General features: G+C 40.5%; 1 protein-coding gene across 5 annotated transcripts; it reads right to left on the bottom strand.

Moving 5' to 3' along the window:
- Positions 1 to 19,663: 19,663 nt before the first annotated feature.
- On the bottom strand, positions 19,664 to 70,090 carry POLD3 (DNA polymerase delta 3, accessory subunit). 5 transcript variants are annotated; one of them, XM_004051807.4, is made up of 12 exons: positions 69,910 to 70,090; positions 68,512 to 68,567; positions 57,562 to 57,664; positions 50,852 to 50,891; positions 49,383 to 49,515; positions 43,579 to 43,846; positions 42,310 to 42,382; positions 36,818 to 36,983; positions 33,073 to 33,179; positions 27,709 to 27,821; positions 26,132 to 26,210; positions 19,664 to 21,836 (listed from the first exon to the last, which is right to left on the bottom strand). In XM_004051807.4, the coding sequence occupies exons 1-12, from the start codon at positions 69,967 to 69,969 to the stop codon at positions 21,634 to 21,636; spliced, it is 1,401 nt and encodes a 466-aa protein (XP_004051855.3). In that variant the 5' UTR covers positions 69,970 to 70,090; the 3' UTR covers positions 19,664 to 21,633. The 5 variants fall into 5 exon arrangements, with proteins under 5 accessions (XP_004051855.3, XP_004051856.3, XP_018893123.3 ...); XM_004051808.5 differs by lacking the exon at positions 69,910 to 70,090 and adding an exon at positions 69,591 to 69,881; XM_019037578.4 differs by lacking the exon at positions 69,910 to 70,090 and adding an exon at positions 69,697 to 69,881.
- Positions 70,091 to 72,089: the final 1,999 nt, after the last annotated feature.

Below are 72,089 nucleotides of genomic sequence, written 5' to 3'. Positions count from 1 at the left end.
GATTTGCATTTTGGATACCAGCTCAGGCACGACAGGATAGGGCAGTGGGAAGAGTTTTGAGGCCCCCGTTCCAGGCCCTAGCTCCCAGATATTTCTAGACACACCCTGGTCCAGAAGAAAACCTATTCCCTTGAAGAGAAGGGGCCAGGTCAGGCAGGATTCATCACCTGCTGATTAAAGAGCCCTTGGGCTCTGAATAATGAGCAGCAATAACCAGGTAGTACACCATGGGCCTTGGTGAGACTCTGAGACATGCTGGCTTCAGGTGAGACCCAGCACATTCCCAGCTGTGACGGCCATGGTGAGAGACTCCCGCTTGAGAAAAGAAGAGGGAAAAGTAAAGGGGACTTTGTCTTACACTTAAGTAACCAGCTTGCCCACAGTGGGGTACAGTACCAAACGGGCTCTTGGGATCCACAATTCCAGGCCTTGGCTCTTGGAAGGTATTTCTGGACCTGCCCTGGGCCAGAGAGGAGCCCACTGCTCTGAAGGGCGAGTCCCAGGCCTGGCAGCATTCACCATAAGCTGACAGAAGAGCCCTTGGGCTGTAAGTGAACATCAGTGAGACTGGCAGTACTCCCCATGGGCCTGTGGTGGTGGTGGCCATTGGGAGAGGCTCCTCGGCCTGTGGAAAGGGAAGGGAAGAGTAGAAAGGACTTTGTCTCGTAGCATGAGTTCAGCTTAGCCACAGTAGAATAGAGCACAAGGTAGATTTATAAGGTTTTTTACTCTAGTCCCTGGCTCCCAGACAGCATCTCTGGACCCACCTGGGGCCTAAGAGAACTTGCTGCCCTGAAGAAAAGGACACAAACCTGGCTGGCTTCACTACCTGCTGATTGTGGAACTCTAGGGCCTTGAGTGAACATAGGTGAAAGCTAGGTAGAGGCTAACGGGGTCTTGGGTAAGACCCAGCACTGTGCTGGCTTCAGGCCTAACCCAGCCCAGTCCTAGTGGGTGGCCACAGGGGTGTTTGTGTCACCCCACTCCAGCTCCAGGCGGCTCAGCACAGAGAGTGAAAGACTGGGAGAAAGTAAGGGAAGAGAACAAGAGTCTCCACCTGGTAATCCAGAGAGTTCTTCCAGGTCTTATCTAAGACCACCGAAGACTCTACGAGTCTAAATCATAGTGTTACTGGGCTTGGGGTTCCCCCTAATGCAGTACAGCTCAGATTACGACATTCAAGATTCAACACTGAAGTCCCTTCGAATACCTGAAAAGCCTTCCCAAAGACAGGTACAAACAAGGCCAGACTGTGATGACTACAATGAATACTTAACTCTTCAATGCCTAGACACTGACAAACATCCACAAGCATCAAGACATCCAGGAAAACATGACATTATCAAATGAACTAAATAAAGTGCCAGGGACCAATCCTGGAGAAACAGAGACATATAACCTTTCAGACAGAAAATTCAAAGCTGTTTTGAGGAAAGTCAAAGAAATTCAAGATAACACAGAGAAGGAATACATAATTCTATCAGATAAATTTAACAAAGGGATTGAAATATTGAAAAGAATCAAGCAGAAATTCTGGAGTTGAAAAATGCAATTGGCATACTGAAGAATGCATCAGAATCCCTTAATAGTAGAATTGACCAAGCAGAAGAAAGAATTAGTGAGCTTGAAGACAGGCTACTTGAAAAAAACACAGTCAGAGGAGATGTATTAGTCTGTTTTTACATTGCTATAAAGAACTACCTGAGACTATGTAATTTATAAAGAAAAAGGTTTCATTGACTCAGTTCAACAGCCTGTACAGAAAGCATGGCTGGGGAGGCCTCAGGATACTTACAATCATGGCGGAAGGTGAAGAGGAAGCCGGCACACCTTACCTGGCCAGAGAAGGAGGAAGAGTGCACAGGGGGAGGTGCTACCCACTTTTAAACAACCAGATCTCATGAGAACTCACTTACTATCATGACAACAGCAAGGTGGAAATCCACCACCATGATACAATCATCTCCTACCAGGCCCCTCCTCCAACACTGGGGAGTACAATTCAACATGAGATTTGGGCATGGACACAAATCCAAACCATATCAGGAGACAAAAGAAAAAATAATAATAAAGAATGAGGCATGCCTACAAGATTTAGACAACAGGCTCAAAAGGGCAAATCTAAGAGTTATTGACCTTAAAGAGGAGGTAGAGAAAGAGATAGTATAATAGTAGAAAGTTTATTCAAACAGATAATAACAGAGAACTTCCAAAACCTAGAGAAAGATATCAATACTGATATGGTTTGGCTATATCCCCACCCAAATCTCAACTTGAATTGTATCTCCCAGAATTCCCACCTGTTGAGGGAGGGACCCAGGAGGAGATAATTTAATCCTGGGGGCCAGTCTTTCCTGTGCTATTCTCATGATAGTGAGTAAGTCTCACGAGATCTGATGGGCTTATCAGGGGTTTCTGGTTTTGCTTCCTCCTCATTTTTCTCTTGCTGCTGCCATGTAAGAAGTGCCTTTTGCCTCCTACCATGATTCTGAGGCCTCCCCAACCATGTGGAACTGTAAGTCCAATTAAACCCCTTTTTCTTCCCAGTCTCGGGTATGTCTTTGTCAGCAGTGTGAAAATGGACTAATATAGTAAATTGGTACCAGTAGAGTGGGGCATTGCTGAAAAGATACCCAAAACTGTGGAAGTGACTTTGGAACTCGGTAACGGCAGAGGTTAGAACAGTTTGGAGGGCTCAGAAGAAGACAGAAAAATGTGGAAAAGTTTGGAACTTCCCAAGACTTGTTGAATGGCTTTGATGAAAATGCTGATAGTGATATGAACAATAAGGTTCAGGCTGAGGTAGTCTCAGATGGAGATAAGGAACTTGTTGGGAACTGGAGCAAAGGTGACTCTTGTTATGTTTTGGCAAAGAGATTGGTGGCATTTTGCCTGTGCCCTAGAGATCTGTGGAGCTTTGAACTTGAGAGAGATTATTTAGGGTATCTGGCGGAAGAAATTTCTAAGCAGCAAAGCATTCAAGAGGGGACTTGGGTGCTGTTAAAAGCATTCAGTTTTAAAAGCAAAACAGCATAAAACTTTGGAAAATTTGCAGCCTGACAATCTGATAGAAAAGGAAAACTCATCTACTGGGGAGAAATTCAAGCTGGCTGCAGAAATTTGCAAAAGTAGTAAGGAGTCTAGCATTAATCCCCAAGACCATGGGGAAAATGTCTCTAGGTCATGTCAGAGACCTTTACGGCAGCCCCTCCCATCACAGGCCCAGAGGCCCAGGAGGAAAAAGTGGTTTCGTAGGTCAGGCCCAGGGTCCCCGTGCTGTGTGCAGCCTATTGACTTGGTGCCCTGTGTCCCAGCTGCTCTAGCTGTGGCTGAAAGGGGCCAATGTACAGCTCAGGCTGTGGCTTCAGAGGGTGGAAGCCCCAAGCCTTGGCAGCTTCCATGTGATGTTGAGCCTGCAGGTGCACAGGAGTCAAGAACTGGGGTTTGGGAACCTCCGCCTAGATTTCAGAAGATGTATGGAAATGCCTGGATGCCCAGACAAAAGTTTGCTGCAGGAGTGGGGCCCTCATGGAAAACCTCTGCTAGGGCAGTACGGAAGGGAAGTGTGAGGTTGGAGCCCCCACATAGGGTCCCTACTGGGGCACTGCCTAGTGGAGCTGTGAGAAGAGGACTACCATCCTCTAGACCCCAGAATGGTAGATCCACTGGCAGCTTGCACCGTGCACCTGGAAAAGCCACAGACACTCAATGCCAGCCCGTGAAAGCAGCCAGGAGAGAGGCTGTACCCTGCAAAGCCACAGGGGTGGAGCTGCCCAAGACCATGGGAACCCACCTTTTGCATCAGGGTGAGCTGGATGTGAGACCTGGAGTCAAAGGAGATCATTTTGTAGCTTTAAAATTTGACTGCCCTGCTGGATTTCAGACTTGCAAGAACCCTGTAACCCCTTTGTTTTTGCGAATTTCTCCCATTTGGAATGGCTGTATTTACCCAATACCTGTATCCCCACTGTATCTAGGAAGTAACTAGCTTGCTTTTGATTTTACAGGCTCATAGGTGGAAGGGACTTGGCTTGTCTCAGATGAGACTTTGGACTGTGAACTTTTAGGTGAATGCTGAGATGAGTTAAGACTTTGGGGGACTGTTGGGAAGGCGTGATTGGTTCTGAAATGTGAGAACATGAGATTTGGAGGGGCCAGGAGCAGAATGATACTGTTTGGCTGTGTCCCCACCCAAATCTCAACTTGAATTTTATCTCCCAGAATTCCCACATGTTGTGGGAGGGACCCAGGGGGAGGTAATTGAATCATGGGGGCCAGTCTTTCCTGTGCTATTTTTGTGATAATAAGTCTCACAAGATCTGATGTGTTTATCAGGGGTTTCTGCTTTTGCTTCCTCATTTTTCTCTTGCTGCTGCCATGTAAGAAGTGCCTTTCACCTCCTGCCATGATTCTGAGGCCTTCTCAGCCACGTGGAACTCTAAGTCCAATTAAACCTCTTTTTGTTCCCAGTTTCAGGTATGTCTTTATCAGCAGCATGAAAATGAACTAATACAAATACCCAAGTACAAGATGATAGAACACCAAACAGATTTAACTTGACTACCTTGAGGCATCTAATAAACCTTACAAGCCAGGAGAGGGTGGCATGACATATTTAAAGTCCCAAGGGAAAAAAACTTTTACCCTAGAATAGTATATCTGGTGAAAACATCGTTCAAACATGAAGGAGAAATAAAGACTTTCAAAGCTGAAGGATTTCATCAACACCAGACCTGTCTTACAAGAAATGCTAAAGGAAGTTCTTCAATCTGAAAGAAAAGGATGTTAATGAGCAGTAAAAAATCATCTGAAGATACGAAACTCACTGGTAATAGTAAGTACACAGAAAAACAGACTATTATAACACTGTAACTGTGGTGTATAATCTACTCTTAAGCAAAAAGACTAAAAGATGAACCAATCAAAAATAATAACTACAACGACTTTTCAAGACATACAGTACAATAAGGTATAAATAAAAACAAAAAGTTAACAAGTGGGGAGACAAAAAGTGTAGTTATTAGTTTTCTTTTTGTTTGTTTATGCAATCAGTGTTAAGTTGTCACCAGTTTAAAATAATGAGTCATAAGATAGTATTTGCAAGCCTCATAACAACCTCAAATCAAAAAACATACAACAGATATACAAAAAATAAAAAGCAAGAAATTAAGTCATAACACCAGAGAAAATTACCTTCACTAAAAGGAAGACAGGAAGGAAAGGAAAAGAAAAGAAAACCAGAAAACAACAAAATGGCAGAAGTAAATCCTTACTTATCAATAATAACATTGAATGTAAACAGACTAAGTTCTCCAATCAAAAGACACAGAGTGGCTGAATGGATTAAAAAAAAAAGACACAATAATCTATTGCCTATAAGAAACATATTTCATCTATAAAGATGCACAAAGACTGAAAATAAAGGGATGGAAAAAATATTCCATGCAAATGGAAATTTAAAAAAGAGGAGTAGCTATACTTATACCAGACAAAATAGACTGCAAGACAAAAATTGTAAGAAGAGACAAGGAAAGTCATTATATAATGGTAAAGGCATCAATCCATCAAAAGGATATAACAATTGTAAATATATATGCCCCCAATGCTGGAGCACCCAGATATATAAAGAAAATATTATTAGAGCTAAAGAGAGAGAGATAGACACCAATGCAATAATAGCTGGAGCCTTCAACACTCTACTTTCAGCACTGGGCAGATTTCCTACACAGAAAATCAACAAAGAAACATCAGACTTAACCTGAACTACATTAGAAATTGACCTAGTAGTTATTTAGAGAACATTTCATCCAATGGCTCCAGAATACATATTCTTCTCCTCAGCACATGGATCATTTTCGAGGATAGACCATATGTTGGGTCACAAAACAAGTCTTATAACCTTAAAAAAAAAAAACCCTGAAATATTATCAAACGTCTTCTTTGACCACAATGGAATAAAACAAGAAATCATTAACAAGAGGAATTTTGGAAACTATACAAACACATGGAAATTAAACTACATGCTCCTGAATGACCAGTGGGTCAATGAAGAAATGACGAATTTTTTTTTTTGAGATGGAGTTTCATTCTGTCGTCCAGGCTGGAGTGCAATGGTGCAATCTTGGCTCACTGCAACCTCCGCCTCCCGGGTTCAAGCGATTCTCCTGACTCAGCCTCCTGAGTAGCTGGGATTATAGGCGCGTGCCACCATGCCTGGCTAATTTTTGCATTTTTAGTAGAGACGGGCTTTCACCATTTTGGTCAGGCTGGTCTCAAACTTCTGATCTCGTGATCCGCCTGCCTCAGCCTCCCAACGTGCTGGGATTACAGGCATGAGCCACTGAGCCCGGCCAAAAAATTTCTTGAAACAAATGATAATGGAAACACAACATATAAAACCTATGGGATACAGCAAAAGCAGTACTAAGAGGGAATTTTATAGCTATAAGCACCTACATTAAAAAAGAAGAAAAACTTCAAATAACCTAGTTTTTGTCATCACTGTTTTAGTTTTTAGTGTAGAGATGTTGAACATATTTCATTAAATTTATCCCTAAATATTTTATGGTCTTGACACTATTATAAATGGCATTTTAAATGTTATTTTAATTTTACAATTACTAATTGCTGATATACAAAAGATTGAATCTTGTATATTGGCCTCGTATCCTGTCACGTTACTAAATTCACATATTAGCCCTAGATTTTTGTTTTGTAGATTACTTGTTTGTTCTTTGAAAATACAGTTTTATGCCTTCCTTTCAATCTGTATGACTTTTACTTTTCTCATCTTATTGCATTTGCTGAAACCTCCAGTCACATAATAATATTGCATGAACTGATACCAGACATCCCTGCCTTGTTCCCAAACTTAGAACGTTTCAATATTTCATCACAAAGTATGATATATGGTATTTAGTGTTTTGTAGATTCCATTTAGCAGGTTGAGGATGTTTTCTTCTATTCCTACTTTTTGAAAAGTGTTTTTTTTTTTTTTTGGTCAAATATAGGTGTTGAATTTTGTAAAAATCCCCATGGTTTGTCTTCTATGCATGCTTGAAAAGAACAGGCATTCTGCAGTTACTGAGTGTTGTGTTCCGTAAATATCAATTAGGTCAAGTTGATTGATAAAGTTTTTCAAGTCTTGCATATCGTTTTATTTCCCCCCATTATGTGTTACATGTTCCCGTTTCTCTGAATATTTCATAGTATTGGTTGAAAACTGGATATTTTAGATAATATATTCTAGCAATTATGAAATCTGACATTTCCCCTCTAGGGGTTGTTTTTGCTTTTGTTAGTTACTTGCCTAGACTAAATCTACAGAGTCTGTGGTGCGGGACCATTGATCTCTCTCGTTTGTTTCATTTTCGTTCTTAAATTCTTGTCTTTATTTTTAAGCCTTGCTGCGAGGGCTTACGCCCATGTCAGTGTTGCTTAGTGGTCAGCTAATGATTGATCAGAGGTTGTGCTCAAATACCTTGAGCCAGTAAGACTTCTACTTTCCACAATGTCACACATCTACATGTGGGTTGGGAAATGCATAAAAATTCAGGCAGTTCACAAGTCTGCCTCGGCATTTCCTTTCTGTTGGGCACTCTCACATTTCCTCTACCTGTGTGCATGGCCTCAAGTTCTACCAGGTGTATGTGGATAGCCAAGGCACTCTTTGGTCTCTCCTGCACATGTGCTTTGCTAGGGATATGTGGCAGCTTATCGAAGCTCACTATGGCTCTCATTCCCATTATCTCCCTGGTCCCTTGCTTGCTCCAACCAGGACCTCAACTTCAGGCTAGTTGAATTGTTGGTCTTGCTTTTTGTTAGTTCGTCACTGAGGCTGCTATTTTTTCTTTCAATACCCCGGGCATGCAGTTTTTCAAATTCTGCTTCAAATCAAGTGAGCTCCTTCCCACAGCAAAGCTGCAGGTTTTCGTGATTTGTCTTTCCTTGTAGCACAATTACTATGGTGACCAAGCTGGTGGGGAGCAGAGGAGAGCAGGTGGGTTGGAAGCAGCCCCAGGTTAAAACACCACAGACTCCCACTATTTTTACCTGAGGGTCAGTAGTTTTTCACGAATAAATGCTTCTCAATTTGTTGTAGCCTTTAATCAATTTTGTTTTTGACAATTTCTTTTTAAAGAGGATTTTCTGAGCTTCTTACTCTGTCATTCCAGAAGTCCTGCTCATCATTCTATATTCCCCTAAATTACAGATTTATCTACTTGTTTTTAGTTGTTTTATTTCATGTTATTAAGTGTGTGCACGTTTACGAGTATTATATCTTCTTGATTAACTCTCTTATTATGTCTCTTTACATCTGGTAATACTCCTTGTTCTGAAGTCTACTTCATGTGATATTAATATAGCCACTCCAGGTTTCTTATGATTTGTGTACACATGGTCTTTTTCTGTCCTACTACTTTTAACCTATCTGCATCTTTATGTTTAACATGCTTTCTTGTAAACAGCATGATATAGTTTGGATGTTGTCCCCTCAAAGCCTCATGTTGAAATGTGATCCCTCATCTTGGAGGTCAGGGCTGGGGGGAGGTGTTTGAGTCATCTGGGGGGATCACTCATGGTTTGGTGCTGTCCTCCCAATAGTAAGTCCTCATGAGATCTGGTTGAGCAAAAGTGTGTGGCATCTCCCCTCCCCTTCTTTCTCTTGCTCCTGCTCTGGCCATGTGACATGCTTGTTCCTGCTTTACCTTCTGCCATGAGTAAAAGCTCCCTGAGGCCTCCCCAGAAGCTAAGCTGATGCTGGCACCATGCTTGTACAGCCTGCAGAACCATGAGACAATTAAACCTCTTTCCTTGTAAATTACCCAGTCTTAGGTATTTCTTTACAGCAACGCAAGAACAGACTAGCACACAGCATATTTGTATCCATTTGTAAAAAAAAAATCTAGCCTGGTAATTTCTGCCTTTTAATTGAAGTGTTCATTCCATTTACATTTAATGTTGATATGGTTAAGTCTAATGTCTTTTTATTGCTTTCTATTTGTCCCATCTATTCTTTGTCCTTTTTTTTCCTTCTTTTCTAACATTCATTGGTAATTTTAGTATTCCATTTCATCTCCATTATTGGCTTATTAACTATACTTTTGAGTTACATTGTGGTTTTCAGTGGTTGCTCTCAGGTTTACAATACGCATATTTAACTTAAAACAGTTAAATTGTTTAAAGAGTTATTAATTTAAAAATAATATACCACCTCAAGTATAACATAAGAAGAAGAGTATACTATACTTCCATACTCCCTCCTCTCATCCTTTGTGCTACTTTTGTCAAGTATTTTATTTCTACTTATGTTATGGACCACACTACGTGTGTGTGTGTGTGTGTGTGTGTATCTCTCTTAGGTATTTGAAATACAACTTTATTCTGTTTCTAAATGAAAAGGAATGGGAATGGCAGTAAAATAAGATCCTCACCACTGAATATTATGATAAGTATTAGGTTGGTGCAAAAGTTACTGTGGTTTTTGCAATACTTTGGCAAAAACTTCAATTACTTTTGTACTAACCTAATATATATGAAACTCCAGAAGGAAACAACCAAAACAGCTAAATATGCAGGTCCAAAAATTGAAGGTATTTTTGAAGTTCATTCATCTCCTTCAGCATCCCAAAGATAAAGCACATGTTCTGCTTAGCTACACAATAAAATGGCAAACACGCTACACCACTGACAGCACAGCACAGATGCTTATAAAACTATACTTCTGATGCTGGGCTCCAGATTAATTTTCTTACAGATCATCATTCTCATCCGGGAGAACATTTGAACAACCTGTAAATCATGATATATTGTGCTGCCAAAGCTCGGTCCATGACAACCTCTTGTGGGGCAAAGGCAAGCATGGCAACAAACTCCAAGTTAGGATCTCCAATTAGTTTTCTAGCAAGCCAGAGGAAGGGCTTTTCCAAGTTGGAGTTACTTTTAGCAGAATGTCACAATGCTGAGGATTCTTCCTTTAGTAGAATACAATAGAGTTTGCCTTCACTTTCCTGTCTTTAATGTCTATGTTGTGTGCCTCTTCACAGTGAACAATGCCTTGGGGAGTTTTCTGCCTCCTTTGGGCACTATCTCTATAGCTTCATCTTCTTCCTCAATTCAAATTGCCAAAGGCTGGTTGAGTTTCCCATCTCTAAGTGAACAAAATATGTATGATTAGAAAGTAAGCTCTATTCAGTTTTGCTTAAATTAGAGTTGGTCTCTATTACTTGAAGCACTGAGAAAGTCACTGTCATATACTGACGATGATACGCAACCTTTGGGAAGACAAGTTGGCAATATGTATGAAAAGTTTCTTAAAATGTATATCCTTTGACATAGTAATTCTATTCCTAACAATCTATCCTAACAATAATCTAAAATGGGCATCAAAGATATGGTTGTAGTTACCCAAAATGCAAGCATAATGCTCTGGAGGGATTTGTTGCTAACAGACTTGCTTAAAAGTTGCTTTCGAGACATTCAATTTGCAGATGAGAGCTGTTATTACAAGGCATTTAGGTCTAAAATTTGGCCATCTAGAGTATGTGAAGGGAAAGAAAACCCTCTCAACTTTGTAATGTGATATAGTATTCAGAAAAGTAGACTAAAATTTTAGAGATCAAGTTCTACCACTGACTTGCCTAGTGGTCTTGGTAAGTTACCTATCATCCCTGGGGCCTATTTCCTCAGCTACAAAATGGAGGTACTATCTGCTCTATCTACCTCTGACAGCCATGTAAGGCTGAGTCCAACATTCCCCTCTGTATGTACTAGTAAAGCCTTTGTAATGACAGGAATTGTTTTCAATGACTTCCCTTTGTCTTTAGATATGACAGAATCCTTACCATAGCCCACAGGGTTCTGAACCATCTGGCCCAGCCTCCCTCTCTAGCCTGATCTTGGCATGACCTCCCTGTTGGTCACCAGGCTACAGCCACACGCCCACCCTGGACTTTCACAAATGCTCTTCCCTCTCCCTGAAATACTGTACCATCTTTGCCTGGTCAACTACTTATCTGTAAAGTCTGACTTAAATGTCACTTTCACCAAGAAATCTCTGACAATCCCCAACATGGCCCTCCTGTGTGGTTTTTCTCCTAGTGCCCTGTACAGATCCTTTTATAAGGCTTATCACAATGGTCATTACATAATTGTTCATGCAATTATTTATTTGGTTATCTCTCTCTTTCAAAACTCCTTGAGAGCACGTTCTGTTTCTGCCTTGTTCATGACTGTGTAGTTTTAGGGCTTGGCAGTACCCTCTATGGAGACACAAGGTAATTTGTTAAATGAATGAATTCTTAAACTCTTACAGCATCAGGGATAGAGAACTAATGCTTTCAACCGAGTTGATAAAACTGAAGCCCAGAGAAGAGAATGACTTTCCCAGGATCACATGGCCAGTGAGTAGAAGAGGCAGTTTTATAATTCATTGATTCATTCAATAAATATTTTCTAAGAGCCTACTATGTTCTAGGCACTGTCCTAGGTACTGGAGATAGAATGATAGACAGTTCCTGACTTCCTAGAACTTATATTGTGGTGGAGGAGATAGCCAATAAGCAGATAAACAGATACACAATTAGCAGAGATAGTGATAAGTGCTATGAAGAGGTGCTCTGTAGACAGAAAGCACATAACCACCAAGCACTCAAACCCGTGCTTTCTGCGTCCAAGTGCAGGGCTCTTTCCACTACACCACGCTGTCTGCCCGAAGTAAACAAACAAAACCATAATTTATGAGGCTCCCTCAGCTGCCTGTGTGTGCACTTGGTGGGGTGAAACCCTCATGCTGTCCATGAAGAAGAGCCAACATCATCAGAAGCGGCAGCTGACTGGCTTGCCTACTAAAGCAGGTGTCATGGCACTAGCCAGCCCGGCCTCTGCTGCCTTGAAACTTCACATCTGGCACCCAAAGAGAGAGAGAGTGTGTGTTTAAATAAGACAGCTATTGAATGAGTGGACTGAGGAGGGTTGGAGTTGGCTGGTCTTAAGGAATGATGCAAACCACAAGGGGACAGTGCTCAGGAGGTGAACAGAGAAAACAGATGGGCTCAAACTGCAGGCGTGACTATAGCCCAAGCACCCCATACATCATTGGGAGAGGCTTCTTTGCTGCTAAAGATCTGTTTATTTTTTCATTAATAAACAGCATTCTCTGATGTCTGTACTTGAGGAAATAGAATGCATACTCAGACCTTTGGCTTTCCTCTAAACGACTTCAAGTAGAAATATGGTTGAAACAAGGGTGTGTTGTGTAGCACACAGAATGACACGCAGCCCACCTGAAAGGTAGGGGTGCTGGTGGGACAAAGGGGAGTCAGGAATTTGACAGGTGAGCAGAACTGCAAGGAAACACTGGGACCATTAGCCCTCCTTCCTCACTTTGTTAGAACCTCAGTTTTGACAGTCTGATGTGCTGTCTACAGCACAAAGTAGGTACTCCAATAAAGGTTAGTTGGCAAAAAAATTAGCAAAGTACGACAACTCATTTTTCTCACACAGGTAAGATTAAAGTCCAAAGCATTACTCTGAAACAATAAAAACCCAACCACTATAAACTGGGCACTTTACATTTGTTATCTCTAATCCTCACAATAACCTTGAGGTAGATACAAGCTTCATCTTACAGATGAGAAGACTGAGGCTCAGAGAAATTCGGTGACTTTCTGGGAGTCACACTGATAGTAAAAGGGCATGAACTCCAGTTTGCCTGACTCTAAAGTCCAAGGACTTTCTACAACATCAAAAAGTGAGCCAGTCTGCTCTCCAACTGCAGCCAGAGTACTTTCCAAAATGTAAGTATCTCTCTCTCTCTCTCTCAAATAAATAAAGATGGGGTTTCACCATGTTGGCCAGGCTGGTCTCGAACTCCTGGCCTCAAGTGATCTACCTGCCTCGGTCTCCCAAAGTGCTGGGATTACAGGCATGAACCACCGCACGTGGCCAAAAAGCAACTGTCTCTTGCTGCTTTGCTGCTTCTAAAGTGTACAGGCTGGGAAGACACATAACATGTATTATGAACTATGCACAATTCTAAGATAGAGTGGGGGGGTTTCATGCAGGAGCTTCAGGATAGCTGTTCCTGTATTTTAGGGGTGAGCTTTGGAGTTCACAGCAAAACTTACTGCTAGAAAAGAATTAAATCATTGGTACATTTCTAAGTATAATGGTCATTCAATGTCTAATATGAATGTCACTTATGATATGCAAGAATGTTTACAACACTCCACGCCACTGGAAAAAACTTACACTAAGAATGGATGACAATAGGATACTCTGTCTGCCTCTCAAATCCCAGCTCTACCATGTACTAGCTGGACAGCCTTTCTACCACTGAATTTCCTAATTCATCAAATTGGGCTGATACCTACACCTCACAAAGTTGTTACGGATCAAATGATATAAAGTATATGAAAGCATCTGGCATAGAATAGGTGTTAGTAAGATTTGGGATGAATTTAGTTGATCAGTCTAGGACTATGGGTCATTTTTGACCCAAAGAATTCCAGGGAGATGCAGTCAGTTCCAGGTCTGAATCAGTGTGTGTATGTGCGTCAGAGAATGGCCTACATGAATCCTTGGTGAAACCGTGGAACCAATCCCATCTCCATGGTTTAACTAGGACCATGGCTCAGGCAAGAGCCAGAGAATTTCCAAGCATGAGACGACCTAGCAAAAGGCTAATCATTCCACATTTGAAGTCACTCCTAATACTCTCCTCTCCTGAGTTTCCAAGGGGATCAAAGGAGTCATCTGCCTAAAACAAAACTAGATCTAACTTCAAATTATTTTCCTCTGCTTGTTCTAACTCAAGATACAGGTTCAATCTGGCTGTTACTTGTGATCTACTTTATACCTTTAGGCTACTAAAGCTGATCTTTCTAATGTACAAATCTGACATGTTAAAATTCAGTGGCTTCCTATTGCCTATAGTGCAAGGTCTAAACTACTTAGCAAAGACCTCTGTGAGCTGGCCTCTGCCTACTTATATGGCCTCATAGCCAACCATTCTGCCTCTCACTAAACCACTTACAACTCTCTAAACAGTCTGTGCTTTCTCGTGTGTCCATGCCTTTGTATGTCCTGTTCCTTCTGCCTGGTATGCCCTTCTCGCTTTCCATCTGGCAAACTCCTATTTTTCTCAAGACCTGTTTAAGCACTTCCTCCTCTGTGAATCTTCCCTTAATCCCTCAGGCAGTCACAGGCAACCCTTTCTTGGGACCACACTGACCTATGGACACACACCTCCTTTACACAGGAGGAGGAAGGACATGGTACGGTAGTCAGAATATAGACTTCAAGTCAGAAAGACTAGAGTTCAAATGTGGCCCTCTCCCCAGGCCAGCTAGAACACCAACCAGAGGGGAGAAAGCCTTCATCTCTAGCCTAACATGTAGTCCACTGGTGTGGTTTCCTTATGTGGAGATACAAGCTGCAGATCGTAGCCAAAAAGACTCAGACTTACTGGCAAGATCACACCTACCTGAGAATGACAATTGTAAAGGTATAATTCATTTTGCTCCTTTTGATCCACCCAAAGGGAAGTTGACTTTCATGCAGGTTTGCTAATCACAAGCGTTCAAATATACTAGTTTCTCTAACTTTTCATTATAAGTTATTAAACAGAGACATGTCTCACCTTTGCCACTTATTGGGCAAATCACTTAAACTCTCCGAGCCTTCCTGTCTTCATGTGTAAATAAAGTGTTGTGAGGATTAGAGAAAGTGTATTAAATATCTAGCAAAAATTTGAGCCCGTGGTAAGCACTCTTATACATATTATTATAATATAATTATAGCATATTTGTCTCTCTCTCCTCACTAGATAGTAAATGTATCAAGGGCAAGAAATTCATCTTTGTATCCCCAGTATTTAATGCACCAGTGCTGGGTACATAGTAAACTTTTAGTCAAAAATCTGTGAAATGTACAAATATGTACATGTTTTTTTGCCTTCCCAACAGATGGTCAGTCCCAGGAAGGCAGAGAACTTGTCATGTACTTTTCTTGAATCCACAGTAGCCACCATAGTTGTTGGGCAAATAAGCAAGCATTTAATGACTCAAGCCACATTTGTAAGTGGACCAATATATTCTTCTTAGGGGTTGCTATACTGTGGGAAAGTCACATGATGCAGCATCTGAAGACACAAAGTCTCAAGACCTAGGTTCTAGCCCTGGTTCACTTTCTCTGCGGACTGGTTCTGGTCTGTGGCCTGCTAGAAACCTAGCTGCACAGCAGGAGGTGAGCAGCAGGCGGGCAAAGAGCATTACTGCCTGAGCTCCGCCTCCTGTCAGATCAACTGCAGCATTAGATGCTCACAGGAGCACAAAAGCTATTGTCAACTGCACATGCAAGGATCTAGGTTGTGTACTCCTTATGCGGATCTAACTAATGCCTGATGATCTGAGGTGGAACAGTTTCACCCCGAAACCATCTCCCCTATCTGGCCATGGAAAAATTGTCTTCCATGAAACCGGTCCCTGGTGCCAAAAAGGTTGGGGACCACTGCACTGTACCATCGTTATGCTATGTTTATGTAATCTTCACATATCTTATAAGCTTGAAACCAAGTATCCTAGGAAAACAAGGTTTTGACATTCAAAGTGGAGACCACCACCCTGGCCTAACCCACCTGCAAGCACCCCAGGACCACTTTTCAACCTATGAACCTGTAGCATAGCTTAAACAGGGCACAAATGCCAAATGTCCTCTTGATTTTCTTATAAATGTTAAGTCAGAGGCAAGGTCAAGAATCAGACAAGCTTTTTCAAGGAAAACAATGTTCTCGACTTAAACTGAAAGCAATTAAATGGACTGCTTACAGCAGTATGCTCTATTTGGAAGTTTCCTGGTGATCTAAAATTAATCAGAAAACTTAATTTTAGTCCAGCCTCTCTTTAAATTCTTAACATTTATTAGCCTACTTATCTACCTTTGTAATTTAGTTAAGTATGGTATACTGAACATAATTGAATCTTTGTTTATAGATTCCAGACCACTTGGCAGGGATGCTGTAGAGAAGATGCAGACATCAGATAAGAGGTTGATTTGAATAAGCATTAAGATTGCCTTCAAATCTGACAATCTGGGATCTCAACAACCAGCTGCACTTTCACTTATAAAAATGAAAATCAGGCCGGGCGCGGTGGCTCACACCCGTAATCCCAGCTCTTTGGGAGGCCGAGGCAGGCAGATCACCTGAGGTCAGGAGTTTGAGACCAGCCTGGCCAACGTGGTGAAACCCCGTCTCTACTAAAAATACAAAAATTAGCCAGGTGTGGTGGCATGAGCCTGTAGTCCCAGCTACTCGGGAGGCTGAGGCAGGAGAATCGCTTGAACCTGGGAAGCGGAGGTTGCAGAGAATCGCTTGAACCTGGGAAGCACAGGTTGCAGTGAGCCGAGATTGTGCCTCTGCACTCCAGCCTGGGTGACAGAGCGAGACTGTCTTAAAAAAAAAAAAACATCAATCATCACTGGGCGGTATGGAAGTATGAACTAATATATAGCCAAGAGGCAATATAGCACAGTGGTTAAGACTGAGGGCAATGAAGCCGAATTGTCATGATTTATATCGTGGCTCTGACCTTGGGCAGGTTATTTAACCTCTTTGCCGCAGTTTTCTCCTGTGCAAAATGGGAATAAAAGTACCTATCTCACAGGGCTGCTATGAGGATTAAAAGAGGTAAATGTGAGTTACTCTGCTTTGTATTAGTTTAATAGGTGTCAAAATACTGGGGACTGCCCATGCATTATTTCATTAACGCCCTAAAGCAACCCTTTAAGGTAGGTGGGTAGCTCATTTTTAAAGATGAGGAAACAAGTTCAGAGAGGATGCATACCTTGCTTAAGGTCAGTGCCTCAGACAGGGTTTGCATCCAGTGCCCTCTGTCTCTAAAGCCTGTGTTGTTTCCATCCTGGCATCCTGCCTCCCTAGTAGGTCAAAATTGTTGAGTGTGTACAAAACTGAGTGGAGCCTATACAGACTTTATATTGTATAAACTGCCTTTTGAAGTAATTCCTGATAACTGCTTGCTTTCTCGTCAATACTCTCATGCTTAAAGCACAACAGAAATAACTCCATTAATTAAAGATTCACTAAATCATGGTTTACTTACACCGTGAATGTACAAGTGGCAAGTGAAGTTCAAATAGCTGAATAACACCCAATAAAATGGTTAGCCTACCTCAGCCTGTTTCTTTCTTTAAATCTTTTATTGTTCTTTGCATAGGAATATAACATTTTGCCCATAATGATTATCCTAATTCATTCATAAATTATTAAGTCCCATGTCTATCACTCATCTAAGCATTGTCTCAAATGCTAAATGCTATTTAGTATGTTTGTCTTGTCACTCCAAAATGGTAACTTACGGGCTCTTACAATCCCCGAAGTATTTTATCCAGGACTAAACATAACTAGCTTCCAATAACTGCTTTATGCTTTGGATCTGACTGATCCCAAACAGACACTAAACAAAGTAGTTTTTCCATTCAAGAGCAGTCCGGTAAAAGACATGCCATGAAGAGCCTTGAGAAAGCCTAAAACACCAAAAGAATGAAGCTGAAGAACCAGCCATGAAGAACTCTGAATATTAAAAAAGTAGGTACAGGGGGCCAAGGTGAAACCTCAAGAAACATGGAGTCTGGAAAGAGAAAATGAGAACAGTTAAGGGGAATGGGTGTTCAGAAAACATTAAGGGTTTGAAGTAGAAGGGGAATTGTAGAGTTAAGGTAGATTCTGATCCAATGGAAAAATATTGGATCAGAAGCCTTACCAAGTTTCTCTGGCTAAAGAGCCTGGGTGGCAATCTGTGGGTGGTCCACACGTAAGAACACAAAAAACTGGACACAGATACAAGTGGAGAGAAGTGTCATGCAGCAGGGAGTGGTAAGAGTCAATCCTAAATGCAGTCATTTGGGTACAATGTGCCCTTCAGAGAGGGCATGGTGACAGCATGGGCTAATTTACAGAGCTGCCAGGGCAATAACTCAGAAAGCAATACTGCCTTCTCACAACAAAACGAGGCAGCCCCAAAATGTTTCATGGTGGTAAAAGCTGCATTACAGCATACTGAGATCCTGGAACCAATGAAAGGAGACAAGTTTACCAAAACGAGTCTTGACACAGAGTACGTTTCTGGCAAATACATTATTAGGCACTCATTCTACTCATGTCCTGGAGAAACTATTTAGTTTCCTTATATGGCCCTTCTCTTCAGCCCTCTCCTGTATAATAACTAATGTCTTCTTAAAGAAACAAAGATAGAAAGGGAATAGAGAACTGTTTCACTCGTTTACCAGCCCCCTCTGCCCCTAAATTCCCAGTTTTTTCCAGGGAGGTGAGTGGAGGCTCATCACTGAGAGTGTCAAAGAAGAAATACCAGCTTTTGAAATCACTTTAAAAAATTGATTCTGCTACAGAAATCTATGTTGACGGGGGAAGACAAGGGAAACACTGCAATTGTCTATGCTGACTGCCAGAATTAAGCAGTCTTGTTTTAACCAAGATGGTTTTCTTTAATCCCGCTAGAATTTTAAGATACAATGTGCATATGCAAGGGTAGAAATACTATCATGGATACAAAATCAAAGTAAATACTGGCTGTCACTCTTAACTGAGAACCAACTTCTGTTACTCTTCTTAAATTTCTTCAGTTGGCCCCCATTATCTACAAATCAAATCCAAACTGCTTAGCAAGGCCCCAACTTCATTTCTGAATACATTTTCCTCCCTATTCTCAAGTTCTACAGCCCACCTCTCCCAAAAGCCATGCTCCTCTGCCTGGAAAGTCATTTCTATTCCTCTTTGCTGGGTGAAATCCTGCTCATCATTCAAAGAACTGCTTGCTCCAGGAAGACTGCCTTGATACCCATCCTCCTGGGAACTCTTGGAGGACCCTGTACATTGCACTCACATATGGCACTGTCATTTCATTTTACTGGCTTTCCCTTCCACTAAATTGTGAGGATCAAGTGCCAAATTCTATGGTTTCTATTATATCCTCTAGTCCCCAGGTCATGGGCTTGACACATAGTAGATACACAATAAATGAACAGTAAATATAGGCATCTATAATTCCTTCAGTAGGAAAATATCTACTCTCTTTAAACTTTTCATGAAATAGGACAACTATCTTCCCCTTTTTACTACATGTACAGCCAGAATGACTGAAGAATATACCACCTGGGTCGTATAACTGATAACATTTCAGGAAGTTGCTAGCTGATTACATCACTTATGACATCAGAAAGAAAGCCACCATTTTGTAGAGCACGTATGTGACTGCCATCATGGACCGAATTCATGCTACATACACTTGACTTTAGTCTTGACACCCTTGGTAACTCATTTTAGTTTTATTTTGATAAAGAACTTGAGGCTGTGAAACTTGCCCAAGGTCATACAGCTAGCAAGTGATGAAGCCAAACTAATACAATGTGCTAGATTTTCTTCTAGATGAAAAAATGAGGTTGGCTGAAACTAACATTTCCCCAGTGCTGAAAAAAACTATGAAGGCAGCAAATAACTTGTTCATCTCAGATTATGGGTATGCAGTTTTAACAATATCAACTGAAAACCAGCCTTCTTCCCATTCAGAGCTTAAATAATTGCAACACTGTTACCATCCGTCAAATAAGAGACTCATCAGATACTCAGTTTGAAGCACTGTTTTAAAACAACTTCTCAAATTTATTTAACTCATATGGTTAACATAGTATTGTATAAAAAGAAAAAAAAAACCACCACTCAATACTTACTAAGCCTTGCAGACAGCTCAGAGTTGAGGCAGCATATTGGGCATAGAGATCATAGGATTTGTATTATCCCTTGCAAGATGGAACTCCAACCAGCACCAGAATTTTCCAATTCAAATTCAGTTTTAGTCGAGACCCCAGCATAATTTTTAGAAAAAAGATTGGATTGTTGCTTTTCTTTTAATTTTCCATTCCTATTTAGACAAATGACCAGAGGCAATGACAAAAGTAACTGTTTAAAAGGGATTTCTCTCCAGAAGTTTTTTCTAAAGGTTTAAGTCCAGGCTTTCCATCCTTCTCTCCATCCTTTTTCATTTTAAAAAGAAGGGTTTTGGAATATGTCAACCTTTACTCAGCTTGCTATACAAAGCCACTGCTTTAGTCCTAGACATAATGCCAGGACTCATCTCCCAAACTTCTGGTCTTAATCAAGTTCATGCTTGGTTGCTAAAGCAGCTCATGTTAATCCCGAAGTCAGCACAATCCCAACCTTAAAAAGCAGACAGCTGATTGCATCACTTACGACATACACCATTTGAGGCAGAAGAAGCCAGTCAGACACCCCTTGTCTGCTACGTGTGAGACACATCAGCAGTTGAGCCTGACCCCTTCTGCAGAGCTCACTGTGCAAAATCACCAGCACACCACTGCAATCCACTGAGCTCACCGCCTGTCCAGCCATAATGGAAGTCACTTGAAGGTTATCATTGTAATAGATGATTTTCCATAAGTAACTAATAAAAATGTTTTCTTTGATGTTTAGACCTACTAACAAGTCAGTCTCTCCCTCTCCATCCTCTCTTAGGGAGCCTGTACTTTTAAGCAAATAGGGAAGCTAAAAATACAAAGGAGCAACATCCATTTATAAATAAATGTGTGCCTTATCTTCCTCACTAACTTCCTGGAAAAGTGCTGTTTTTGAATATTCTGTTTTCTTAAGGAGAAATTTTTTGTAAATGTAGCACACTGTATATAGGAAGGGATTTCTCTTTTTAGTCTTTATCTCATTGTACGGGTTTCACTCTCTAGGTATTGAGAGTGGGGGAGGAGGGGATCAACAAACCGCAAAGAGCAGCATAAAGCACACCCCGTGTCAGCAGCACGGCAGCTCCTCCAATATCGTCAATGCTGACTCGAGGTAATTTCTGGTGGAGTTGAACACATCATTAAATTTCTATTTGTGTTCTGCCTGAGGCTTTTCCCTAACCACTAATTGCGAGTGAAGGTCCCAGAGAGCTTTTGTGAAAGGAACAGAACACAAGCCATGTCCTGGTCTGTAGCCAGGTGTCCGTGTACTGCATAATGGAGGAAGAGGATTACAGGGAGATTTTCACTTCAGCCTTTAGTCCAACCAAAACTTAAAAGACTTACAGAGAACAGTCTCAGGAGGTTAGGGGACAGAAGTGTGGTACTGGAGGAAGACAAGAGGGGTAAACGTATCCAGCAGAATGTAAGGATAAGAAACACCCACATGAATTCTTAGAATACAGAGGAACAAGAAGGAATAGTTCCTGTGCCATATGCGGACCAGGGCATAGGGTGAGTGGGGCACAGTGGATTAGCCACTAAATGGCTTCAGTGAGAATTCTGAAAACTGTTCCAGTATAATTTTGGAGTAAATCCTTCTCCTGGACAGGTCAAAGATTGTGCTTTTTAAATGTCATTAGAAGGTAACAGCTTTTTGCCTCCTGCTTCCAGATGATTTCCTTTTGGTTAAAAACCAGAAATAGTATAAACCTCACAGGATGAAAGAACAGTCTTTTGATACAGGTGAGGTGGAGATGTAGATGAACTTACATAGTAAGTGAGGAGTACATTTCTTGGTCTTCTCCCTTGACCACTCCAAGTCTCTGATCTACCAGAGATGGCAGTTTATTTCCTCTGGAAGAAGCCAGTAATGGACACCTGTCTGTTGGCTTTGCCCAGAGCAGCAGTCCCTTTCTTGGGGCCCTTTCGTTCCTCTCTGGGTTCTTTTTTCACAGTCATGGCAGGGGGTCTGTGTACTGAGGATGTCTTCATCTTAAGCTCCTCTTCACTATCTGTGCAGGATTCACTCTCGTAGACTTTTTCAGTCACTGGTAGGATGAGAAAAAAATGGAACATGGGTGGGTTGAATCATTTACTCTATCAAGAAAATGGGATGTCTTGCTAACCCCAATCATTTCAGACTCTGATCAAGGCAAATATGCTTACTTAGGACTGAATCTTTCTCCCACTGGGAGATCAGATCTAGCCTAAGGTAGGAAGTATGTGGGATCCTGAGCTCACACAGTCTCTATTTGATGCTTAGAATTAACATTCACTTTTCTCCCTCACAGCTATATCCCATGCCTTTAAATGGCCCTTTATCAGTGAATTGCCTAAATCCTTTATTTGGGTCCTGGCCTATGCTAGCTAACTTCCTGAACTCTATATCTGAATTGTCTATATCTCAAACACTTACTTCTAACTCCATGCTTTGACTGGCTTCTTAAGTATCACCTCTCTGACCTACAATGCCTGCTTATTCCCGTTACTGGTCTTAAACTGCTGGCCTATCTGCCTGCCTCCATTCTGTTTAGCCAAGGTCACCATGGACCCTCCTGTCTAGCTCTATCCTGATGCCACCCACTCTCTGCACATCCTAGGTACAGAGAATTGAAGATTAGTTACTCAACTGTTTGGTTCTTAGTTCTTAATGGCTGCAAATTAACCCAAAATTTAGTAGTAGTCTGTATCATGAAGGTTAACTATCTCAAGCAAACGCTATCGGATGACACATGTGTTAAAGGAATGACAGTGATAAAATGAGAAACAAAGTTACCAGTTTTCTTACTCCCTATCAGCCGAAGGCATAAATTGCTTTTCCCCTGCTATTAAAACTCACTGAACCCTTCCCAAGGGAAACTTGGAAAAGAACTATAACAGTAAGCAGTCATTATGAGCAAGCCCCAAAGGACACAGGCACAGATAGTGGCTTCCAGCCATGACGTCACATAACCGAGGAGGATCTACACTACTGCAACACATATACCAACCACAAGAAACAGCATGCCACCTTTCTGTAATTTTAGAGAGCTGTGGCAGCTGTATAACCAATGCTATCTCAATTCTTTCTCAGCCTTCCTGGTTGCAGCAAGCGACAGAGAAACATTGAAGGAAAAGAGCTCGTTCTTAGCTGAAAAGCGTAACCTAATATGCATAATAAATGCTCAGATGATTAAAGTAAAAGGTTTTTTTTTTTCCATTAAAGAACAATGACAGTCTTGAGCTTTTATTGATAATTCTTTCTAATAAAATATATCAAATTGTTCTAGAGGCATAAGCTTTGGAATCAAATGTATGTGTGTCCCAATACCTACTCTGCTACTTAAGATATCATCTCAAACTTTACTGTGCATCAGAACCACCTGGAGGGCTTGTTAAAACATAGATTGCCAGATTCTGTTTCCCAAGTTTCAGACTCAGCAGATCTGGGGTGGGACCTGAGAATTTGCTTCTCTAACATGCTCCCAGATAATGCTGATGCTGCCGGTCTGGGGACCACACTCTGGGAATTAATGTTCTCTCCTTCCCTGTTTTAAATGTTGAAGTGCAATTGCCACTGGAGCATTCCGTCCCTCTTATCCAGCTAATCCCATTAAGGCTGCATAATCAACAATCCCTTCCCAGAGAGTTCCCAGAGTTTGTCTTTAATTTTGTAAGAGCCCAGAATTCACTTTGATGTTCACTTAGAGGCTAAAAAATACTGATAAACTTTAGATATATATTAAGTATTCTGAAAGGCCTTACTACTCAAATTGTGCTCCACACACCAGAGGCAACGGAATCTCCCATGAGCTTATTAGGAATGCACTCTCAGTTCCCACTCCTGGCCTACTGATGCAGAATTTCAATTTTAGCAAGTTCTTCAAGTAATGCACATAGCCGGCAAAGTTTGAGAAATGTTGCTCTAAGATAATTAGAGAATTCCCATGGCATACCTATTCGTCCAGCAATTAGACCCCAGAACACCACCTCCATCTCACATGCATCTTCAAAAGCATTATGTAACTGAATTAATGGGACAAAATTATGAGCTGTTATTTATTCAACATCTTAAATTAGAAAAGTCTGAAGAGCCATCTACAGATACAGAAAGGAAATTACTTTCTACTAGTTGGTGGTATAAGACTTTGCTCCTTCATAAGCTATATTCTGTACTCAAATGGCAGCATGTCTACATTATACTTCAGCATCAATTAGCTCATTATTTCATTACTTATTAATGAAATCAATGGCTGTCTCATTGCCAATTTTGTGTGAGACATTGCTTGGGGGAGTTAAAAAAACAGTCAGGGCAGCACCAACAAAGTTTCTTTAGCAGCATATTCAGTATACTGTAAGAACTAAAAGGAATATTTCTATATTCAAAGCTGTAGCTACCGCAAACCCCAGAAAAAAGGAGGTGTCCATTAAAAATATAGGGCCTTTATTTTAGCTGAACAACATGCCACTTTTCTGGGTTGCCATTAAAAAAAGGCAAACAAACCTGGTTTTCGTGGGTAACATCAGATTTCTTTTCCACTTAACTGCTTTGCTCTTAGAAACCCATTCCTTTGTCCAGAAGTCTACTCCAAACTTATCTCAGGGGCCCAACTACGCAGTTTCTGCTGCAAACTCACAAAGAGAGAAAGATGAGCTTTCTAAACCCATAGAACAAATCTGATCCAGCACAGGACAGGGCAAGCCCCCTATGCTGGTACATTTGGAACAGTCTGAGCAGAGAGAGGAAAGCAGAACTCCTTTGTTGGTAACCAAAGCCAAGATTCATTAGGTTGAGCTTGGACCAAAAACCTTTAAAAAAAAAAAAAAAAAGTGCAATGTGAGCACAGTTTTCACTGTTGCATCCAAGGCTCTTAACAGTCCTGTCTGGAGACAGGAGTGCAAAAAAGTCCACACCACACACCTGGCCAAAACTCGAGTACTATATTTTAAACAAAGCAATAAATAATTACCCACAAATTCCCAATGAACTCTCACTCTCACAAAGACATTTGACTTTTTTCTTTTTGGGCAGAAAGAGGAGGAAAAAACTGGCACCAATGCTTTTGTCCTCTTAAATTTAAAAAATACACTGTTGAATTAAGAAATTCAACAGTAAACACGTATATTATCACCCATGGCCAAACCAAGAGGCTTGAAAATGGCAACTATTAAAAGACTGAAAGCCAAAAAAAAAAAAAAAGGAAGAAAAAGAAAAAAAAAACCCATTCAAAGTCCAGAATTCACAGGTTCACAAGAAATTTGGCACTGAAAAGACAGAATTTCCACACGTAAAGAATTTTACTCCCCAATCACATGTTACAATTAAAATGGCAGAGGCCTTTTCAGAGGACTGGGAGGTGGGGAATAGTGGGACAGGGAGCACAGATGACAAAATGTCTTCACTAGTTTTAAGAACCTGGAAAGGTTGATTCTTCAGAGCCAATCTTTTCAAAACAAGTCTGAACTAGAAAAAAAAAATCAGTAACAGGGAAAATAATCTTCTCTGAAGATCCAAGCTGTGGCAGGTGCCACAAAAGGCAAAATGACAACCATGGGCTATCCAACTAACAACGGTAAGAGCCTAAACCCACAACTCTTTTCAAACACAAAAATACAGTACCAGGATCTGAGCATCCTATCAAACCTCAAGTGCTAAATCTTAAAAGCTCCACAGAAGTCTAGTTTGATTATGGAAAGGGTAGAAGAAGCTAAAACATGGCTGAAGAACTAGCCAATGACTCAAAGCCTGAACTCTAATTCCTCCCTAGGCCTTCATAACAAGCACATGCTTTTACCTAACATGGCTTACAAATAGGAAACATAAAGGAAGCAATCTCGATGAGTCATACCCTTCTGAAGAACAAATGGAACCAAATACCAAAGATGACTCTTGATTACAGTCTAATCATCTGTAGCTTCTTTTCCACTGTTCAAATTTATAAAAACAAATATTCTAGAAAAAAAAAAAAAAGCTTCTCAATGTCTATGATAACATCTTAAGCCCGTACTGTGGTTTCCATCTTGTTTTTGGATATATTCATGCCACCTGAATCTTCATAACAACTGCACATTTAGGCAAAATGGATATTCCATAGATAAGAAACTCTTCACCAGGGACGACATAACTTTTAGCCAAGATCTCAGTGCTTATTTTTATAGTCTATGACCTAAACAAGAACCTAGGTGTTCTGACTTACACTCTGCTACACAAAGTGTATGCCATAGACAAACAGCATCAGTACCACTTGGGGATGATTCACATGTAAATTAAAGTTTGAGATGTACCTGTTCTAAAAGGGATTATGGTGCCTCTGTGGTAATAAGAGATTCTATCTCTGTATTTGGAGCCAAATATTTGTCTTACCTATGCAGCCTTCCCCATCCACATAAGTTTTAGATTTTAGTACGCGTTTTCGTTTTCTTTTGTTTTCTCCACTTGAGCTCTGAAAGATCAGAGGATACAATGTTAAGCTGGATCAATTATGTTACACAGAAAAATAACAAAAGCTTTTAAATCTATACTAATCACTCTCCAATACTCCATTATGATAAAAAGTTGAAAGAGAAACTCTACATTAGTTTTAGAGAACCAACCCCATCACACAGACAAGTTACGCCCACTATATACACAGGCTTGATACTTCATTGTTCATAAGAAGGAAAGTAGCATGCTGAAGAAAGAACTGTGTTCTGTTCATTCAGTCAATAAACTATTGCTGGGTAGTGCAGGCAACATGGTTAAAAAGACATACAGGATAAGGACCTTAGTGGAGGAGAGAGATAAGGAAAGCAGACCACTGCAATACAGTGTAGTGAGGGCTGAGGCAGATATTATGGGAGTACACAGGGATGGCCCCTAAACCACACCAGGGATTTCTGTGGCATATGCCCTTGCTGTAGACACTTGCTATGTCAGCCTTCACATTTGTCTTCTTTTTTTGTTTGTTTGTTTTTTAGAGACAAGTTCTCGCTCTGTTGCCCAGGCTGGAGTGCAGAAGTGCAATCATAACTCACTGCAATAGTCCAACTCCTGGGCTCAAATGATCATCCTGCCTCAGCCTCCCAAGTAGCTGAAACTAAAAGGCATGTGCCACCATGCCCAGATATTTTTAAAGTAGAGACAAGGTCTCCCTGTGTTGCCCAGGTCTCAAACTCCTGGACTCAGGCATTCTGCCCACCTCAGCCTTCCAAAGTGCTGGGATTACAGGTGTGAGCCAACACGCCTGGCCAGCCTTGACACTTCAACATTATAGCTATCTAATTTAGTCTCAAAATAGGTATTACTAGTATCAACTTCCTTTTATCTCCACTGGTCTCTTTCATCCCATCTTCTCTTCAGCTAATGAGGAAATCAGCATAAGATTTAAATGATGGTCTTAACACAATGAATTAAGAAAAACTAACAGCCACAAAGGAAAAAAAAATTGTCAGCGACTATTTTTTCAACTCTTCATTATCTACACTAATAGATGTAGATAAGATGCAGCTGAAGAGTGTTCAAAGCTGTATTTCCCCTTTGGTTGACAGTTTTCCCATCCAGCCCTTTTCCAGAATTGCTTCTGAAGAGCAACAAACGTGTGTTAAGTTGTTTGTTCCCCTCTGTCTTTCACGTGTTGCTCTGATGCAGGGCGGATCTCTTTTTACACCATTCTAACAGGAGCTGTACAGCACAGCAGAGATGCTGAAGGTCATGAAAACAGAACAGCTCCCAGGTTCCACCTCTGCAACGTTCCTGAGACTATACCTACTAGCAAAATCTCCCTTCAGGTAAGAATGGAGGGAACACCCATTCTGTACAACCTGTAGGAGAGCAGAATGAGACAAGAGCCATCTACTGGCATTTGTGAAGTATACAGCAAGGGAACTAATTTAGCATAGTGGTTGTAGGTCCTTAAGACACAAAGGATACATGGACATGCAAGAATCCCAGTATAATTTTACCTTGACAGAAGGAGGTTCAGGCTCAGTCTCTGGCACTGGTTCAAGAGGTGGAGACAGAGGAGGAGGTGGGGATGGTGACTCAGCTTCATAAGCCCCAGGAGAGTCTGGGAAGACTGAAATAATGAAACAGACTTAGATCAGAGAACTACAAGCACTATCTGGTATAAAGCCTTCTCCATTGGTTCTCTAAATTGACATGTCCAGCAAAGGGGATTTAGCAAGCAGTAATTCATGATAACCAAGAACTCTGTAGTTATATAGTTATCTTTAAAATACATATTTTATTAATTTTATACAAATAAAATCAGAGAATCAAGAATTATTACAGCTGGAAGTATCTTAGCTAAATGTTTTCTTTTATAGCTAGTCAGGTTATGAAGTTGGTTTACAAATATCCACTCATCGCCTTTCATATGCCATGTATTTCACTTTATTCTTACAACAACTCTAAGAGACAGATTTTCTTATTTGCACATTACAGTAAATAGAGGTTCAGAGGGGTTCCTAAACTTGCCAAGGTCACACAGCTTATAACTGAGACAGGAGGTTTTAAGCCTAAGTCAATCCAATTCTACAGCCTTGCTATTCCAACTATCCCATGCCGCCTTACCATTGAGGACAAGACATTATCTCTCAAGATCTATGTGGAGATAATCCTCAGGTTATAACAAATGTTCCATGCCAGAGTCTTTCACTGTGACCTAAGGGTTACTTTTAATCACCTGAGATGTTTGTTAGACTGAAAATTTCCAGCTGATGTTAACAGTATAAACTTGGAGGTGGGTGAAGTCATCTTTTAAACAATTATCATTATTTAAGCTCTAACTAGGACCTATTTAATATTTTGCATATTTCTAGTGACTGCTTCACTGATAAGGTTTGTTCTGCTACAGTGAGGTTAACAGGAAAGAACACTTTTAGGAAAAAAATACTGCTGTGGAAGTGGCATCACCCAAGAAATGAGCACCACCAGAGGGATCCCATCATTTCTCAACAATTGCAGAATTGGTGGTCTTAGTAAACAGCCCATGAGAGGGGAAGTAAAAATCCTCAACTGACCTATTACTCAATCACCACAAAGAAAGTGCTGGTCAGGGGACCGGGTAGCGACTTAGCCTCACCTGCTCCCTGAATCTCCTGGCTGTATTCAAATTCTTAACACAAGTCTTGGATCTGAAATTCTCCCAACTGATTAGGTCAGTGTTAAAAATTATGACAGTGAAGAGTTCAAGGCCAAATGGCCTAAAGAGGTGAAGCAGAACAAGAGCCAGAAAGAACAATAAATTACACACTTTAAGTATAAAATGGGCCCCAAAAACTTTATAAGCTCTGGGAAACAAGAGAGAGAAACATAAAAGGAAAGCGGTCCGGCTATTAGCCAGCTCTGGGAGGCTAGAACATGATGGGAGCTCAGGCAAGAGAAAAGTCAAACCCCAGAAGCAAGCCTCCATTGTTCTGAAGGAACAGCTATGAAGAAAGCTGGGCCACAATGGTAGATGTGTTATAATGGTAGGAGGAAAATTTAGGCAGTGAGGAAGCCAAAGGAATTTTGAGACTCACAGTAATAAACTTAGGCGTTCTTATTCTATTTCCAGTTCTGAAACCAGTTGACTTAACCAAAGAAAACAATCCTAGTGACACTCTCTAAGACCTCTCTCACAGCACTGTAGGCAAATGTTTATCTAGATCCCCACTCTAGACTCTAAGCTCCAAAAAGGCAGAGACACCATGATTTCCCTGGCATAAACATAGAGTGTGTGTGTGTGTGTGTGTGTGTGTGTGTGTGTGTGTGTGTGTGTGTGTGTGTGTGTGTATTTACTTAAATAAAGGAAAACCACCACTTTCTGAACTAAATTTGGGATGAGGAACATCCAGGTCAAGGAAGACAACATATATCTCTCTCTTCCTTCCACACACTCCCTGAGAGAAACACAGTTGATAATAAATGAGTAAAACATTATAACTCCCCCAAACAGGGAAGAGAATAGTAGAGTCAAGAGTCCTTAATGATTAAGAAATTTCAACAAATTCATGGAAGGTGGAAGGCAGATGGGAGAAAGTTGACAAAAGAAGCATCAGTCAAATTAGAGGAGCCAGAGAGTAGAGATTATTATCTATTATAAAATTTCTATTTTTATCTGACTTTTAAAATTGTAAATATCTACTGCTTCGTTTAAACTTGCCCCTTTCATGTACTAGAATATATGTCTGTCTGCCTTAGTCTTTACCAAGCCAAACATCCCCACTCAATACATTTTTACTGACACAGACATAAAGAGTGTCCAATGCACTGGTGTATTTTAAACAGATTTGTAGCCAATCTGCAGCTCTTCAAGCAAAAGGTAAGTAATGAAATATCACTTATTCCAGGAAAGCAACCTTTGTTGGGACACAATAAAAACTGCAATGAAACTAATTTCAGAGATCCAGTGTGTCAAAGAGTTCTCTGGCAGAGACAGGTAATTAGAATTCCTGGAAACCATTCACAGCTTCCTAGGACTATTTTTTAAAAATACCTACCTTTACCTAAAAATGGGGATCATTTGCTTAACATTCTCCATAAGCAACTTGCAAGGACTGAAAATATTAGCAAAGACTTAACTATATCAGTTAAAACTACATTTCTTCCTAGCAATGTAGATGTTATTCTTAATGTTATTTCTTTCTGGGTCTGGCCTTTTTTTTTTGCTTTAAAAAGAGAGTATATAGAACTACTACAGGTGCTTATGACCCTGCAGGGGTAAAAGAGAAAGGAACAGTCCCTTGGGTAGAAAGTTACAAACAGAAGTGGAGGGGAATTTTCTGAAAAAACTAAAGGTACTTGCAAGTATGGTCACCTCAGCAGGAAGAGTAGAGTGAGTAATAAGAAAACTATCTGAACTTGTTTCCAGACACAGGTAAAAGAAAAAAACAGGATGGGCGCAGCGGCTCACGCCTGTAATTCCAGCACTTTGACAGGCCGAGGCGGGTGGATCACGGGGTCAGGAGTTCAAGACCAGCATGGCCAACATGGTGAAACCCCATCTCTACTAAAAATACAAAAATTAGCTGGGCGTGGTAGTAGGCACCTGTAACCCCGGCTACTCAGGAGGCTGAGGCAGAGAATTGCTTGAACCCGGGAGACGGAGGTTGCAGTGAGCCGAGATCGCATCGCACCACTGCACTCCAGCCTGGGCGACAGAACAAGACTCCGTCTCAAAAAAAAAAAAAAAAAAAAAGACAAGACAAAACAAAAGAAAACCATGTACCAAGCACTGTCTTGGCACTTCTGACACATCATCTTATTTCATGTTCATAAAAAGCCTATACCATCTGTGATAAAAATCCCCATTTTAGAGATGCAAAAACAAGGAATTAAACAAGTTAACTAATCTGCTTAAAGTCACACAATAAGTGGTCAAGGTAAAATTTAAACCCAAGTCTGCCTGACTCCAAAGTTCTTGTATTTTCTCTACTCCTGCTGTTCCTTTTCTAACTTCTGGCTGAAGACAGCATATTGAACTAATATGACATATTCAGTGTAACAGAAATAAAGCAATAATAAGTTAAAGACTGTGTAAAGGTTGAAAATAAAATCCCACTGGCTTTGATACAAAGATGAAATTTAAGAATAAAATGGCAGAGGTTTATAAATTTAGTCAGATGCCAAAAATTATCTTTGCCAGAGGAAAAAAAATCTAAGAGCTTCTGCTCTATATCATCTGTTATTATAGGCTGTGCACCTCTATCACATTTCTTCACATTCCTTTCAAAACTAAATAACCCCACTCACATTTCTAATCACCCAACAGTATTATTTTTGTAGGCTACAGATCAGAACTATAGGGAATATTTCAGAAGGATATAATGAGTGCTCAACCAACCATAGTCATTCCTTAACTTAGAACTGACTCCTTTACTAATACTAGAGTATCTAGTTGATAGCTTCAAAGACCTTTCCAAAATCTTCCCAAGGTCTTTTACTGATTGGAAATAGGGAAGACTGTTCCAATTAGCACCTATTCCTACATTTACTTCCTAATTATTTTCCCATGTGTCTACATGGAGTTGTTCCTTTCAGCAGCCTTGGCCAAAGCATTTTGATAAATAACAATGGAATGAAAATACAGCATTTGCCTCTCTGGGATGCTCACGTGTCTTACTCCTACCCATTTTAAAGAGCCACTAAAACCCATGGAAGGACATTGTACCTCTCACAGGATATCACAGGCTGTAATTCTAAACACATAGCATGAATGGTAGAATCTAAATCCACAGAAGTGTCAAAGATGCTACACCTCTATCACAGATTCAGCTTCCTGCTACTATTTCTTGGGTCTGTTCATTTCTTTTGCATTACTGTCATCTGTATATATAATTTGTTTTTTTTCACTCACTTGTATAGTTGAGCTAATATCCTTTTTTCGGAAGCCTCTCTTACCATTTTCAATTCCTCTTAGAGTAGTTTCTGGAAAAAGCAGAATCTTACAAGTTTCAGAATCTTACAAGTTTGTCCTTTGATAGCTCAGTAGGTTCCTTTTTTGCATTCATTATTCTTTACTCTCCCTTTTAGTATCTGTTTGTGTTTGTCTCTGTATCTTTATGTGATGCTGAAATCCTTTGGACTAGATTTCCCCTCATTACTTAAAATGTTTTATACCCATTATGCCATGAATTCATGGACAATTGATTAGAGCAGTTCAAACTTTTCACCACTGTGTCTCAAAGTGGGCTTTTCAAGGTAGAGTCGTCCAGCATATCAGTTCAACCCATTTAACTTTCTTTTTAGCCTCCTTCTTTTTCTATGTACTTTATACAATTTGGGGCAAGATCTTGGCTCTTCAAAATATTTGATATTTTTTAAAAAGCATATTAATGTTCCCAGTAAGACTCTTGCCCTTATGAGGTTTGCTTATCTTACAACATTGCCCACAGCCTAAAACTAGAAGGGTCCACAGTGTCATTCCCTTCTAACAATGACACTGTAGGTTGTTCCAGTTAACCCTAGTTTTACCTGTGTGGACCACCACCAGTAATACGCTGGCTGCCTAGAACGTCACAATTCTTAAAAGATTCACATGAAGGTAGCTAAAGGAATATCCTCCCCTTAAAAGTAAAAAAAGAAAAGAAAAGAAAAAGTCTTAGATGGTATGTATAATAATAATTCTTATCCTCTCTCCTTCTGTGTTATTTTGACAAATTTCCAAAAGATCATGGTTCTAGTCAAAAGACTAACGCAGATTTCAAACAGAAAGAGGTGCTATGGTGTCTCTTAATGCTAGAATTACTACTCTCATTGTGATCCTTAATCCATTACTTTTTTAGCTCCTTGAACATTGAAAGTAAAATTGATCCCCCTAACCCAAAATGAATGGTAATGCCCACCTTCATCTTCACTGCTATCAGATTCAGGAAGTTTGATTCTTCTCCTCTTTTTCCTCATGTTTTCAGTTTCCTTTGTCTCATCATCAGATAATGCTACTCGCTTCCCCCTGTTGCCATCCAGAAATAAATTAAGCGTGTTACACAGAACAAAAATGTAAGTATTCACATGCTCTTATGGGTTTTGCTTTATAACTCGTGGTCTTAATTCCAGAGTGTAGAAAAGGACGGCCAAATAGTCCAAGAAGGACTCTTGTTAAGGATACTCTGCTAACTGACCACAACTAGGTCACTTCATGAGGTGACTTGAATAAAAAAGTCCTAGAGTTCTCTAGAGACTGCTGGAAGCTACAACCAGGTTATCAAGAATCTTTCCAAATTCCTTCTTACTTCCCTGATTGGCCTTTCAATTATCCAACAAGCATTAAAAAAGCAGCTACTACATACATACAAGGCTCTTTGCTAGCCATTGAGAATGCAACAATACAGAAGAAAATACTGTTTTCAAGAAGCTCTGGCAAACACTACTGGCTATAAGGCAATGTGGTAGATTTAACTGGACAAATAAAATGTTATGGAATATAATTCATATTTGGAAAACTTAAAAGCTAAGTAGAAGTTCATCATGTAGAAAGGGGAAACATATTTTAAAGAGAAAGAACAATATGAGCAAAGTCAGAGATATCCTTTTAAGGTGATTCTAATGACATAATAATAAAAAAAAATCCTAGACTCCATCATGACATTATTTAGCTCCTCTGGATGAATGGATACTCCATCACACTCCTCATGCAACCAACAAGTAATTTATCAAAGGCCTACTGAATGTTAGAGAAACAAATATATACAACACATAATCTTTGCCATCAAGTACCTTATGTCCTATATAGCTTTAAATACCAACTTTCCTTTCTACCTTGAACTAGAAAAAGAACAATTAAACCCAAAGTAAAAGGAAACAATAAAGATAAGAGCAGAAATCAATGAGATAAAAAATAAGAGAAAATTAACAAAGCCAAAGTTGTTATTTTTGGGAGATTAATTTTATTAATAAGCCTTTTATAAAACCCATTTTGAAAACAGAAAAATATAAATTATCAATCAGGAATGAAACAGTAAAGAAATCTGTATCGAGTACAGGTTCTACAAACTCAAAGAATAAAGTTATATAATGAACAAGTTTTTGCCAATAAACTCAACAATTTAGATCAAATTTTGACTGAGTTTTAAAAACATAACTCAGTCAAAACTGATCCAAGAAGAACTAGAGAATTTGAACAGCTCTAGTTAAATCAGATTCACAATAAAAACCTTTCCCACAAATAAAATCCAGCCCTGGATTCACCGGTAAATTTTATTAAACATTTGAAAAATATACACGTATATATAAACTCCTTCAGAAAACAGAGGAAACTTCTCCCAACTGCGGTCATGGATCACTTAATGACAGGGACATATTTTGAGAAATGCATTGTTAGGTGATTTCACTGTGTGAACATCACAGAGTATACTCACACAAACCTAGATGGTATAGTCTATGCTCCTAGGCTACAAACCTGTACATCATTGTTACTGTACTCAATACTGTAGGCAACTGTAACACAACGGTATTTGTGTATTTAAACATCTAAAAAGAGAAAAGATACAGTAAAAATACTGTATAAAAAAGATTAAAAATGGTACACATGTATAGGGCACTTACCATGAATGAGGCTTTCAGTACTGAAAGTTGCTCTGGCTGAGTCAGTGAGTGAGTGGTGAGTGAATGTGAAGGCCCTAGGATGTTACTGTACACTAATGTAGACTTTATCAACACTGGATACTCAGGCAACACTAAATTTATTTTAAAATGTTTTTCTTTCTTCAATAATAAACAGCTTACTTTAACTTTATTTTCAATTTTATAACTTTTTGGCTCTTTTGTAATAACACAGCTTAAAACACAAAAAATTGTACAGCTGCACAAAAATATTTTCTTCTTTATATCCCTATTCTATAGGCCTTTTTCTATTTAAAAATTTTTTTATTTACTTTTTAAACTTTTTTTGTTGAAAGCTAAGACCCAAACACACATTAGCCTTGGCCTACACAGGGTCAGGATCATCAATGATCACTGTCTTCCACCTCCACATTTTGTCCCACTGGAAGGTCTTCTTCAGCGGCAGTAACACACATGAAGCTGTCATCTCTTATGATAACAATGCCTTCTTTTGAAATATCTCCTAAGGGCTGCCTGAGGCTATTTTACAGTCAACTTTTTTTATAAGTAGAAAGACTACCCTCTAAAATGATAAAAAGTATAGTGCAGTAATTATAGTAGCACAGTCATTTTTATTATCAAGTATTATGTATATATAACTATTAATATATATGATATACTTTCACATGACTGGCAGCACAGTAGGTATATTTATACCAGCATCATCACAAACACGTGAGGAATGTGTTGCGCTACCATGTCATGACAGCTATGATGTCACTAGGCAATAGGAATTTTTCAGCTCCATTATAATCTTACGAGACCACTGTCATATATGCAGCCCATTGTTGACCCAAACTTCGTTATGCAGCGCATGAGTAATCTTATGAAGTCAGCACAATTTTGACACAGCAACTTGATAAAGACATTACCAGAAAAGAATGTAACTGACCTGTAGTTAACACAGGCAACAAATGCTTAGTGTAATATTAACAAATCTAATCCAGCAATATATAAAAAAGGATAATACATCATAACCAAGTGGAGTTTATCCCAAGAACACAAGGTTGGCCTAACATTTTAAAATCAGTGTAATTCACCACATTAATAAAAACACCATCTGAGCATCCAATCAATTCAAAAAAGCATCTGCCCAAAATCAATACCCACTCATGATAAAACCTCTTAGCAGACTTGGAACAGAAAACAACTTCCTCAATCTGGTTAAGGGCATCTATTAAAAATCTACATTTATCATCACATTTAGTAGTGAAATACTGAATGCATTGCTGGCAATAAGTATCAACAGTGAGTGACGTACCCATGGTTGTGGACATTTTAATCCATACAAGTCATATGTTCCTAGGCGGTGAGGCCCACTGGACAGAGCTTTAACCCTCTAAAATTTCACCATTTTGTTGATGTTTTCAACGAGAGTAGTCCCAACCTTGCCACAAAAGTCGTCTTTCTAGGCCTATCAGTGTTGACAGTGTCCTTTAGAATTTCTTTCAGCAGACTAATTCTACCAACTATGAGGTAGTGTCTCCAATTCCTGGATCTAGTTTTAATAGCTTTATGTGCTTTTTATTTTCTTTTCTAATTACATTTTACCACTTGAAAAATAAACTCATTTATATAAAAAGAAAACAAAGAAGTTTTTCTCTTAAATTTGACTGGAAACAGTAACTGTTCATTTGGCAATTTGAAGTGAAACACACACACACACACACACACACACACACACACACAAAACTAGGCACACTTATGCCATGTCCACAAATTTAAAACAAAAATCAACAATCAATTTAGATCAATACGGCCAAAAACACGACTTTGGTCCTTAAATCATCCAAACCGGCTGATCCCATGGTCCTGCTCCACTAGATAAGCTACTGGGCTTCACTTTCCATTTTGGTTGTATAGTTGTATCCCTTAGGCATTAAGTGGGATTTAGTACTTAACTGAAAACTGCCTGCTGTCAATAAGCCCAAAGAGACCTTCTCACCCCCAGTAGAGACTCTTCCCCAATAAGCAACAAAATTTTCCTACCTTGTTTTTTCCTTCTGCAGCACCTTAACAGGCTCTGCTTTTTTGCTGGATTTTTTCAGGCCTGCAGGAGTTGCCAGCTTTGGTTCAGTGACAGACACTGTAGGCTGCTCCACTATTTTTTCTTCTTTCACTGCTTGTTCTGAGTCCAAATTGACTTTAAGTTTATCTATAAATAAAGTATAGCAGACGACATATGACCCCATCATGCAATATTAATACATCATTCTTTTGACAGTCTACCGTGTGCCAGGTAATATGTTAGGAGCAGGGGCAAAAAGGAGCTCATGGACTATTCAGAAAACATTCCTCCTTTCCAACTACCACTCTAACTGTAACTTTTCATTTCTGCCTCCTGCTAATCCCTCATTGTATCACAGCCCCCAGGCTAAATGATAGTAAAAGCAAGGCTTAGAAAAAACACATACAACTTTATGAGGTATCATCCTTCTCATTTTCAGATGAGGAAAATCAAGAATCAGAAGGATTACAAGATGTTTCCCAACAATACACAGTTTACAAATGGTGACAACGATTTGCAGCAGGACCTTTGCTTTCTATATATTCTATCTTTTAATGCCTGGATACCCTTAATATCTCACTACTACCTTAATGATAAAATTTAAAGACTATTTTGGAGTCAAAGAAGTTTGGTTCAAACCCCGCTTCACTCTGGGCAAGTTATTTTATCTAAGTCAGTCTTTTCTAAACCTGAGATAATATTTACAAGATTATCATAAGGATTAAAAGAGATCAGTATTGGTTAAATGATTTATCCAAGGTAACACTGACAGAAAAGAGTAGGGATTTGAACCAAAGTCAGTTTAACTCCTCAAAGTCCTTAACACTTTCCCTACACCAAGCTGAAGAATGACTACAGTGCAGCAGGGAGAACTAAGAAATGCAAACAGGCCTAGCCATCTGAGGAACTACAGAAGCATGTCATCTAGCCTTCACACTGTACTTAGTGATAGCTTTTCACAAGTAAAGGCACAAAATATTATTAGAAAGCTGTCATTAGCTGGAGGTGCTTCAATAAGTAGTTTTGGTTATATGTTGTATAATAGCTTAAACCATCTACAGTGCAGAAAAAAATTGGTATCATAGTCTGGGCTATTATGCATAGCTTAGTATAATAATTTATAAATAATGTGTATTATTTGAAGGGTAGTTGATGGACCAAAGTGTAAAATGCAATCTATTTATACTTTTCTTTTTCCTGAAGACTTGAATGGAAAATGTGAATGGTGGAATCCACCTTCCCAACGATGGCATACTCTTGCATTTTCAACTGTTGTTCTCAAGTATCAGTGCCTCTCAAATATCCCAAATTGTATAGAAGAGTAAACATGCATCTCCAGGGGTCTAGGGGTCAACAGCCAATCCAAAAAATACAGTTCACTGGAGTCACATGTGTAGCTTTAAAATTTATGCAAATTTTGCAATCTATCACATAAATTATATTGTTTTAATAGCAATTGTTTTAAAAATTGCATCATTAGGAGAAAAAAACCTCCAAATACTTCCTACCTACCTATGGATTAAGGAAAGAGAGGCTATTGCATTGAGTTTACCAATTACAGAAAAATGATCTGAATTAAAATGCCACTGATCAAACATTAGATTCAGCATCCAGAGTTTCTTCTGTCTTGGTTTCACAGAATTTTGAGAACTCCAACTTAAACATATATGCAGCTACCAATAGCCAATTAACTGGTAAAGAGGTAGTTCAATGCAACATTGTAAGGCGATTATTAAGGAAAATTTAATGACATTTTTTTGTTACCTGAATGATCAAGTCACCTATCTTCTAGCTGATTAAAAGCATTTCCTTCTTATACTCAAGAAAACATGAAACCTTTTCAAGCAAATAAAGATAACCAATTATGACCTTTAAATTTTGTCATCAATGCTGAATTTTATTACATATAAAGCATTACTTTTAAAAATTGAGATATAATTCACATACGATAAAATTCATCACTTTACATTCAGTGTGTTTTAGTTGTATATCCACCATCACTGTCCAATTTTAGAGCATTTTCATCACCCCAGAAAGAAACCCTGAACCCATTAGCATTCCTCTTCAACCCCAGTCCAGCCCCTGACAACCTTTATTTATTTATTTATTTATTTATTTAATTTTATTTTTTTTTTGAGACAGAGTCTTTCTCTGTCGCCCAGGCTGGAGCGCAGTGGCGCGATCTCGGCTCACTGCAAGCTCCGCCTCCTGGGTTCATGCCATTCTCCTGCCTCAGCCTCCTGAGTAGCTGGGACTACAGGCACCCGCCACCAGGCCCAGCTAATTTTTTGTATTTTTTTAGGAGAGATGGGGTTCACCGTGTTAGCCAGGATGGTCTCCATCTCCTGACCTCGTGATCCGCCCGCCTCGGCCTCCCAAAGTGCTGGGATTACAGGCGTGAACCACCACACCCGGCCCCTACTTTCTGTCTCTACAGACCTGCCTATTCTGGACGTTTCATATAAATGAAATAATATATGATCTTTTCTATCTGGCTTCTTTCACTTAATATTTCAAGGTTCATCCATGTCATATCACATATCCATCTGTACTTCATTACTTTTTATAGCTGAATAACATTTCATTGTCTGGATATACCACCTTTGTTTATCCATTCATCAGATGACAGACTTTTGGATTGTTTCAATTTTTGGCTATTATGAAGAATGCTGCTATGAACATCTTGTACAAGTTTTTGTGTGGACATACAGTTTTAATTCCCTTGTGTAGATATCTAGGAGAGGAACTGCTGGGTAAACTCTATGTTTAACTTTTAGAAGTACTGCCACATCATTTTCCAAAGTGAGTACACATCATTTTACATTCCCTACAGCAGAGCACAAGGGTTCAATTTCTCCACATCCTTGCCAACACTTGTTACTGTCCAGTATTAAGTTTTAAATGGTTCAAGTCCCCACAATGAACTCTCTTCATCCAATTCTCAAGCTTCATTTTCATTGTAATGATCCTGTCATGTGTCGAATACAATAAAAAAGTCATAATTTTACTCTGAACATTCAGCCTTGAAGAAATGTCAAATAAATTAACTTTGTAAGCAATTTTTAGATTAATATTTAATAGTATTTTATTTTATCCAGGTTTTCCCCCTCACCGTGTTACGTGCCATCATAACACCCTATTACTCCTACCTAGCAATTACAATCATCCACTATTCAAATGTTTTCTTTCTTTCCTTTCCCTTTATTTTTTTAAGAAATGGGGTCTTACGTGCACACGTATGTTTATTGCGGCACTATTCACAATAGCAAAGACTTGGAACCAAGCCAAATGTCCAACAATGATAGACTGGATTAAGAAAATGTGGCACATATACACCATGGAATACTATGCAGCCATAAAAAATTATGAGTTCATGTCCTTTGTAGGGACATGGATGAAACTGGAAATCATCATTCTCAGTAAACTATCGCAAGAACAAAAAACCAAACACCGCATATTCTCACTTATAGGTGGGAATTGAACAATGAGAACACATGGACACAGGAAGGGGAACATCACACTCTGGGGACTGTTGTGGGGTGGGGGGAGGGATAGCTTTAGGCGATATACCTAATGCTAAATGACGAGTTAATGGGTGCAGCACACCAGCATGGCACATGTATACATATGTAACTAACCTGCACATTGTGCACATGTACCCTAAAACTTAAAGTATAATAATAATAATAATAAAATAAATAAATAAATAAATAAATAAATAAATAAAAAGAAATGGGGTCTTGCTACATTTTTGGCTGGATTTGAATTCATGGGCTCAAGCAAATCTCCTGCCTCGGTCTCCCGAGTAGCTGGGATTACAGGCATGTACCACCATGCCTGGCTTTTTTTCCATATTTATTTGTCCATCTCTCTCAGTAGAATATAAGGACTTGAGGGCAGGGACCTTGTTTGTCTTTTTCCTCTATTGTATCACCACTGCATAACAATGCCAAGCACATAGCAGGTGCTCAATCTGTTTGCTAACTAAACACATGATTTAAATAAGCATACTTCTGTATAGTTTGATTTTTTTTAAAAAAAAACCATAACAGCCAGGCAGTGACAGCATGATGCTTTAACACAGCAGTCCCCAACCTTTCTGGCACCAGGGGCCAGTTTCATGGAAGACAATTTTTCCATAGACAAGGGTGGTGGTGGGCGGCGGTGGGGGGTCGGGGGCGGTGGTTTCAGGATGAAACCGTTCCACCTCAGATCAGGCATTAGATTCTCATAAGGAGCCCGCAATCTAGATCCCTCACACGTGCTGTTCACAATACGGTTCACAATCCTATAAGAATCTAATGCCACCACTGATCTGACAGGAGGTGGAGTTCAGGCATAATAACGCTTGCTCATTCGCTGCTCACCTCCTGTGCCACCCGGTTCCCAAGAGGCCATGGACTGCTACCCATCAGTGGCCTGTGGGTTGGGGACCTGTTTTAACAGAAGTAGGAAACATTCCCTGTGCACCGACTGTGCCTGCAGTAATACAATAATGCTTCCGAGTAACCTTTAAGTATCACATTTTCCATTCACTTTTCTAGTTACCCATTCTGAGCTGCAAGAACACAAAAACGTTCTCTGATAGCTTTTACAGCAAACACAAAAACTGTCACCCTTACATAAGCAGAATACGAAAAAAAAAAGTCACTTCAATCCCTCCTGTGACCACCAATTTAGCCATCATGGAAAGGCAGAATTCTAACTAATTCTGCTTGCATAGGCATGTAACAAAATGCCTCCTTGAAAAATCTTTGTAAAACTGATGCTCCAAGAAAGTGTGCCATAATTATCCTGTGGCTCCTGCATTCTTCCTGGTATTCTACCACATACTCTCAGGGGATGTACACTTGATATGAGAAGTATGAAAATATGTGACTACTGGTTCTTTCCATACGAAAGAATTCTTACTTAAGTATCTTTTTAAAAATAAAGAAGATTTTTGCTTTCTCAAAAAAGATTTTTAAATGTCCATTACTACTTGGGCCCTTCTAATTCACACTGGAAGTCTAATTCATTACTGTGAGTAATCTGCAAAAAATAACTGAAGAAAGGCAAAATATTTGCTTTTGTGGACCCTTGAGAGATAGAAGAAATAAAGGTCACACCAGGCAAACTGACTGTAGCATCCACGTTATTAACCTCAACACTATACTGCGTAGCCAGGCAGCCTCCCTTTTATTTTAATCACCCATTTTCAAGGGCCCTATGAAGCAAATACTTCATTATCTTTTCAAGGCAGGAAGTTAAACCAGGAATAATAAACTGCTCTCGAAGAGATCTCAACTGAGCCTAACTCACCCATAAAGTTCTAGCTGAGTTACTTTCATCAATATATTGGGCTGTAATTTGTTAGAATGCAGGTAGTCTCTTGGATTGGCAAAAACTAGACAAAGTGGCTTTCACTTCAGGTATAATATGTCATTACATTAACATTCATTCGTTAGTCAAAGTGAGGTAAGAACATGCTTACTCATAGCAGCTTTTCCAAAAAAGTTGCTCATCATATTCCCTTTCCCTGGTGCCTTGTTGCCTGCTGAAGATGCCTACAAGCATAGAAAACACATATGATTTTTTTGCTGGCATTTAGGCTATTCATGAAGTAGCAGTCTCAAACAATCTCTTCTATAGCAACTGTTGTGATGGTATATAATCACGCCAAAACGCGTAGGTGTTAGATATAAGAACAAATCTAGAACAATAATCCACACCAGATAGTAACTGGTGTTAATCTCTAAAGCTTAGTTTCTTATATATCTTATAAAATTAATTATCCATGGATATATCTAAACTTTTCTTGAGCACATTTAAAAACTATTTAATTTGACAGAATTAAAAAAGGTCAGAGGCAGTATGTACACAAAGCGGGAAAACCTAAAACATTACATTTTTAATCATCAGAAGTAGATCTGAATTCCTGGTTCCCACCATTTAGTAGCAATATGGGCTCCAGGCAAATTACTTAAGTCTAGGTTTCAGTTTTACCATATGTGAAAGGGAAATAGTTAATATCTCCCTCACAGAACTGATAAGAGGATTTAAACAAAGACACTGGCACACAGTTGAAATTCAATAAACGTTAGTGTTTTCCTCCATCCTTCTTCTTTCCCAAGACAGACGCTTGAAAATGACAGTGATCTGAATTAAATACACTTGACACTGGAAAATGACAGTGATAATAATAATAGTAACAACAATAATTATACTTTTCTGGATTTTTAAAATAATGATACTTTTCTTAAGTCAATGCCCTTGAGTTAGTTCAGATGACTGAACAATAAAAATCTAAGAGAAGCAAATAAGGCAAAAACAAAACAAAAAAAACCTGCATAAAGTATAAGAATGGGAAATACACTAGGAAGGAAGGTATATGTTGCAAAGCCCAGAATATAAGATGTTCCTCAGAATGACATATTGCAAATAAACATTTTTTTGAATGTTAACAATTCTCGAGGTGTTTTCACATGTTTTCATCTGGGTTTCACAACAATCTTGTAATGTGCACACGGTAGGCATTACCATTTTGCAAAGGAAATCCAAGATTTGGTGAGAATCATTATCAAAAGCAAAAGAACTCTTTCAGATAACAATATCAAGTATTAAAGGGTTCAAACTAAAGTAGAAAAATCAGAACTGAATATCAGAATCTTATATAAATAAACTACTACCACTGCAACCATTAATGCTTTTCTAGTTACCCACTCTGAGCTGCAATGAAGGGGTATCTTCAAAGAAGACTTACATTTGTTACTTCTTTAGCCTCTGTTTTCGTTTCCTTGTTGGTTTCTTGGGTTTTAGCAGCAGCTTTGGAGGCAAACATTCCCATAATTCCTTTGGGCTGCTGGGAAACCTGCTTGGATGCAGGTGGGCCATGACCATTGGTGGTCAGCTCATTGTTGGCTTGTGTCTCACTTGACATGTGAAGATGTGACTGCTCAAACTTTTCGGAAGATGAAGAGGATTCAGCAGGAGCTCTAGGGACTGCAGCTGCACATTGTATAGCACTAAATCTGGGGACAGAAATGTTACATTAAGTTAATGTCAGCATATACATTCTTGGGTGGTTCAACAAAAAAAAGAAAAAAAAACTAATGTCAGCATAAAACTTTATTTTCAAACTCTTGCTTCTTCCACACAATACTTAACTCTAATATTATTTAGAATCGACTTTAGAAAAATGTACGAAACTCTCTATTATATAAAGAAACAAATATTAGAGAGAAGTGAGTCACTTTTACTAGGTTATACATCTAGTTAGTAATAGATAGGATTGGAATTAGGTGCCTTCTACCACTAATTGAATATTCTTGCTTTTTTTGATAAAAGTATTCTAATTCAAAAGAGTAGGAATGCAACCAACAATAATAAAAGATGCAGTAATTTCATTATCCTTGGGAAATGAAATAGCCTTTGTTTTTAAAGACCTTCCTCTGATAGGGCTAGATTTGCAATAAATATTGACTGAATCAAAACTAAGCTTTAAATATTAACAAATTTCCTGGCAACTCTCTTGGCCAGAGTAAATCATGCTGTAGGGCTGGGCGCATTGGCTCACGCTTGTAATCCCAGCGGTTTGGGAACCTGAGGCGGGCGGATCACTTAAGCCTAGGAATTTAAGACGGGCCTGGGCAACATGGTGAAACCTTGTCTCTACAAAAAATACAAAAATTAGTTGGGTGTAGTGGTGCATGCCTATAGCCCTGATTACTCAGGAGGCTGAGGTAGGAGGATCACCTGAATCCAGGAGGTCAAGGCTGCAGTGAGCCATGAGCTCATCAGTCAACTCCAGCCTTGGAACAGAGTGAGATGCTGTCTCAAAATAAATAAATAAATCATGCTTTAAAACAAGGAAGAGGCCAGGTGCAGTGGCTCACACCTGTAATCCCAGCACTTTGGGAGGCCAAGGCAGGTGGATCATGAGGTCAGGAGTTCAAGACCAGCCTGGCCAACAAGGTAAAACCCCGTCTCTACTGAAAATACAAAAATTAGCTGGGCGTGGTGGCACATGCCTGTAGTCCCAGCTACTCAGGAGGCTGAGGCAAGAGAATTGCTTGAACCCAGGAGGCAGAGGTTGCAGTGAGCCAAGATCACACTACTGCGCTCCAGCCTGGGCGACACAGCAATACTCTGTCTCAAAATGAAAAACAAAAAAAAATGGGAGAAGCTGGAAGCAGAGCCACTGGCTCCTATAACCTATAGTCCTTTACAGCCATTTGTTAATAATTTCTAATAATACTAACAGCACCGGACAAGTAAGTATGCCTAAGGCCAAGAGAAGAAAATTGGTGGAACAGCTTGTGTGGCATATTAAAGGGAACATACATCTCTCCCTAATCATTATAGAAGTGCCGTTTCACACAAATCCATAATGTAACATTCCACATTGTGAATGGGTAATTGATTTAGCCTTCTCAAACGATTGTACTTAAAGCAAAGTTCCCCAGCTTTTTCTAACAAAGAAAAATATTTTATTTTTCCCAGTCTTGCTTATTGAGCATACGTAAGACCTCCTTGAAGTCTTATTTATCTTTTTTATTTCAGGCACCCAGCTCAAGACCTGGCACATAGAAAAGTGTTAGAAACGACATGCTGAAAGAATGACTAAGTGAATGAAAGTGAGGCTTCTGGCTTCTCTCCCTTCTTTAGTGTATCACCTTCAACTTGGGGTGGGAGATTTCTAAACTATGTGGTGATAGCAATTATCTTAAAAGATCAACCAGGCACAACTTCAAGATTAACTGCTAGAATACCTGGCCTAATGAAAAAAAAAAAATCCCTGATACATCATTTCATCTCAGAAGTAACTTTAGACTGGGCAGCCCCAAAGCTAGAGTCAAAAGCTCCAAAAATCTTCCACTGATTTATTATGGTCTTCATCAGAAAACTCTGTATTTACACACATCTTTTATGCATCAGAGTTAAGAACAGACGGAAATCATTTGCTTTCACCCACTGCTCTTCCTCTCTGACCTTGCAGTGCTTCCACATACAAGGAAAAGGGTAATGTTTTATTTCATTGTCAACGTCTGAAGTTGGCCTTGAAACAACTCTTTCTCCTCTGGTCTGAATTCTACACCTTAGGGTCAGGACCAGGAATTGGCAATGAGGAAGAGACCGAGTTAGGCTAGGAGTATGTCTGATGACAAGAGATCTCTGCTCAATCCTAAAATTTCAACTCTCTTCATGTCACGGCACTTCTTAAAACACACGAAATCATAAGTCAGATCTCAGTTGGCCCATAATTCTCAGGACTAAATACAAACTCGTTTGTTGGAGATAATTTCACTTTTCTACTGAGGATACTTTGAGTATTTAGGTAAAGCTTCACTGAAGTGCTTCCTATTACCACATTTCTACTTGCCATGTTTATTTTAGTGGGCCCTGGCAGATTTCATTTTGAACTTTTGCGTCACTTTTATTCTTGTTTGCTTACTTGCTAGATATAACAAGGGAACTGATTTTTAGAGCCTGGAATACCCAACTAGATTTTAAAATTTTTTGAAATCTAGTAATATATTTCAAATAAACTTATCAGGATGTTAATATTTTCTTGAAATCCTTCCCTAAAAGATAAGAGACTTGTAAATTATTCCTCTTTGGCCATATATTTACTTAATAAATATTTGTATGCTTATTATACTCAAGGTTTTGAGCTAAAGAAAAAAAAAGAACTAATGTCTATCATTAATTCACTCAGTAACTACTTATTAGTGTGCCAGGCACTATTTTGGGTATATAGTTAACAATTTAGACACGATCCCTATTCTCATGGAACTTACAGAAACTACGGCAATTCTATATCTTTCTCTCCTTGAGGACCCATCTTTATCAGTCATCCCACCTCCCCAGGATTTTCAACCTTTTCTTCCTACAGCACCTTTCTAACAACCCAAGTTCAAGTCATTCTCAACTTAAGAAATGTATATATCCTTCCCGTCTCAATCCCTCCTTAGCTACCACCCTCTTTTCTGCTTTGCAGTCTAATCTCCTGGAAAGAGCTGTCCATATTTGCTGTCTCACTTCCTCTGTCCCCATTTACTTAGCTCACCAGAATCTGGTCACTCCACTGAAAATGCTCTTACCAAGGCTATCACTAAATGCCATGGACAATTTTCACTTCCTAACTTACTTGGCTTCTCAGCAATGTTTGACATTGTTGACTGGTTCCTCCTACTTGAATCTCTTTCCTTAGGGGCTGAAACCCCATATACTCTTATCTCTGGTGGCTCCCCTTGGGCCCCTCTTTTTCTATTCTTTCCTTGAAAAGCAGCTATCATTAAATAGTGCTTACTACGTGCCAAGTGCTATTCTAAGTGCTTAACATATAATAGTCCATTTAATCCTCTACAACCCTATCTGGCTGGTACTACTGTCAGCTTTACTGACAACAACAGGGAGGCACTGAGAGGTTAAATAATTTGCCCAAGGTCACACAACTAGTACTTTGGCCTAGAGTTTTACTTTCTGCCCTTCTTTCATTCTATACATTCTCTCTGATAACTCTATCTACTGCTATGGCCCATTTACTATTCTGATTTCAAAATCTCTATCTTTACCCCAGATTTCTCTCCTTAGCTCTAGATTCACCTATCTTTTGCGATGGACATCCTCACTTGGATTTCTCACAGGCTTCTCAAACTCAACATCTCTAAAACCCAATTTGTCATTTTTCTATCTCTCCTAAAGCCTGCTCCTCCTGTTATATTCCCCTTCTTAGTACCCAGCTGCCCAAGCCAGAAGCATGGGTATCAACCTTTCAATACCAAGAAAGGCTGTCTTCCACCATCCCCTACCCCCACACACCTTGTCTCCAACCACTACCATACGTCGAGGTTTGTTTTTTTTTTTGGGATGGAGTCTTGCTCTGTCGCCCAGGTTGGAGTGCAGTGGAGCGATCTCTGCTTGCTGCAAGCACCGCCTTCCGGGTTCACGCCATTCTCCTGCCTCAGCCTCCCGAGCAGCTGGGACTACAGGTGCCTGCCACCACGCCCAGCTAATTTTTTGTATTTTTAGTAGAGACGGGGTTTCACCGTGTTAGCCAGGATGGTTTCAATCTCCTGACCTCGTGATCCACCTGCCTCGGCCTCCCAAAGTGCTGGGATTACAGGCGTGAGCCACTGTGCCCGGCCAAACTGAGGTTTTTTGATGGTCATGACTCATTAACCTTCATACTTCTCCATCCCCAACGGCACAACTTTACATTAGAAAACTGTCGTATCCACCTGGATTACTGCCACATTTCTCCTCCCTGATGGCCTTGCCTCCAGATTATTCTCTTCTGATCTATCTTCAATACTGCAACCAGAGCAATCTTTCTAAAATGCAATTTTGATAATTTCACTCCATCTGCTTAAATATTTTCAGTGGCTCCCCAGCGCTCTCAGAATAGAGTCTAAATTTTTATCCTAGTAGTCAAAGCATAATGTAATTCCTGCTTGGCCTCTTTAGTCTTCTATCTAATTATTTCCTACCTTTCACTCTAAGTTGCACCCATAGAAAACGATCGTGGATCTGCACAAGCATGTTTTCTCTCTTAGCTCTGTCCTTAGTCTCTCATTTTTCCTTTGCCTGGCTATTTCTACTGGGCCTTCAGGCCTCAACTGAGATATCATAACCTTCTGCGTCATAAGTCATAACAGTCTTGTCCCCTCACTCTATCCATCCAAAAGTGGGAGATAAGTGCCCCTGCCAACATCTTCCCCCAATATTCCTCCTATTACAGTACTCTTACACTGTACCATAACTGCCTGTCTCCCATCAGTTACATGAAAAGGTACGCGGGCACATTCACTCTATACTGTATGGTATGTCATAGGTACTCATGAGTTATTTGCTGAATGAATTCAAATGATTTTGCTCAGTACCTGTCAAAGTAGTAGGTGCTCAATGTATGTCTGGGGAACTGATCTGAATTCTCAATACAACCCCACAAAGGAGACATTATTACATTGAATTTAAAGGCAAAGAAACCAAAGCTCAAAGAGTTTAAGTAATTTGTCCAATGCCACTGGGCTACTAAGCAGCAAAGCCACAACTCAAGCCTGTGACCACCAATTTCCAAAATGTACACGCATTATAGTCCGTTACCTCCTTGTGCTGTTAAGGATACAAAAGATTAAAAAAAAACCTGATCCTGGCTATGGAAGCTCAAGAAAAAGTTGCTTTTGGATGAAAAGTAGAGGGATATCAAATTAGGAACTGTTTTTTTAAGGACAACATTTGAACTGGTTCTTGAAGGATGGGTAGGATTTAGACAAGCAGAGACTGGGTAAGGGAGTTAGAGAGGGCACGACAAACATTTCTGGTGGCAGTGACAGGAAAAATACATGAGAAATAGATTTATGGAGAGTCCACTGGGGTTTTCAATATGGGTTGTGGCTGCTATTTTTCACCTTATGATGTACTAATAAAACCAGGCATGTTTCTTACTGCAAGATAAATGGGGTTTTACTAGACTTGGCATTCACTCTTAAGAGGCAGCCACTGTGTAAACATCTTACAAAATCAATTCGTAAAGAAGCCCACAAGGAACATTAAGAAGCTTACTTGCTGCAGTTCTGCAAGTTGCTTTTAAGGATGTCATAGTCAGTATTGAACAGAGGCCCACTGTCCTTTAGCATGGCTTTCTGGATGCTGTACACATGGATGCTGGCAGTCACAGCTAGCTTGGACTTCACTGCTACAAGTCAACAGGAAAAGCAGTCTGTTAATACACAAACTTCATAGCATGTGGGGACTTTAACAAGAAACCCTTCTGCATTAAAGCATTTGTAATCTGTGGTGGTCCAAAAAACTCTAAAGGCCACACAGCCACATATACAGTAAAACATCAACTCTTCTGTCTGCAATGGGGACATTATGACAAGGTAGGTGGTGGTGAGTCATTTCTAAGGACAGCACCTGTGAGGGTATCACTCATCCAGTGGACACTTAGTAAATATTAATGATTGATGATGACTACGATGATCTTTTTCTTTCGGTCAGAAAAGAGCTTTACACTACAGCATATAATTAAAGAGGACTAAGTAATTTGTATCTGAGAATACTCATTTATATATTTCAATTTTAGTTTAGAGAAGGCAACTCTATAATAAAAACACTACTAACTAGATAAGTCTACGGAGGAGAAACACAAAATAACACCACAAGAATAAATGTTAGGTTCCGCGAAGGGAAGGGATTGCAGCTAACTTGTTCCATGTCCCCAGTGCCTAGTATAGAGCTTGCACATAGTAGATAATCATTACATATCTACAGAATAAAGAAATTTTGCTTTGCTTAACACTGTGGGAATTCAGAAAGTAAAAAGTGGACAAACCCACCACTCTGAATACTTCAGAGTTAAATTTGGTAAAATACCCCCACCCTACCCCCATGGACAGGAACTCTTTCTTTTTAAAATACACATATTTTTTGTGTCCCTGGCGTGGCTGCCCTCTACCCTCCTCAGTCCCAATCTGTGAAATGGGGCCTGCAGGCCAAGGAGCCTTTATATACAAAGTACAACAGTACAGGTTTTGTCTTGAGATATAGGTCCGAGATCATGAGGACCCTGACTGTTATTAAATTCCTTTGTATTGGGTTTTTAAACAATCGAACGGTAGCACTGATAGTCTTGAAACAGTTAGACAAATTTAATTTAGAAGTTATTTAGAAGTCTTTCTGACTTCCAGAAAAGCATTCTTTAACTTGTTTCCTAAAAAAACTGCCACTGTCTTTTTACAGTTGATGAGGTAGCTCATATGGTATTCATAACAGTTTCTGCATGTGTCACGAGTTTTGAAATTCTGTGATAAAAGTGCTTTATAAATGTCAGCAGCTATTGGCCCTAAAAATGGGAAGTCAGGCAGATGTAGTATATTTTAACATGCTTTAAAAACTACTCATAAAATGAATATTGGGCTATTCAGTTAAATAGCTAAATATATTATACGCAGATGTTAGAGGCAAATTTTTTATTGCACCTACACTGATGCCATAAGAGGAAAAACTTGCTAAGTCACTAAAACACTTACCTTCCAATTTATCTTCTCTCACTACTGCAACCTTGTGGCACTGTAAGAAAATAACACTTTATTAGTGCTTAATGTAAGAATCTGCAATTTTAGTTTCCTTGCTCCAATAATTCAATTGTGCTTGGATGTGAAATTAGGAAAACACCAGGCACTCCTTAAAATATATGTTATAATTTAATAAAGTCAGACTCACTTTTAATTTGCTTACTTTCAGGAAAACAAATAATAATTTGCTTATCTTAAAACTTCTCAATAAGGTTAAGGAAAGTGATCTAGCACAGATTTCAGTACTACAATAAAAAAATACAGCATCTCAAATCAGTGTGAGCAAAGGCTTTTTAGTGAGTGATTTAATAAGAATTACTGTATAATCACATGGAACCAGATAAAAATTGGATCTGTTCCTCACATCATATACCAAAATAAATTCTAAATGGATCAGAGATTTAAATGTAAAAAATAAGGCCGGGTGTGGTGGGTCACGCCTGTAATCCCAACACTTTGGGAGGCCGAAGTGGGTGGATCACCTGAGGTCAGGAGTTCGAGACTACCCTGGCCAACATGGTGAGACCCTGTCTCTACTAAAAATACAAAAATTAGCTGGGCGTGGTGGCAGGCGCCTGTAATCCCAGCTACTCAGGGGGGTGAGGCAGGACAATCACTTGAACCTGGGAGGCGGAGGTTGCAGTGAGCTGATATTGTGCCACTGCACTCCAGCCTGGGTGACAGAGTGAGACTTGGTCTCAAAAAAAAGAGAAGAACACATATATGCACATGAAAACGTGTGAATTCTATAACCTGCTATAAGGTAAGAAAGAGGGAACATTTCCTAAGGATAATTCAAAATCCAGAAATAACTGAAATAATCTATTTTAAAAAAACAACTTTTAAATGAAAAAAAAACTTAAGTACAAAAACAAATGATAAAGCGGAAAAAAACTGCAACTTACATCACAAAGGGTTAATACACAACTTCTAAAAATAAAGAAAACAAAGACTAACAACTCTTTAGAAAATGGGTAAGAAAGGCCAGATGTGGCTGCTCATGCCTGTAATCCCAGTACTTTGGGAGGCCGAGGCAGGCAGATCACGAGGTCAAGAGATGGAGACCTCCCTCGTCAACATGGTGAAACCCTGACTCTACTAAAAATACAAACATTAGCTGGGCATGGTGGCGCATGTCTGTAGTCCCAGCTACTCGGGAGGCTGAGGCAGGAGAGTCACTTGAACCCGGGAGGCAGAGGTTGCAGTGAGCTGAGATCGCGCCACTGCACTCCAGCCTGGTGACAGAGTAAGACTCCATCTCAAAAAAGGAAAAAAAAAAAAAGGGCAAGTGGTAGGAACAGACAGTTCACAGAAAAAGAAATATAAATAGCCCTAAAACATAACATAATGCTATATGGAAACAGGCACTCTCATACATTGTTGGTGGGAACAAGAAACAGAGTGATATTTGGCAACATCCAACAAAAGTACACATGCACTCACCCTTTGACCGAGTAATCCTACTCTAGGAATGTAACCCTAAAACACACTAGCAAAAATATACAAAACACACAGACACTAAGCTATTCACTACAGCACTATTAATATTTGTAATAGCCAAAGATCATAAATAACAACTACCAATAAGGGATTGCTGAATAAGCTAAGGTATATCTATCAATGTGGCACTATGTGGCTGTAATAATTAATGAGGAATATTTCTATAACTGCTGTGGAGTGATGCTCTGAATCTGTTATGTAAAAAAAAGCAGAGTGCAAAATAGTTTGCATGTATGAAAACATTTATCTAACAAAGAGAGGCAAAATGAATATATATTTTCTTATATTAAAAATATACACAACAGGCCAGGCGCAGTGGCTCACGCCTGTAATCTCAGCACTTTGGGAGGCCGAGGCAGGTGGATCACGAGGTCAGGAGTTCAAGATCAGCCTGGCCGAGATGGCGAAGCCCCGTCTCTACTAAAATACAAAAAAAATTAGTCAGGCTTGGTGGTGGGCGCCTGTAATCCTAGCTACTCGGGAGGCTGAGGTGGAGAACTGCTTAAACCTGGGAGGCAGAGGATGCAGTGAACTGAGATCGCGCCACTGCACTCCAACGCCTGGCCAACAGAGCAAAACTCCATCTCAAAAAAAAAAAAAAAAAAAAAAATATATATATATATATCAAAAACAATGGAAGGAGAAGGCAAACTCAATGTAACAGTTACCTCTAAGGGAAAGGAGGGAACCTATCAATTGAAAGCAAAATGGAAAAAAAAAATTGAATTGAACTAGATATTGAATTGGTGGCTTCAGTACAGTGAGGAATTATTTCAAGTGATTCTAAAATACAGGATGACTGTGCATCCTTAGCAGGACATATCCTACAGACAAAGAACTGCAAAGAAATCTTATTTTCAGTAATCAAATTGTTGGTAATAATACTGGTCTTGCTTTTCTAAACCTCGTGTATTTGTCTAAAGCAAATAGATATTTTTGTTAATGTTCGGAACCACCAAAATTCACAACATAAAAAAAACAGCAATCTAAACATCAAATAAGTTTTTTAAAAAGTGTAACCATAAGTTTGAGCTGGGATTATTAATGTTCTCATAATGCATTTTCTCTTAAAACTAGCACTCCTAAAAATGTCCATTTTCATTGGTTTATTCAAGGGAAGAAAAAAGTCATGTTCCGTAAAACTGCACACTAAAAATTACAGAGCTTATTATAAAAATTACAGACCATTAGGAATGAACCACTCAAAACCTATGCAGCTTTGCAGAAAGAGCCCTAAAAACAGTAATTCACACCTCATGAGAAGATCTGAATAGACCAGACAGGTCCGTGTAGCTATATACTGCCTTGGGGGATACTGAAAGTACATAAAAACAACAGAATGGAAATGCCAGCTGGTGCTAAAACAATGCAGACCAGAGTGGAGCTCCGATTCAATGGGTTCCTATTAAAGTGGACACAGGAGTTAGGGAGCATCCACAAACCCAGAGCCTAGGAGGGGGTAAGCCCTCTGTTCTTAGCATAACAGGGAAAACACAGCTAGTTGATGAGAGAAAATTATTCACAGAAAAATTACAGGTAAAAAAACAGAAAGTCCAGGTGCCGTGGTTCATGCCTGTAATCCCAGCACTTAGGGAGGCCAAAGCAGGAGGATCACTTGAGCCCAGAAGTTTAAGACCAGTCTGGACAACATAGTGAGACCTCGTCTCTAATAAAAATAAAAATAAAAATAAAAAATAAGCTGGGCATGGTGGTGCATGTCTGCAGTCCCAGCTACTGAGGAAGCTGAGGCAAGGGGATCGCTTGGACCCAGGAGTTCAAGGCAAAACAACACCATTTTGTAACCTTTAGTGAATTAATGATTTAGGCAATGATTAAAACTAATCTCAGCTAAAATCATTAGATGAAAAGCTAACAGGGAACCCATAAAGCATAGATCAGGTTGACAGTTCTTCACATTACAAAAAGAACCAACCAAACATTTCCTTGAAATTTTCAAATAATCCTCTGGAAGAATCTCTGGGATGAGATTTGAAGGAAGCTTTCACATTCTATACATTGTTAAACATTTTTTATAATAATCATTGGAAAAATAAAAATTATTTACATTTAAAAAAATCCAGGCCAGGCACAGTGGCTCACTTCTGTAATCCTAGCACTTTGAAAGGCCGAGAAGGGCAGATCACTTGAGTTAAGTTGAAGATCACTTGAGCTTAGAAGTTCAAGACCAGCCTGGGCAACAGGACAAAACCCCGTCCGTACAAAAATTAGCTGGGCGTGGTGGCGAGCACCTGTAATCCCAGCTACTTGGTGGGTTGAGGCAGGAAGATGGCTTAAACCCAAGAGATTGAGGCTACAGTAAGCCGAGATTCTGCCACTGCACTATAGCCTGGATGACAAAGTGAGACCCTGTCTCAAAAAATAAATAAATAAATAAAAAATAAAAATAAGTCCAGGCGCGGTGGCTCACGCCTGCAATCCTAGCACTTTGGGAGGCCGCGGCGGGTGGATCACAAGGTCAGGAGATCGAGACCATCCTGGCTAACATGGTGAAACCCTTCTCTACTAAAAATACAAAAAAAAAATTAGCCGGGCGTGGTGGTGGGCACCTGTAGTCCCAGCTACTCAGGAGGCTGAGGCAGGAGAATGACGTGAACCCAGGAGGCAGAGCTTGCAGTGAGCTGAGTTCACGCCACTGCACTCCAGCCTGGGCGACAGAGCAAGACTCCGTCTCAAAAAATAAATAAATAAATAAATAAATAAATAAATAAATAAATAATAATAATAAATTCCATACAAAGCTCCGTAATGTCTTTTTTCTTTCTAGAAGCACTAAAAACTTAAAAAGGAAATTATTAATAGAAGAATTAAAAGAACAAAACCTGATCATAATGCTTAATAATCTGCCCTTCCTTAGGAGGATTCCCTTTAAGGGAAAAAAGGCATAGGTAAGCATCCACATTTGGTCAGTTCGTTCTACAGGGTTCCACAGAGCTTCCCAGTGAGGCTACTGGGAGGGCAAGTCCAGGGCTCTGAAATCCTCACAACCACTTCAACCACAGCAACCCCACTCTTAATAAATTTTATATATAGAACTCTGATTAAGATTTTGTTTGAAAAAGCACTCTGCTGCTAAAAAAAGATAGGCAGAATTTAAATGCCATCTTAGAAGACCTTTTTATAAGCAAGCCATGGCTTAGTTTTTAACTGATTATAGGTTATACATCATTTTGAAAAATGGCCACGGAAATATGCACTGAGGAACACAATTTGAACACTTTCAGTGTCATCCAAGAAAACCCTAGACTTTGAAGACCAACCATGAAGACCATCTAAGAATCCTAAATTAAGAGCCCCTGTTATAATGGGTCAGTTTGAGTAAAAATCTACATTATCTTAAAACGTAAATTCTTAACTTTGGATCCTATTCCAGAAGATCCATGAACTCAAAATTTTATGAATGTCAACATATGCATTTTTCTTTCAGATTCTCAAGGGGATCAATGACCAAAAAAAGAATAAAAATCACTGCTTTAAAGAAACATAATGATTTCCAAGTAAAGGCTTGAATATGACTAGATTGAGGGTACTGACATAATTAGAGAAAGAGACAGAAGGTCAGTTGACCCTGGAAACAGAAGAAAATATGACAATCAGCCATAAACTTTGACAGTATCCATTCAAGAGCTCTACAGTGGCAGAACTCTGGAGGCAGGTTTATCTCTGCAAGTAAATGAGTCACGTCTGTTTAACTTTGCTTCAGAGATATAAATGACATCTTATTTTACACTTGCAAATATCTTGGTTATCATTTGGCTTGCCAAACAGCTTGGAAACAAGAAAAGAATATGTTGGCTAGAGAGTATAAGGATAGGATCCCTCTAACAGTTTTGTTGCTCCTTGTAAATTACTAAATTGACATTCCAGTTTTATTTTATATCACCCAAGCTGGAGTGCAGTGGCGCAATCACAGCTCGCTGCAGCCTTGACCTTACGGGCTCAAGTAATCCTTCCCACTTCAGCCTCCTGAGTAGCTGGGATTACAGGTGCATGCCACCATGCCTGGCTAATTTTTGTATTTTTTGTAGAGATAGGGTTTCGCTAGGTTGCCCAGGTTGGTCTCGAACTCCTGGGCTCGAGTGATTCTCCCAACCCAGCTTCCCAAAGGGCTGGGATCACAGGAGCAAGGCACTGTACCCAGCCTGACATTTCAGTTTTAAATCTCACATGCTGGGGACTCAATCGCTAAAAAACAAATCCAGTCAATATTTTGACAAATCAGGGCTCTGAACTTATGATTCTGAGGGAAAATGAAAGGAAAGAGGAAAACAGTGGATCTCTGAGAAGCAGCCACCTGACCTTTGGCCCAAGTCCCATGGGGCTTTTTAAGCCCGAAAGAACCTTCAGATAGGAAGTTTGAGGAAGTGAGAACAGAGGAGGTATGCCTTACTTTTGGGAGGACGCCAGAGAGGGGGAATTATTAAAGTTCCCAAGGCCCAGTTTGGTGCAGGAGAGGGAACAAGATATCTTAGCAGAGCTTCTGGTGGCCAAGGCATGGGAGTAATAGAATGATCCCTGTGCCCCTGAGAGGGACATGAAAATAGTTAAGAGAAAAATCATGCAGACCTGAGAAAGCTTTACAGTCAGGATGATGAAATCCAGCAGTCACCTGTGTTGCCAGATGACCAGATACCAGGTGGGACTACAAAAAGAAGAGGAAGGAGAATAAAATGTTCCCAGCCTATGCACTGCATTAGCTATGCTCCTGCCAAAAACTCTTACCCTTCAGGCACTTAGACGTAAGCCTACCCAAATGAATGTTCAAAATTAAAAGAAGTTCAGTTAAAAAAATTATAATTTTTGAACACTTGTATTCATGGTTTGAAATTTGAACAGGGGGAAAATTAAACACCATTGTTCTCCATATACCTTCAAGAGGAAAAAACGAGATATAGGGAATAACAGAAGCAGTCTCCTAACATCTTATTGCATAATAATGATACAGTCTCTGCAACACAGCCAAGATATTACCCAAACTTCTCAGTTTTAGATTTCATCTAAAAATCCAAAATAATCATCACCATCAAGTAGCTCTTTAAAACTACTATAACACAGAATCTTGATTTTTTTCTCTCCCCTGAACTATGTTATAACACTCTTCATAACACAAACACATTTAAGCTCATTACAAGGCTCTGAGAACTTACGGAATGTCCATTCTGAATGAGACTGCCAGACACCAAATAGGTAACATGCAGTTGGGCTCCTGAATTTTCTTTTCGTTTCCTTTCAACATAATCATACAGCATCCTATTCCAAAGAAAAGAAGGCACAAGTAAGACATCAGTAAGAGTTTTTACATGATCAACTCTTAATAAATGACTTAAAAGATAAATGAAATCTGGTAGTCCATCAAATTTTCTGAACAGTAGCATTTTTGCTTGGCCTATGGACAGTTGAAAAAAAAAAGGATGGACTTTAGACAGGACATGGGGAGTAGAGTCCATGTGTTTGGAGCTGACACAGTGATCAGTACATTAACTGAAATAAGATTAATAATAGACCAAGAGGGACTGAACCTGCATTAAAACAGTGGCAATGATACATAATAAATAGAACACTGAATCAAGAAGTAGTTTGGTAACTGTCTCAGCTCTGGATAAGTTAATTAATTTGTCTAGGCCTCTTAATATCCCAAGGCGTAAACAGGAGGGTTATATTAGATTAGTGATTCTTTTAACCTGGGATTCAGGTGGCCATCTATAACCCTCCAATCCTAAAGTTTCAGCAAATGTTTATGTGCTTTTTTGGGAGATATGTGAGGGTTTTCATTGGATTCTGAAGAGTGAATTACTCCAAAACATTAAGAACTACTAAGTATACGATCACAAATGTCCAGCTCTGAAATTCCAATTTTATGATTACTCAGATTTAATGCCAGTTCAGAATTGCAGAATGTAACAGCTTACTCACATTGCCCAGTATTCAGAATAATTCATTAACCTGAGATAGCCAAATACTAAATGCAGAAATGTTGCTTTTAGTAAAATCTCTAAATTCATTTTTACTCTATGATCCAGCAAGTATCAGAAGTTGGCTCCCTTCAATACTCTAGTTTAAAAACAACAAAGAGACATAATATGTCTTTTATTTCGAGAAACATTTACAATCTCTCTATAATATACTTCTGCCAAGCACAGCTAGAAATTAAAAAATCCCCAGAGAAACTCAACCTACATTGCTGTTCACTGTCTTCTTGAAGAGCCTGCTCTCTCAACTTCCATAAAACCATGCCCCACTGAGTCTTCTGCTACCCCTTTCACTGCTTCTGCTTTACTTTCTGAAGAGACTTCTCTACCTCCTCCCTTTCCTTAACCGTTGGTATTCTGTCTTTAGCTATTTTTTCACTCTATGTATTAGAGTGACTGACCATTCCTGTCTGCCTGGGTCTGAGGGGTTTCTTGGGATGTGGAACTTTCAGTGACAAAACCAACCATCCTGGGCAAACCCAGGGTGGCTAGTCACCCTACTACATATTTTCCTCGGTTTATTTCATCCATCTCTGACAACAACATCATCTGCTGAAACCACGCAAGCCAGAAATCTGGGAGTCATTATACTTCACTTCTTCCTATCCAATGAGTTGCCAAGTCTCTTCAGCTCTCCTTCCCAAGTAATTCTTGACTCCATGCCCTCCAAATCTCTTGACTAGACTATTTCAATTCCAAGTATCAATTCCTCTTCTCCTCCCCACCTCACCTTCATTATCCATGATGCTGCCGGAGTGAAGTTTAAAAAATGCAAATCAAGTCATACAATCAACAAAACTTTACCAAGTGGTTACTTTATGTTCTACGCCTTAGGGACAGAACAGTGAATAAAGCAAAGTCCACTCTTAGAGCTTACATTCTAGAAAGGAGACACACAATAAACATATAATATATAATCTCAGATGACAGTAAGTCTATGGAAACAAAGTTAAGTAAGTTAAGGAGGACAGAGGGTGCCTGAGAAGTTTTGCTATTTTACATAAGGTGATTAGGGAAGGCCTCATTAGCAGAGCCCTGCAGGGAGGGAGGGAGCCAGCAAGGTGGATATCTTGGGAAACAATGTTCTAGGCAGAGTCCAGCAAATACCAAGGTTCTGAGGCAGGAAGGTCAGCAAGATCCAAGGAACAGAAAGGAGGCCAGTGAGCTGTAGTGGAATAAGGACGGTAGTAGGGGAGAGAGGGCAGAGTGCCAGGCACATAGGGCTTTGTGGCTACCATAGGACTTTAAGAAGCCATTAGAAAGTTGAGAGCAGAGGTAATGTGATCTCACCTTTCAGAAGGATCTGAGAAGGTTATGTGGACGATATACTGTAGAGGGGCAAGGGAGGAAGCAAGACCAGTTAGGAGGCTATTGCAATAACCCAGCCTAGAGATGACCAGTGGCTCAGTTTGTGGCGGTAGCAGTGCAGGTAGTAATTAGTGGATGAATTCTCGGTATATTTTAAAGTGAGAAACAACAGGATTTGCTGATATACTGTGTTGAAGTGTAAGAGAAAGAAGAGTCAAAAATGACTGGACTAGGCAACCCAAAGAAGGAAGCTGTAATTCACTGAGATGGGGGAAAAGCAGGAAAAGCAGGTGTTGAGGGGAGAAGTCAGGAGTTAGGTTTGGGGGCATATTAAATTTGCAATACCTATTAGTCACTGTTGATGTTGAAAAGGTTGCTAGAGAGTCTTGTCTGAAACATAATTCCTTGTTATAAAGCTTTCAGTAGCGCCAGGTGTGGTGGCTCACACCTGTAATCCCAGCTCTCGGGGAGGCAGAGGCAGGAGGATAATTTGAGCACAGGAGTTCGAGACCTGACTGGGCAATATAGCGAGACCCCATGTTCCACAAAAAGGGAGGAGGAAAAAAAAAGTGTAACAAAGCTTTCAGTAGCTTCTCATCCCCTAAGGATCAACTTCAAATCTCTAGCAATGACAGGTAAGACCCTTCTTGTTCTGGGCTCTGTATCTCTGACCATTCCCCATCATACCTACACTATCTTCATCTTTATGAAACATTCTACAATTCTCTTTATTCCTTTGTATATGCCCTTCCTTCTGCCTAGAAGTCTCTTCTCAGGCCTCAACTACCTAATTTCTCATCAAGACAGCAGCTCAGTTGTCACCTCCTCTATGAAGTATGAACCCTTCCCCAACACCATCAGGTCACCAGGGCACATCTTTTTTTTAAGAGACAGAGTCTCACTCTGTCGCCCAGGCTGAAGTGCAGTGGCGCAGCTCTCTATAACCTTGAATTCCTGGGCTCAAGCCATCCTCCTTCCTCAGCCTCCTAAGTAAATAGGACCACAGGTGCATGCTACCATGCCTGGTTATTATTATTATTTTTTCTTCCTGGTAGAAACAGGCTTTTGTTATATCTCCCAGCCTGGCCTCGAACCCCTGGGCTCAAGCGATCCTCCTGCCTTGGCCTCTCAAAATGCTAGGATTACAGGAGTGAGCCATCATGCCTAGATAATGAGCCTCTGCCATCCAAGCTCTAACAAATTTTATCCCATATCTATTATTACAGCACGTATCACCCTGCCTTCTAACTATTTATTTTACATATGAGGCATCCCCTCTAGACTGTTAACACCTTGAGTACAAAAAGGTGCCCTAGTCAGGATTTTTGCTGATTCCTCCTCTTTGCCCTCTAATGTTTCTTTCCATTACAACAATTGTGTTAGAAGGATAAATGAGCTAACAGATCCATGAACATTTTGGTTTATTGATGCTAGTTTGGACCATGCTAAAGGAAGACATGATAGGCAGGTACCATGCCCAAAATGCTTGCAAGCTTGCTGGCCAAATGCACTATCTTTTCTCCACAACTAATAGTCCTGCCCATATCATCAGTCATTGTTCTCTATGCACTTGTCTCCCCAAATTGACTCCAGTTCTTCTCTCTTATATTAACAGAAAATGCAAAGCAAACTCTTATTTTAAAAAACAATTCCTGTGGCGGGTGCGGTGGCTCACACCTGTAATCCCAGCACTTTGGGAGGCCAAGGCAGGCAGATCACCTGAGGTCGAGAGTTTGAGACCAGCCTAACCAACATAGAGAAACCTCGTCTCTATTAAAAATACAAAATTAGTTGGGCACATGGTGGCGCATGCCTGTAATCCCAGTTACTCGGGAGGCTGAAGCAGGAGAATCGCTTGAACCTGGGAGACAGAGGTTGCAGTGAGCCAGGATCGTGCCATCACACTCCAGCCTGGGCAACAAGAGCAAAACCCTATCTCAAAAAAAAAAGGAAAGAATTCCTGCCTACTTTTTGAGTCTTTAAAACATGTTTTATCTAATTTAAGCCAAACTTTTCTGTTTTTTTGGAGATAGAGTCTCGCTCTGTCGCCAGGCTGGAGTGCAGTGGCGCGATCTCAGCTCACTGCAAGGTCTGCCTCCTAGGTTCAAGTGATTTTCCTGCCTCAGCCTCCCAAGTAGCTGGGACTACAGGCACATGCTGGCTAATTTTTTGCATTTTAGTAGAGACAGGGTTTCATTGTGTTGCCCAGGCTGGTCTCAAACTCCTGAGCTCAGGCAATCTGCCCTCCTCGGCCTCCCAAAGTGCTAGGATTACAGGCATTAGCCATCGCGCCCAGCCTAAGCCAAATATTTTTTAATAAACAAAATATAAAATATTCTTAAATAAGAATGACAACAGGCTGGGCACAGTGGCTCACGCCTGTAATCCCAGCATGTTAGGAGGCCGAGGCAGGCGGATCACGAGGTCAGGAGTTCAAGACCAGCCTGGCCAGCATGGTGAAACTCCATCTCTACTAAAAATACAAGAAGTTAGCCAGGCGTGGTGGCATGTGCCTGTAGTCCCAGCTACTCGGGAGGCTGAGGCAGGAGAATTGCTTGAATTCCGCAGGCGGAGGTTGCCGTGAGCCGAGATTGCGCCATTGTACTCCAGCCTGGGCAACAGAGCTGTCTCAAAAAAAAATAATAACAACAACAACATATATGACTTCTTACAAGATACACTTCCTACACATATGATTAATTATAGCTTCCCATTTTAATTCATTAATCTTCCCTCCTGATCAGTTCCACCCATAATGTTCCCCAGGATGAGTACAGTGTATTGCCCATACCACTTTCTCTAACCCAACTTAATTATTTCACAGCATTTTCACAGTCTGGAATTATCTTGTTTAAATCAACCAGGGGAAGGACCCTGTCTGTCAGGTTTACTGTTGTATGACATAGCCTGAAATAATGCTAAAAAAAACAGTATGAGGCCGGGCACGGTGGCTCAAGCCTGTAATCCCAGCACTTTGGGAGGCCGAGGTGGGCAGATCGCGAGGCCAGGGGTTCAAGACCAGCCTGGCCAAGATCGTGAAACCCTGTCTCTACTAAAAATACAAAAATCAGCCGGGCGTGGTGGCAGGCGCTGTAATCCCCACTATTCAGGAGGCTGAAGCAGGAGAATCGCTTGAACCTGGAAGGTGGAGGTTGCAGTGAGCTGAGTTCCGCCACTGCACTCCGGCCTAGGCAACAGAGCGAGACTCCGTCAAAAAAAAAAAAAAAAAAAAAAAATTACGTGAGAGAAATGTTTGTGAAAATACTATAGTGAGGCCGAGCATGGTGGCTCATGCCCATAATCTCAGCACTTTGGGAGGCTGAGGCAGGAGGACTGCTTGAGTCCAGACGTTCAAGACCAGCCTGGTCAACACAGCAAGATCCCATCTCTACGAAATAAAAAAATCAGCTAGCATGGTGGCATGTACCTGTGGTCCCAGCTACTCTCAGGAGGCTGAGGTGGGAGTATCCCTTAAGCCTAGGAGGTCACGGCTAAAGGAAGCCATGTTTGAACTACTGCACTCCAGCCTGGGTGATACAGTGAGACTCTATCTCAAAACAAACATAAACCATAGTGCTTGGTATTCATTCAGTATGTATTGGCATTCATTGTGTGCCTGACACTGAAGACAGAATAATTGTGGCATGTTATATTTTCCAAAGATGGCTGAGACAGCATCTTCCATTCCATATGCTCTTCTACATTCTCTCATTGAGAAGTAGAGCCCACTCCTTGAATCTGGTATGGCCAGTTATTCACTGCTTGACTTCTGAGGCTAGTCAGAAAAGGCAATTGGCTCTACATTGTGCTGGAACACAAGCTTTTGGAGCCCTGAGCTTCTATGTAAGAAGTCCGACTACCTGGAGACACCAGGCTGTGAGAAAGCCCAGGCCATACAGATAGACCACATGCAAGCACTCTAGTCCACTGCCCCAGCTAAAGGCCCAACAGATGGCCAGAATCAACAGCCAGACATGTGCATAAAGATGCCTAGAGATGACCAGGTTCCAGTTATTGAGACTTTCCAGCGGGGATGCCAGACATCATGGAACAGACATAAGCCATTCCCACTGTGCCCTATCCAAATTCCAAAGCAAAAGAATCTATGCGCATGATAAAATGATGTTTCCAGGCACTACATTTTGGGGTGATTTCTGACACAGCAATAGTAATCAGAACAGCGATGAACCTGACAAGTTTCCTGCCTTCATAGAGTTTATATTCTAGTGGGGAAAGACATATAATTAGCAAGAAAATGCCAAGACAATAATATGAATTATAAAATGCTGGGATAACCGTATACCCATGTGCAAAAAAATGACGCTGGACCCTTTCCTTACACCATACACAAAAAATCAACTCCAAGTGATTCCTAGAAGATATAGTCAATATTTATACATTTCAGTGATTCATTTAAAAATTAGCTTGAACTAACACCTAATCTGAAAGCTTTAGTATAGTCTTACTGTAGGAACTAAAGCATTTTTTTCTTTTTCTTTCTTTCCTCCCTTTTTTCTCTCTCCTCTCTTTCTCTTTTAGAGACAGGTTCTTGCTCTGTCACCCAGGTGTGATCATAGCTCACTGCAGCCTTGAACTCCCGGGCTCAGACAGTTCTCCTGCCTCAACCTTCCGAGTAGCTAAGACTACAGGTGCATGCCACCACACCAGGCTCATGTTTTAAAAAAACTTTTTATAAAGATGTGGGTCTCACTATGTTGCCCAGGCTCATCTTGAACTCCCGGGCTCAAGCAATCCTCCTACCTCAGCCTCCTCAAGTGTCGGGACTAATACAACTGAGCCACCACAGCCACCCGACTGAAGCATTTCTAATGTTAACAAGTACATGGCCAGGTGCAGTGGCTCATGCCTGCAATCCCAGCACTTTGGAGGACAAGGCAGAAGGATGGCTTCAGCCTGGGAGTTCGAGACCAGCCTGCACAACACAGCGAAACCCCGTCTCTACAAAAAATACAAAAAGTAGCCAAGTGTGGTGGCATGCGCCTGTAGTTCCAGCTAGTCGGGAGGCTGAGGAGGGAGAATCACTTGAGCCTGGGAGGCCGAAGTTGCACTGAGCCAAAATTGTGCCACTGCATTTCCATCTGGGCAACAGGGTGAAACCCTGTCTCAAAACAATAATAATGATGTTAACAAGCACATGATCTGTAGAAAACTTAAACATAGTGATAGCCATGATTTTTTTAAACTCTAAGTGGATTACATAATTAAATATAAGTGCAAAAACTAAAAAATCTTAGAAAAAGCACAGGAGTAAATCTTCATAACCCTGGGTTAGGCAAAGCCTTCTTAGATATTATGTCAGAAGCACAAGCAACACATCAAAAAGAAAACACAACAAGGGTATGGAGAAAACAGAATGCTTATACATTGTTGGTGGGAATGTAAATTAATACAGCCATTATGTAAAACGGTATGGAGGTTCCTCAAAATATCAAAATAGAGCTACCGTATGATCCAGCAGTCCCACTACAGATATACATCCAAAGGAAATGAAATCAGTATATCAGAGATATTTGCACTCACATGTTTATTGCAGCACTATTTACAACAGCCAAGATATGGAATCAACAAATGTCCATTAATGGATAAATGGATAAAGGAAATATAGTGTATATACACAATGAAATACTATTCAGCCATAAAAATTAATAAAATCCTATCATTTGCAACAAAATGGATGAACCTGGAAGAGACTATGTTAACTGAAATAAGCCAGACACAGACAAATACCACATGATCTCACTCATTTGTGGAATCTATAAAAGGTGATCTCACGGAAGCGGAAAGCAGAATTTTCTTTCCATAGGCTGAGGTGGTTAGGGGAGGGGGAATGGGGAGATGTCGGTCTAAAGGATACATAATTACAGTTAGACAGGAATAAGTTCAAGAGCTCTACTGTATAGCATGGTGACTCTAGTTAATGATGATATATTATATTCTTGAAAAATGCAAAGATGGTAGACATTAAATGTTTTCACCACCAAAATAACTGTGTGATGTAATACATTTATTAGCTAGATTTAACTATTCCACAGTGTATATATACTTCAAAACACAATGTTGTACACAATAAATACATACAACTTTATTTCTCAGTTTAAAAAATCTTGGCTGGGCACGATGGCTCACGTCTGTAATCCCAGCACTTTAGGAGGCCGAGGCGGGCAGATCACTTAAGGTCAGGAGTTCGAGACCAGCCTGGCCAGCATGGTGAAACCCCAACTCTACTAAAAATACAATAAAATTAGCCGGGTATGGTGGCACATGCCTGCAGTCCCAGCTACCTCGGAGGTTGAGGCAGTAGAATAGCTTGAACCAGGGAGCCGGAGGTTGCAGTGAGCCGAGATCACGCCATTGGACTCCAGCCTGGGTGACAGAGCAAGGCTTCTGCCTCAAAAAAAAAAAAGAAAAAAAAAAATCTTCTTAGGCCGGGCACAGTGGCTTGTATCTGTAATCCCAGCATTTTGGGAGGCCAAGGTGGGAGGATCACTTGAGGTCAGGAGTTTGAGACCAGCCTGGGCAACATAGCAAGATCTCATCTCTACTAAAAAAAAAAAAAATAAGATTAAAAAAATTTAATCATTTTAAAATTTAAACTTAAAAAAGCATAAGCAACAAAAGGAAAAATAAATAAATTGGACTTCATCAGCAATAAAAACTTCCATGGGCCAGGCATGGTGGCTTATGTCTGTAATCCCAGCACCTTGGGAGGCCAAGGCAGGGGCTTGAGCCTGGGAATTCAAGACCAGCCTGGGACCAGCCTGGGAAACATGGCGAGACTCCATCTCTACAAAAAATTTAAAAATTAGCTGAGTGTGGTGGCACGCACCTGTAGTCCCGGTTACTCGGGAGGCTGAGGTGGGAAAATCACCTGAGCCCAGGGAAGTCAAGGCTGCAGTGGGCTGAGATCACACCACTGCACTCCAGCTTGGGCAACAGTGACATCCTGTCTCAAACAACAACAACAACAAAAAATGTCTGTGCTTCAAAGCACACCATCAAGAAAGTACAAAGACAATCCACAGAATGGGAGAAAATTTTTGCAAATAATTTTTCAATCAGGCTCTTGTATTCAGAATATATAAAGAACTCTTAAAACTCAACAACAACCAAAAATACCCAATGACAAAAATGGGCAAAATTTTGAATATCTATTTCTCCAAAGATATGGCCAAACAGCATATGAAAAGATATTCAGCAACATTAGTCATTAGGAAAATGCAAATCAACATAATTTATGAGATACCACTTCACATCCACTAGGATGGTTAAAATAAGACATAATAAAAAGTTTTTGCCAGGTGTGGTGATGTACACCTGTAGAGCTAGTTGGTAGGCTGAGGCGGGAGGATCCTTGAGTTCAAATCCAGCCTGGGCAACACAGTGAAACCCCATCTCAAAAAAAAAAAAAAAAAAAAAAAAAAAGAGTTCATCCATGAGAAGTCTGAGGGAAAAAAAAGTGTTAGTGTTGACCAGAATGTGGAGAAACTGAAATACTCACATACTGTTAGGACTGTAAGACAGTGCAGCCATTTTGAAAAATAGTTTGTCAGTTCCTCAAAATGTTAAATACACAATTATCTCATGACCCAGCAATTCGAATCCTAGTTTGGCTGTGTCCCCACCCAAATCTCAACTTGAATTGTAATAATCCCCACATGTCAAAGACGGACCAGGTGGAGATAACTGAATTATGGGGGCAGTTCCCCCATGCTCTTCTCATGATAGTGAGTTCTCACGAGATCTGACGGTTTTACAAGGGGCTTCCCCCTTCGCTCGACACTCATTCTCTCTCCTGCCACCCTGTGAAAAGATGCCTTCCGCCAAGTCTCCTGAGGCCTCCCCAGCCATGAGGAACTGTGAGTCAATTAAACCTCGTCTTTATAAATTCAATCTCAGGTGTGTCTTCATAGCAGCATGAGAATGGACTAACACATATACCCAAGATAACTGAAAATATATGTTCATATAAACACTTATACATGAATGTTTTATACATGAATGTTCATAACAGCATCATTCATAGCAGTCAAAACATGGAAATAACCCAAATGTCCATTAATGATGAATAAACAAAACTTGTTGTATCCATATTACAGACTGATTCATGTCTCCAAAAAGGTAATGTTAAAGCCCTAACCCCCAATACCTTAAAATGTGACCTTATTTAGAAATAGAATTGGCCGGGCGCGGTGGCTCACGCCTGTAATCCCAGCACTTTGGGAGGCCGAGGCGGGCGGATCACGAGGTCAGGAGATCGAGACCATCCTGGCTAACACAGTGAAACCCCGTCTCTACTAAAAAAAAAAATACAAAAAATTAGCCGGGCGTGGTGGCGGGCGCCTGTAGTCCCAGCTACGCGGGAGGCTGAGGCAGGAGAATGGCGTGAACCCGGGAGGCGGAGCTTGCAGTGAGCCGAGATCGCGCCACTGCACTCCAGCCTGGGCGACAGAGCGAGACTCCGTCTCAAAAAAAAAAAAAAAAAAAAAAAAAAAAAATAGAATTATAGCACATGTAATTAGTTAAGACAAGGTCATATTGGAGTAGGGTGGATTCATAATTCAGTATGACTGGTGTTCATACAAGATGGACATGCAAAGATACAGATATACAGGGAGAATGCCATGACAATGAAGGCAGAGATTAGAATTACGCAGCTACAAGCCAAGAAATGCCAATGATTGCCAGCAAACCAAATTAGCTCTAATCTGTATAGGCTATCTGTAGAGTTAAAAGCAAAGCATAACAACAACAACAACAAAAATTCCAATATGATTAAAATTGGTAGTAAATTGGACTTACTGTTTGGCCTGGTTAACATGAACCCCTAGTGTATAGCTCAGCCATTTGTATGTCACCTGTAACAAGAAAAAATTTTTCAAATGTTTTATTAGATGACTCCAGAGTGCAAATCAGTCCCGAGGGTCTGTTGCTAAAGATTCCTATTCTTAGATGATTATGCCTTATAAATTACAATAAATGCCACTGCAGTTTTGCCAAGAACTATCTATCTGGGTAGGCAGGATCTATTTATCTTAAAAATGCTAAGAAGTTTGTTTCATGAACTAATGAAAAGTAATCTAAAAAGACAGGCTGAACATACCTAACAGAAAAAACTCTCATTTTCCTCACACTCCTTGTTTTACTCAGGCCCTTTCCTCATGATGTTTTTTTTGGGGGCCACCAGCCAAAGCCATCCTAAAACTCATTCAGAAGCTAGATGACTTTGAAGTGTGATGTCTCAGAAACTCCTAAAGAAAGTTGCACCCATGCAAACATTAAAGGGCACAGGTGGTGCAGGGGTCAGGAAATGAACAAAGTGGGTAAATATTTTTATAAGAGATTAGATTGGGAACTACCAGCATCAAGCCTTCATCCCTCCTAGACCCAGGATGCCTGCACTCTCTTCTCTCAAAGTCTCTTCCAATTCCAAATGTCAAGCTTCCAATAGTTAGAAGACTTGCACAGGTTAGGCAAAGGCAGTGTGATGTAGAAGAAAGCATTAGTAAGAGGACAGACCTAGGTTGAAAAACTGCCTATCCCTTACCAACCGCAAATAAACAAGTTATTTGGCCCCTCAGCTTCAATTTCCTCATCTCGGGATACCACCACCGACCTGGGATGGGGTGCGGAGAGGTCACTGTAAAGATTAAAGTGCCTTGGCACACAGCAGGCACTCAATCATCACGGTTTGCAAAGTGCACTCACATCCGTCAATTCGCTCCATCTTTTCCTCACCCGTGTGAAGCGGATCAAACCTCTATCAATGCTTAAATTTCCAGGAAGAGGAAACAGTATCTGGAGGTTACGCAACTTGTAACTTAACACAGTTAAGACACGATTTCCTCAACTGTAAACTTAAAACTTTAAACGCCAACCACCTTAAAAGAAAGGTGTAGGGACGCCTTAGAACTCTCAGCCAACGGCCCTCCCTCCGCGCCCGGTCTCCGCGGCTCCAGCCCCAGGCTCTGTTCCCAGCACGCCCACCCAAGGGACGCGGACTTCCGTGTGTGCCGGAGAACCTTCCCGACGAGTCCTCGCTCGCTCTGGGGCACAGAGCTCGCCCAGGTTCCCTCGTGGGGACCTGTCTCCCCTGGTCCCCACGAAGCCACAAGCAGACAGGGGGTCAAGGCTCCCGCCGCCCTAGCCGGGCCCAGGACCCCGGTCGCACGCCCGCGTTCCCCAGTAGTAGCTGCTCACGATCTTGTTTTGGTCCGTGACGAACTCGTCTATATTTTCCAGATAAAGCTGGTCCGCCATGGTGCGGCAGCGCTGGGACCCGCCTCTAACCCCTCTCTCAATCACAGCCACAGCTCCCGCCGGCGGGAAACGTCTTTGCTCCCTCCCAGGTCCCGGGTCGTTTCCCCGGCAACGGAGGCGACGCACTACGGCGGCCCTCGAAGGGTCAAACTAGTCAGGGAGACGGAGCAGACGGAGGTAGGCAGAGCTAGTAGGAAACACCGAAGTGCGGGGCCTCCTGGCTGGTTTTTTCCTATACCTACGTACCTATGATAAAGTTTAATTTATAAATTAGGCACAGTAAGAGATTAACAAAAATAACTAACGATAAAATAGAACAATTATTATTATACTGTAATAAACATTAGTGAATATGGTCTCTCAACAGATGTCATTGGGTATAATATTTCCCTACCGAGGTTGGCTGCGGGTGATGAAACCCGGGAAAGCCAGGATAAAGGGGAGACTATTGAAAACAAGTAATTTTAGTAGTGCTGCCAACTGGGGAAAAGTACTGCCTGTTATAATCCCTCAGAGTTGAGAAATTAGGGAAGGTTTTTCCAGAGGGGTTGAGGAGAGGCTGAGTGTTTCGGATAGAAGCAGGAGAATTTGCTGGAAAAGAGTTCATTATCTCTGGATTGTTAGAAGAGGCGGATGAGAGAGACTTGGGAGAAACCAAATCGTTGTGCCTAGGAGACTGTGAAGAGGCGCTTGAGCTGTGTTCTCAGGAAAACTTGGAGAAAAGTTATCAGGTTGGGGAATTTCAACTCAAATTTCTCCTAGTATCACCCCCGCAAAAATCTTTAATAATTGACTTCAGCATAAGCCGGTGCAGTTCAGTATCGCAGCTGTAGTGCGTAAGTGAGTGGGCTCTAGAGTCAGACTTACCGGGTTTGAATCCTGGTTTTGCTGTTTGTTGTGTAAACTTAGGTAATTCTTTAGCCACTAGGAGCCTATTTCCTTATCTATAAAATGGGAATAATAACAGTACCTACTTCAAAGGCTTGTCGCAACATGCATTCATTCAAAGCATAGCAAAATCCTGAGAAAGGCCAGATACTATTCTGAGTGTTGAGGTGCTGGGGCTGCAGCTATGAGCAATAATAAACCGAGCCTGTTCACATGTAACTTACATTCTGAGATTTTTAAGTGAAAGATAGTGGTGGTTTAAAATAGGGTAGCAGACCGGGCGCGGTGGCTAACGCCTGTAATCCCAGCACTTTGGGAGGCCTAGGGGGATGAATCACCTGAGGTCAGGAGTTCGAGACCTGCCAGGCCCACATAGTGAAACCCTGTCTCTACTAAAAATATAAAAATTAGCCGGGCGTGGTGGCACGTGCCTATAGTCCCAGTTACTCCCGGGGCTGAGGCATGAGAATGTCTTGAATCCAGAAGGTGGAGGTTGCAGTGAGCCGAGATCATGCCTCTGCACTTCAGCTTGGGAAACAGAGGGAGACTCCGTCTAAAAATAAAATAAAATGGCTCGGCGCAGTGGCTCACACCTGTAATCCCAGCACTTTGGGAGGCCGAGGCAGGCAGATCACCTGAGGTCAGGAGTTCGAGACCAGCCTGGCCAACATGGCGAAACCCTGTCTCTACTAAAAATACAAAAATTAACCAGGTGTGGTGGTACACGCCTGTAATCCCAGCTACTCGGGAGGCTGAGGCAGCAGAATCACTTGAACCTGGGAGACCGAGGTTGCGGTGAGCTGAGATGGTGCCACTGCACTCCAGCCTGGGAAACAGAGTGAGACCCCCTCTCAAAATAAATAAATAAAATAAAATAGGGTAGCAGTGCCAGGCACAGTAGCTCACACCTATAATCCCAGCACTTTGGGAGGCCAAGGCAAGTGGATCACTTGAGCCCCAGGAGTTCGAGACCAGCCTGAGCAACATACTGAAACTCCGTCCCTACTAAAAAAAAAAAAAAAAAAGCCATGGTGGCACGAGCCTGTGGTCTGTGGTCTGTGGTCCCAGTTCTGAAGTGGGAGGATGGATTGAGCCCAGGAGGTAGAGGTTGCAGTGAGCACTTGATCATGCCACTGCATACAGCCTGGGTGACAGAGTGAGACCCTGTCTCAAAAAATAATAATTTTTTTTTTGAGACAGTTTTGCTCTTGTTCCCCAGGTTGGAGTGCAAT

Source organism: Gorilla gorilla, chromosome 9, assembly GCF_029281585.2.
Source record: "Gorilla gorilla gorilla isolate KB3781 chromosome 9, NHGRI_mGorGor1-v2.1_pri, whole genome shotgun sequence".
Taxonomy (NCBI): domain Eukaryota; kingdom Metazoa; phylum Chordata; class Mammalia; order Primates; family Hominidae; genus Gorilla; species Gorilla gorilla.
Note: the sequence above shows the minus strand (reverse complement) of the source record. Positions and strands in the feature narration are given on the sequence as shown.

What these genes read in the sequence shown, in the direction of transcription:
- POLD3 (XM_004051807.4), bottom strand. Translation starts at nt 69,969, where the DNA reads ATGGCGGACCAGCTTTATCTGGAAAATATAGACGAGTTCGTCACGGAC. An exon ending in AACTTGCAGAACTGCAGCAA is followed by an intron (nt 43,847 to 49,382) that starts GTAAGCTTCTTA and finishes TTCTGTCCCCAG; the next exon opens with ATTTAGTGCTATACAATGTG. An exon ending in CTGCAGAAGGAAAAAACAAG is followed by an intron (nt 33,180 to 36,817) that starts GTAGGAAAATTT and finishes GGATGGCAACAG; the next exon opens with GGGGAAGCGAGTAGCATTAT.